The sequence below is a fragment of the Elgaria multicarinata genome, chromosome 1 (assembly GCF_023053635.1).
Source record: "Elgaria multicarinata webbii isolate HBS135686 ecotype San Diego chromosome 1, rElgMul1.1.pri, whole genome shotgun sequence".
In the NCBI taxonomy this organism is placed as follows: domain Eukaryota; kingdom Metazoa; phylum Chordata; class Lepidosauria; order Squamata; family Anguidae; genus Elgaria; species Elgaria multicarinata.
Window position 1 is genome coordinate 119733311 of NC_086171.1, and position 72089 is coordinate 119805399.

Consider the following 72089-nt stretch of genomic DNA (forward strand, 5'->3'; position numbering starts at 1 on the left):
TTGCCATTGCCTTCCCCAGTCGCAGTTACCTTTCCCCCAGCTAGCTGGGTACTCATTTTACCAACCTCGGAAGGATGGAAGGCTGAGTCGACCTGAGCTGGCTGCCTGAGAACCAGTTTCCGCTGGGATCGAACTCAGGCTGTGGGGAGAGTTTTGGCTGCAGTAACTGCCGCTTCCCACTCTGCGTCACACGAGACTCATTTTAAGAGTGGGCACCTGAGTTTTTGCTGCCCCATCCTTCCCCCCCCCTTTTTTTGTCATGTCTTTCAGGAACTGATATGTCTTGATGTTTACTGATCTGTAAGCTCTGGGAGCCATTTAGGCTGAAGGGTAGAACAAAGAAAGCAATATGTTTTCATTTTATGTGCTTTTGCTTGATGTTTTAACAATTTAATTTTGTTACTTTATCTGTATTTTGCAGTTAGCTGCTTTTGAGCACTATCTTTAGTGAAAATGTGGGATACAAATGTAATTAATTAAGGGTGCAATCCTGCACATGTTTAGACAGGAAAAAAAATCTTATGACTCCCAGCATTCCCCATGCTAGCTGGGGAAAGTTGGGAATTCTAGGGCTTTTGTCTAAGCATGGATAGGATTGCACCTTAAGTCAAAAATACTTAAATAATAAAAGAATCAACTCTGTACTTGCAAAGTGCAAATTATTGTTGTACAGAGTACATATTCATTGGGATATATTAATTATAAACAATAGTAGAAAAAAGAGCCTGATTTTTAGTATGTGTTAAGGAATACTTCCCTCAACAACTTCCCAGTGCTGGTGTTGCTATAATGGTTTTGTTTGTTTGTTCACTATGCCACACAGGATCCAATGCAATGCTAATTTCCCCACCTTTCTTTTGCAGGTTAACCCACTCCTGTGAACACCATGTGTCAGCATTCAAGACTGCACTGTTTCAGGGAGTAGGAATAATAAGTAATTCTAAAGATGTGTCAGATCTTAGAACAGTACCCTGGTCATTTTTCCTTCAGGTAAATTAAAACCAAAATGAACTCCATGGTCAATTTTCTTGGTCTCCTCTTGCTCTATGGCGGGGGTGGGCAACTTGTGGCCATCCAGATGTTTTGGACCACAGCTTCCATCAGACCTAGCCAATGGTGAGACATGATGGGAGCTGTAGGCCAAAACATCTGGAGGGCCACAAATTGCTCACCCCTGTTCTGTAGCCACCATTGTTTAAAATAAATGCAGCCGATTCAAGTTAAGATTCATAACATCAGCATTGTCTGACTGAACCCTTCATTTGTATTCTTATACCGATTCAGTCAAAATATGACAGCTTCCTTGTGGGACTTTGCATTGTTTTGTTAGAACAGATGCAATGATTTACACCTTCAACCAGAATGCCATTACATGAAGAGCATGATGCAGTAGCACCTTGAACACATGGAACTACTGCAAAGTGCTACCGTAGCACTTTCAACGTATATTCTTTCTCGGATTTTACTGGCAGCAATATATAGCATGCCAAGTAGCCACTCAAGTCCATCTGGTTAGAGGTATGACTAAGGCTGCGTATATATTTCAGATCACTAGGCTGGCAGTAGCTGAATGTCTTCCGGCAACTCATAGGGCAGAAAAAAGATGGGATGAAACCAACATTGCCACTGAAAATGGCACCTTGTCATTTCCCTCCTTTTGCTGCATGGTGGCCCCATTCAGAAGACACCTTAAACCATGCTTTAACCATGGCGAATAAGGCTTTTTGAATATGTATAATATGGTGTAGGTTGTTTGAGGAGTATGAATTTGATGGCCGGTTATTGGTGAATTATTTTTGCAGCTGTACTGTGTATGTTAATATAGTCCATTCCTGCCAGAATTTTACATTGTCCTGTTACATGGTCTATTGCTTCTTGGAACTGATGACCTTTCCTACATAAATCTGTTGTTCCAGCGTTATCTTTTATGACGTATTTTTGGTAGTTCTTGGTTGCTATAACTTGATCCTGTATAGCTATTAGGAATCCTTCTGTTTCTGGAAATAGCTCACCCTTCCTCAGCCATTCAAATGTTGATTCTTTATTTGTGGGTTCTGTGTTATGTTGTAGTGCTTTTTCCCATGTAGCGCTTTTTGTGCCCATTTTTCTTTTTTCTCTGCCAGTGAGAGTGGTCGTGTTTGGTCTTTGTTTTGTAGTGCTAGCTTGAGTGGGGCATAATTTTTATTTCCTTTACTATGGCATTATGAATGGCGGTGTTTCTAGTGTGAAAGTGTATTATTGTTGTTGTTGTTGTTTACATTTCTATACCACCCCATAGCAGAACCTCTCTGGGCAGTTTACAAAGGTTATTTCTTCACATGGAAAGGAAGGAAAGGAACCTCTCATGCAAGCACTTGAGTCATTGCTGACTCCTAGAGGGATGCCTGCTTTCGCTGACGTTTTCTTGGCAGACTTTGTAGTGGGGTGGTTTGCCATTGCCTTCACATGACACATACTTTATTTATGAAATTCAGTGCTGCAAGATCTAGTGCTGGCCACTCATTTAGATGGAGTGAGAGTGGATTAGGCAAGTTCACAGAATACAGGCCGATCAATTACGGTTAGCCAAGATAGCTAAACTGAAGCCCCATGTTCAGAGATGGCGTGCTCCTGAATATCATCTGTTGGGGGACAAAACATAGGTGCAAACGACTGCTTTCATATCGTCCTCATGAGCTTCTTCCCCACAAACATCTGGCTGGCTCATGCTGGAAATGACACCATTCCACGTGGGCCGCAGGTCTGATCCAGCAAAGCTCTTCTTATGTTCTTGTAAGGGCAAGTGAGACTGGCATTTCAACCGATGAATAAAACCAGCGGGTCGTGTCACAAACGACATTTATTCCTGAGTAGATAATTTATGGGCTTTTTTAAATTTAGCTTTATAATACACAGAGCACAACGCCTACCAAAAGCAAATGAAACGAAACAAAACAGGCAAGAGAAATGAGCGTTCAGTGTGGATTACAATTTGGCTTCAACATGAATTGCAATGAATGGATCTTCAGCTCGGCTGTTAATCTGAAAATGAGCAGTGCCGTTCGTAGCAACGCGGATCTGGATTCCAGTGCAGAGGCTGCCTTCCTTTTGCCCTGAAATAATGTCACAGTAAACACCAGGGGGGAGACCCGTTGGGAGGACTGCTGACAAGTTCCTGTAACGAAAGCAAAGATTTTTCTCCTTATTTGTGCCGTTTGATACTATAGTGTCTAGATGGTGATGTTAGATGGCTTGCTACTCTGCACTTGGATTAAAGCCTAAATCAATTGCCTCCCTTGATGCATTTATACTATGGCACCTGTTATATGACAAATGGTTTATTAGGTGACCATACTCGTTAACACTTGTATTGACTGGGCTTCTTGCAATGAACATTATACCTTAAAAATGGTTGAAATTACTTTATGGTACTTTCCCCAACCTGAGGCCCTCCAGATGTGTTGGACTACAGCTTCCATCATCCCTAGCAGCATGGTCATTGAGAGGGCATCAGGTTGGAGCAATTTCTTGGAGGACCCTGCATCCATTCCTCCCAGGCTTCAGTGCTGAAGCACCACAATTCTATGGCCAGTATTTTGAAGGATTCTGCAAACTCCATCTCCAGCAGCTATTCTATAGAACGGTGATGGAATTGTTCTCTTCTACGGCATGTTTTGACACACTGAATGGAACCTCTCTGAAGACCAGAGTGGTATGGTCCAGGAAACACTCTACCACGTGATATGGAAACATGGGCTCTCATTGTTCAAAAACACAGAAGACCTGGACTTGGCAACAGTAGATATTTTGAATACTGTGTAGTCACTGACCAGTTTTACAGCTTGGTCCAGCTTGATTTGGCAACAGGGTAGTGTTTTAGAAGGATAAGCAGCAATAAAATCTAATTAAAAACAAATATTTACTCCAAGGAAAATGAATCCATCACAGACTGCAAAACTGGCCAACAAAGGGGCTTCTGGCCATTTACAAACAGCACGGTGGAGAGATGTGCAATGGGACCTATTTCTCTTGTCCACGTCACAATGAAAGGAGAAGCCGTATCTGTGAACCTTTTCCCTGCTTTGCAGCTATAGGTGTGTCACAAGGGCATCCTTAATGACCCAATATTTTAGGCTGAAAACCAATCACACTTTATACGGCAGAGGAATAGGATTTTCACGGCCCATCTCTCAGTGAGCACCATAATGTTCTGAAGGAGATAAGCATGTCTGTAAACAAAAGGACAGGATACACAGAGGACACACGCCGAGGTGCCGTAATTGCTATGGCGTCCAGAAGTTGTTTACAGACATGTATCTCCCCTTCACTGTAATGAATGATCGTCAGTAAACATGCAAGACAAGCAGCAAAATTAATTGGCTAAATAAAGAGTGAATTAGCTTTGAACATATTCTAGGCCATCACTGCCTGTCCAAAGATACAGAATTAATTATTTTGACTTGACCCACGCTACATGTCTTTTCTGAACTCATTCATCCCTACATGAACATACCTGTCATCATTATTAAACACAACAAATCCTTTGCCGTCCCGCTCAAAGGCCACCTGATGGTTACTGTTGTCCCACCACTGTGTAATCGGCTGGCCATATACGACATTTCGGAATGTCACCATTTTCCTAGAAATGAAATCAGTGAATCAGCATGATGAATTAAAGCATAACCACCTTCTCGTGCAAATGGCTTTAATAATTTGAAGCAATAATAATAAGAGGATGTGTAGCTACCTACGTCAATGCCGTTTTGCCAAGGCTGTGAAACCCAGACACCTGAAAATTGGCATTGTTATAGTAAGGAGAGTCCTAGAGGCATCCATCTCAGAGTTATTTTGTTTTTAAAACATACATTTTAATTAATTTGAGTGTGTCCATGTGACTGAGGACTGCAATAAAATCCTCATCTACAAGGGACAGACTTCAGCTACAAGGGACAGCTGCAACACATGGATTTGTAGTCCGTACTTTGACACCAGGAAAATTAGTAGAACAAAAGACAAGAGTCATAGAATCATAGAATAGTAGAGTTGGAAGGGGCCTATTAGGCCATTGAGTCCAACCCCCTACTCATTGCAGGAATCCACCCTAAAGCATCCCTGACAGATGGTTGTCCAGCTGCCTCTTGAATGCCTCTAGTGTGGGAGAGCCCACCACAACCTCCCTAGGTAACTGGTTCCATTGTCGTTCTGCTCTAACAGTCAGGAAGTTTTTCCTGATGTCCAGCTGGAATCTGGCTTCCTTTAACTTGAGCCCGTTATTCTGTGTCCTGCACTCTGGGAGGATCGAGAAGAGATCCTGGCCCTCCTCTGTGTGACAACCTTTCATGTATTTGAATAGTGCTATCATGTCTCCCCTCAATCTTCTCTGATCCAGGCTAAACATGCCCAGTTCTTTCAGTCTCTTTTCATATAGCTTTGTTTCCAGATCCCTGATCATCCATGTTGCCGTCCTCTGAACACACTCCAGCTTGTCTGCTTATATGCTTTTCCCCTCCCCCGTGCTGTGGGGCAGCCATCCCCTTCAGGGGAATGGAGTGGGGACACCTCTCCATCAGGTGGCTAGTAGGGATGGGTGAACTTACCCGCACCAGGCTTGCCGGGAGGGGGGGGCTTGCCCTGTCGCTTCTGCTGCCTGTCCCCACTCTTCTGAAGTTCAGCTTGGCCATTGAGGCAACGGGGAGAAGTGTACAATTTCCAAAGCCTCCATAAATTGTGCATTCCACCCTACCAATGGCTGTCTTAAAGGCCCCACTGACACAAGGTTAAAGGCACATTACCCTTGCGTCAATGGGGTCCTTAAGGCTGCTGTTGGCATACCGGGGGAGGGGTGGGGAGAGATGCACCATTTACAAATGCTCCAGAAATTGCGCACTTCCCCTGTTGTGTCAATGGCGGTCACCACTGAAACAGTAAGGAGAAGTGCATGATTTCAGTGCAAGGGCACGCAGCTGCTGAGTGCTTGCAGGGGCCTTGTGAGCGCTCGGGCAGGGGTCTGCATTCATGTCAGGAGCGCCTGACTGGGTGGGGGTGGGGGGCAGACATAGGGGGTCTGCAGGACTCCCAGATCCAGTAAGCCACTCATAGCATCCCTAGTGGATAGAGAAGTGGACTAGGGCAGAGGCTGTGCCTAGGGGTGTATACAGTCACCGTTTCACTGAAGACAGGGCGGCGCAACGTGTCCAACTTGGACAGCTACGACAGTTGGCTTGCAGCTTTTGCTGCATCAACGTATGGGCGATTCCGACTAGTCCTCAACATTTAGAAAAGCAAACTTGCTCTCAGGGATGCTCTTGCAGTGTTGGAACATACAAGGTGGCACATCTTGTGCTTACCTAATTTGATCCCAACGATGTTCACAGACCCAGTCATTGCCGCAAGTGCCATTCGGGTTAATCGTAACCGGCTTGATCGATCCATCAACATTGCTTGGTGGCCCAACCCAGTCATTAAAGTCCTTGTTGATGATGCATGACATTGATTAGACAATAAGAAGTGAGGTTACAACACGGGCAATTAATTTGCATCCTAGCATCAATTCTGGCTTACACGGCTTCCTAGAAATGGCAGTACCAGGCATTTGAAAGGCACACTGGTTTCTTACCACTGATGAAGAGAAAATTAGCCAGCAATTGAGATTTAGCTGTATGAAAATCTGACAAAGAGATTGCTTTTACAGATTGCCGATAGGACTGTATCATATAGCCTAATATATAGAGGACTGAACCAATGAAGAGGTCAGACCTGGAGTTGGAATTTGCCAGAGCGTGTGCTTGAACATCTTGTGAAAGCCACAGCAGAATTCTTTCTGCAGAAAAGCGTTTTGCGTTTTGGAAGGGATTCTTTGTGATCTGTGGCCTCAATCCAGAGAAAAATAGTCATGATTAAGTCACAATGAAATAATGGGACTTCGGTTTGTTGCAAAATAGTGTGAACTACACATTTCAATGCAATTCAAGCACAACTAACTTTGTTTTGGGCTAATATTTTTCTGGGGCCAATATATTTCTTTATATCTAGTCCGTTTTCAGAATGATGATACTGTCCCATGATAGGATAGTTTGTAAAGAGAATCTACAATAAAGCCACAGCTGAATTATTTGTTCTGAGCCAGCAGAAAATTTACCTTTCCATTCTGGATATCTCTTGGCCACCAGTAGCTTGACATTATTCGTGTAAATCCATAGGGATGAGCAAGCATAAAGCTAACGGCCATCTTATAGAGTCTGTAAAATGTATAAGGGAGGCAGCTGTTTATTAAATATGTATTAGAGCACAGAAAATAAGCAGGCACAAGAATTCGTTTATTTAGAGCCATATTCAGGGCAGGTACGATGAAAAGGAGCAAATATGTACCAGTTTTATACTAGGTTAAGGCAACAATCCTGGGAGTAAGCCCCATTGAATTCAATGGGGCTTACTTCTGAGTAGACATGTACAGGATTGTGCTGTAACTCTCATGGCTTTCTCTAAAGAAACTTGGGAATTGTATGTTGATGAGTAATCCGAAAATTCTCTTCTAAAGCATCTGCCCTCCACCCTTGATAGTACAGTTACCAGGACAGGTATCTTTTAAACAAGTGTTACATATTTACGTCCACAGAAACATGAATTCTGCACAAGCAAAAAAGAAACTAGCAGAAGCTATGGTAATAATTCAGCGCAGGTAAATGATGCACTGCTGCATGAGCACTAGATCACTATGTGAATGTCTTCCCCTTTTTCTATTTCTGAATATTGTTTAGCTCAAGGTGAGCTAGAAAATAGAGAAATCGTAAGTAAGAAACTGCTCTTCACTAAGAAGATCATTAAAGTGGAGATTAGATACATCATAGCTCTTCTTCGAATGTACAACAAGGCAATGCAGGGAAGTAGGGGTCCAGGACAGCAGAGATGGGAAGGCACATCCCCAAACCATACATTTTGGATAGAAATTATGCTGGCTGCCTATGAGGAAAACTTATTCACATCTAACAGGAGACTAGTATTTTCAATTCAACAACGGGATCTGCACAAATTCCACTTGTACATCGGAAGTCAAACAATTACAGTCATCGTTCTCAAAACGGAAGGGCAGAAAAGCAGATGTTAAAAGAAGTGCAAGCTTGCCCCCAACTCTATCTTACCCCTTTTGGTTTATCTTGAAGCTAGGATACCTTCTTTCTTCACTCCTCCCAGAACTGTATTCTTTGACAGTTTTAGGAAAAACTGGTTAATCCCCTACATTTATCAATCAATCCCAATTTTCCTGGGGCTGCTACACCTGGGTTCTAAAAAACACTCTGAATAGGACCAAATGGCCTCTTATCTTTGAGAACTGCTCACCCCGGGTTTGGGGCAGAAATGAGGGCTGCTAGAAAAAATGTCTGTAACAGTATTTTCCCCACAGCTCCCAAGTGACTCTTGATAAGGCTTTGAATATATGTTTTTCTAGACTTGGAGAGGTCTATTGTGACATGCCTGGAAAGTCAGACATAAGGAATCGTAACAACTTTGGGTGTTTTTTTTTTAAGGGGGGAGTTCTCTACCTGGGATTCCAGAAAGTGAGAATGGAGGCCCCACCAGCACCGTGTCCCCTCTGGTTGTCATGGTTATCTACAAAGACAACGGCTTTGTCAGAAGGCATCAGACTCCAATTTTCTCCCCAGCTCCTAAATTGTGAAGAAAGAATTAGAACTTGAATTATAATGCATTTTAATGAACATTGTTTTCACAGCTAACAAGGGGCAGAGGATGATCCAGCACTGCTGAGAAGTATAGCTATGGCGTTTGGTGTCTAAATCCCATGCCTGGGGGCACCTATAACATCTGGGTTCCACTTGCACACACAGAGGCACCTACAACCTGACTTCTGTGCATAAGCTCTTGGGAATGGAAGGTGTCTGTCTAAAGCCAATTACTTCAAATCTGCCATCTTTTCTCCATTCCACTTGCGAAGGACAGTCCCGAGCTGTGCGCCATATTTAAATTCGGTCACATGACCATTTCTGAAGTATTCAGAGCTTCGGACTGCTTCACCACCCAAGTCAATTACCTGGAAAAAGCCAGAAGACAGAGAGAAGATAACAGTATTGCTTTCAATTTGTTGCCAAACTAACGTCACCAATGATAAGATTCCCCCCCTCCCCGAAATAGCCAGCACACTGAATTGAAACATAAAAATCTCATTCTTCACTTGATCACAATCAATTTCAGTGGATCCCCAATGTCATTATAAAAGTGGTCTCAACTATTAAGGGCATAATTAAGAGCCAGTGTGGTGTAGTGCCTAAAGTGTTGGTCTGGTAGTGGGGAGATCCAGGTCCTAGTCCCCACTCGGTGACTTTGGGCCAGTCACAGACTCTCAGCCCAACCTACCTCACAGGGTTGTTGTGAGGATAAAGTGGAGAGGACGAGGGTTCGGTGGAGGAAAAAAAGGTGGGATATAAATGCAATAAATTATTATTATTATTATAATTATTATTATTTCAGGAATGGCTTTCCTCTAGCATCTCACACTTTTGAAGTAACACACTGGTGGGAACAATGGTAAAAGCACAGGGCATGATCCATCTAATCTGATGTACTTCTTGATCTCAATGGACTTAATGGATGTTAATGGACTTAATGGATCTTAAATCTTAACTTGGAAGGGCTTGCACCTTCTGATCCCACTGTTTGCATCACCACACTCATTGTGTATACATACATCAGTCCTTTCAGTCAATTAAACAATACTTTAATGTTGATTTGGAAAAGAGAATAAGCACTACTTTTCTGGATTAGATCTTGTCCAGCATTCTAGATCTCTAGGGCTCCAATCCTATACCGACATACCTGGGAGTAAGTTCCACTGAACTCAGTGGGATTTACTTCTGAGTAGACCTTCCTAGGACTGCACTGTAGGTGGCCTGAGGCCAGTCACTCTCCTTCACATCTGCAATGTGTGTTATAATAATACTGACTTAGATTACAGGATTATTGTAAAGATTACAATGAGATAATACACGTAAAGCATTTAAACATAGTATATAATACAGATGTTCAAAATTATTATTTTATTATTATTTATTACCTCCTGATAGATGAAAGGTCGTGAACCTTTGGTGAACCAGCGTGTGTTTAGATTATTTAGTTTGCTTAAAATAGCATTTATGTCCATAGGCCATATGTGCTTGGAAGCATCAATTCGGAACCCTGCAACCCCAATATCAATCATGTGGTTCATATATTCAGCTATTTTGGAACGCACATCCTCTCTTCTTTGGGTAAGGTCAACAAGACCAGAGAGGCGACAGTTGCGAACCTGTACGTACAGGGAGAACGCTTATCAATTGAACTGCCAAAACATAAACACACAATCCTTTATATATTTATTATTTAAAACCTTTCTTGGCTGCCTTTCAGGGCAGAAGCTTTCACAAGGTGGCTTACAACAATAAAATACATAAAATATTAAAAGCAATAAAACATTAAAATCACTCCATTAGCTGCCAATTAGTTTCCTGGCAAAGCACAAAGTACATTACCTTTAAAGCCCTACATAGTTTGGGTCCAGGTTACCTGTGGGGTCGCCTTCTCCTGTACAATCCGCCCCTCACACTCAGGTCCTCTGGAGAGAACATGCTTCAGTCAGCCAAAACTAGGCTGACATCTGTCACCCAGAGGACCTTTACTTCTGTCGCCACCCAGACTGTGGAATGGCCTGCTGGAGGAGAGTCACCAACTTAACTCTCTCTCTGAATTTAAGACAGCTTTAAAGACTAGCCTTTTCCAGCAGGCCTACCCAGATAAATGTTAAACCAAGACTTTTTAAGATGTGTTGATCGACATTTTGATGTTGTATTGGTTTTATATGCTCTTTTGATTTTATGTATCTGATTTATACTGTATTGTTGTACTAATGTTGTTCGCCACCTCGATCCAAGGGGAGAGATGGGTAAGAAATAAATATATTATTAATAATAATATTAAAAGTAATAAAACAGCAATTAAAACAATAAAACCAACAATAAAACCAGCATTGTTAGGAAGGAAAGGAAAGGAACCTCTTGTGCAAGCACTGAGTCATTACTGACTCTTGGAGGGACGCCAGCTTTCGCTGACGTTTTCTTGGCAGGCCTTATAGTGGGGTGGTTTGCCGTTGCCTTCCCTGGCCGTTATTACCTTTCTCCCAGCTAACTGGGTACTCATTTTACCAACCTCGGGAGGATGGAAGGCTGAGTCAACCCGAGCCGGCTGCCTGAAACCAGCTTCCGCTGGGATTGAACTCAGGCCGTGGGGAGAGTTTCAGCTGCAGAAACAGCTGCTTTACCGCTCTGCGCCACACGAGGCATGCTAGCATGGTATCAAATGGGTATGTTTATGAGAGAGGATGTTAAAGAATAGGCCCTGAGAAATTTAACCATTTGAATCCATATTTAAACTCTTAGGCAAGGGGCAGGGGAGAAGGCCTGGTGTCACATATTTATCAAGTGCTAATCGACTTAGGCCTGGGTTCAACCAACAGTTTAAAACAAATGTGGGAATTGGACTGGGCAATAGAAACGCTTTGTGGAATTCAATGCTGGAAAAATTCCCATTTGAATCAGTATCTATTAATATAAGGGAACAAGCTTTGGAAGTTTTTCAAAAATGGTATATGAGCCCCTGTTTGGTTAGCACTTATCCCCCCAGGAATTGTCCTGGAGGAGATGCAAGGAACCAAGATCCACTCAGCATATGTGGTGGTCCTGTGAAAAAGGGGCAAAGTTTTGGACTGCAATCTTTGGTGAAACTGATAAAATTCTTGGACAGGAATTGGAGAGAACACTTTAGAGTTAGCACTTTCAGGATCGCTGCCGAGAAACAATAGAAATTGCTCCTTCAAGCCATTGGCTGGATTTTTGTTGGTGGCAGCTAGACTGGTCACTACTCAATTTTGGAAGGACCTAAGAGGAGCTCCATTGGATGCTTGGTGGTCTCAGGTTTGGAAGATTGCCTTAACTGAAAAATTAACAAATAAGTTACGAAGTAGGAAACACAATATATTTTCTGCAGATTGGTTACAATGTATTATTTATGTTGTTAACACTCAACTTCGTAACACTCTTCCTGTAACGTGTCGGTCTCTCTGGTTCCTATGAACAATGTATTCTTAACATCTAGAACAGGTCTTGTTTTCAGAATTGGAAAACCATGTACATTCATGGCATCCCTAAAAGCTACCACATGGTACAATGACACTTGAACCCAGAACCAAAGGCCAGAATATCAATATTGTGAAGTTTACCTGAATAGGATCACTGTAATTTTCAATATCTCCACTGGCTGTTTGACATATTCTGTCATTGAAATCATAGCTAGAGTATGGGACAGCAGGGAAATCTCGGCTCCCTGCATTGAAATAGCTACCACAGATACCATGGTAGCCTGAGCCAGCTCCAGAGCCACACATATGGTTGATTACAGCATCCACATAAATATGTACCTGTCAAAGATACAAGCAGTAGAATAGTTAGGGGGGGGGAACTGATGCAAAGCACTGGTGTGTCACCTGATCTCAGCCCCACCTCAATCTTCTTTAACACTAGGTATTTCCTTGTACTTAACAAGTTTGAATTAATTGCCTAAACCACAGGTGCAGAGCAACACTGTGGTGGTGGGGTGACGCCTCACCCTCTGCGGGTCGGATGACATCAATGTGCATAAAAATATAAATATACAAAATGGAATACAGCATAAAAATATAAACGTACAAAATCTAAAACAATTTAGACAGCTAAAAGCAGTTTCAAAAGAATACTAGACCTGTTTAGATGGCTAGCATAAATGCCGCATCATACGCCATTAAATGGGTTGCATGAGGGCCAAAGCGCTGAAGCTGAATCCCGGCAAGATGGAAGCCCTTTGGGTGAGTGGTTCCCAAGTCCAGGAGAGAGGCCCATTGCCTGTTCTGGATGGGGTTGCACTCCCTCGGAAAGACCAGGTCCGTAGTCCGGGGGGTACTCCTAGATGCATCATTGTCGCTGGAGGCCCAAGTGGCCTCGGTGGCTCAGAGTGCCTTTTACCAGCTTCAGCTGGCTTGCCAGCTACGGCCTCTTCTGGACAGGGATAGCTAGGCCACAGTGGTACAGGCATTAGTAACCTAAAGAATGGATTACTGCAATGCACTCTATGTGGGGTTGCCTTTAAGCCTGCTCCAGAAGCTTGAGCTAGTGCAGAACGCAGCAGCTTGGCTGTCGTCAGGAGCTGCTCCTTTTCAGCATGTAACTCCTTCGCTGAGGGACCTGTACTGGCTGCCTATTGGCTACTGGGCCAGGTTTAAGGTTCTATTACTAGTGTACAAAGCCCCAAACAACTTGGGACCAGGATACCTGAGAGAGTGCTTTCTCCCTTACCAACCTGCCTACTCACTGAGGTCATTGGAGGGCCTGCTCCTGGTGGTTCCACATGGACCTTTCACCCGATTGGAATCCACCAGGAGAAGAGCCTTTAGTGTGGTGGCCCCTTCTCTTTGGAACTCCCTGACCTTGGAGGTCAGGCAGGCGCCAACCCTAGGCTGCCTCCGGCGCCTCCTGAAAACAATTCTAATTCAAGAAGCCTTCCTCAACTGATTAGCCACTATTTTTTATTGGTTCTTTGCTTTAAATTGAACCACTCCGGAATCTTTTTTAGATATGGAGTGGCATATAAATATTGTAAATAAATAAATAATAAATGACTGGGAGTGGAGGGCAGTCTTAACCTGGCGCCAAAAAGATGACAGTGTTGGTGACAGGTGGGCCTCAGTGGGGTGCTCATTCCATAGTTGGGGGGCCACTAGTCAATTTATTTTGCTTTTACAAAGAAATCTGAAGAGCCAATCTTGTCTTAAATGGAATAGGTTTGAGCTGATGCCGTTACAGAAGTTATAGAAGCATTTGTTGTAATGAACTGGGTGAACCAAATATCTCATCGGACACAGCTGAATAAAAATAAACATTTCTCCTTATAAAAGTGGTTACCTTTGACCTGAAATCTCTTGCTCCATCCCAGGCTATTGTTTAGAAAAGGCCCAGAAAGCCACTTACTCCAACATTGTTGCATCTGGTCACCATGTCTCTAAACTCATTTTCGTTCCCAGAACGTGAACATAACTTGTAACTGATTGGCTGGTATCTTTCCCACCACGGTCTCCAAGGACTCATAACTACAAGGTTCTCATTGGGAGGAGAAACCTGGATATTCAGAAAGACAGTCAGTGAGCAAATAGGGGATCACAAATCACTGTGCCAGACTTCACGAGGGCGATAGATCCCAATTCAGTCATAGTTCAACAAAAAGAATGAGATGGATTTCAAAATGACTGCCAAAACGTAAAACTACGCAATAGTAGAAATAACTGATGTTGACGGTAAATGGGCATAATTATACATAGGATTGGATCCAGAGAAAAACTCTTGGTTATTTTCCCCACCGTTCTGCAGAACCAGAATAAATGATTAAAAATTACTCATTTATTACATTTTATCCCATCCTTCCTCCAAGAAGCTCAGAGTGGCATACAGCTTTCTCTCTCTCCAATCCCAACCCTATAAGGTAGGTTAGGCTGAGAGAGGTTGACTGGTCAAGGATCAACCACTGAGCTTCATGGCTGAGAGGAGAATTCAACCAGGGACTCCAGGCTCCAAATATATGCCCAGTGTCTTAATGTATAAGATATATACAGGTCACAGAGGCCAACTTCTATTGGCACATATGGAAGCCAACTTCTATTGGCACTTTTCCTGTATACACAGTCCTGCTACTAAGGTGAATCAATTCTAAAGAACGGCTAAAGCTTCCATTTCCAATTTCTGTTAGTATTTATCCTGAGAACTCTTCTCACTGAGCTGAATGCTGGTAAAGAGAAGGCTACTTCACACTCTCACCCAGACATAGATCATTGTTCTACAGTAGGTCAAGCAGTCGTCCATAGTCATCCCCATGAGATACATAAGGCATTGCATGAGCTAGACCCTGCAAGACTAGCAGCTTCTCAACATGAGGCTTTTATTCTGAGATTGAGATTGGTTACGCATGGAAGTTTGCAGGTCCTTTACATGACGTTGTGAAGCTCCAAAGCCCCTCCTGTGCGTTCTGACCTTTAACCCCCTTTTTTTTTTTTTACGATCGGGGATAATGAGGTATTTAAATATACCACAAGTTGAATTTCTCCATGTTAAGAGGAAGTTGTGATATACATAACAGCAGCTACACCACAGTGCCTTCTAGTGGCTTTATAACAAAACATATAGAACTTGCAGATAAAGAAAACACTGAGGGGAAAAAAGAGGGAAGTGCATTTAACGGCCTGATCTTAATCCCACAAAGAATCTGAAACAGAAGCTCCAGTAAAGTTGCGGGATGAAAATCCTCTCTGTAAAGAAGACCTAGGAATATATGTGTGGAGGCCCTATTTGCAAGATTCATTACGCGAGAAGAGGAGATACTATGCCAACTAAGCCTAGCTGCACATGGGCTATCAATTCACAGAATGCCATATGTCAGACTTCCCCAACCTGGTGCCCTCCAGATATTTTGGACTATAACTCCCATCAGCCTCAGCCATCATAGCCCATGCTCAGATATTTTGGAAGTTGTAGTCCAAAACATCTGCAGGACCCCTGTTGGTTGGGACAGGCTGTCATATATACACAATGGGGAAGAGACCACAAGTGTATGAACTGGTTGGGTGAGTGTAAAAACTGACCCACACTCTACCATTCCAATGGTTGGGTGAGAGCGGAAGGTAAAGCAGGCAGAATCAAAGCCAAAAGGGGAAGGGCCAAAAACAGAAGCCCATTGTAGCTCAAAGCTCTTTCTACCAGTAAGTTAAGCCTTAGGAGAGCCATTTCAAATGTTTAGAACAGGGAGAAAAAACTGCACAAACGCTGGGAAACCACCCAATGATTGGTGGTTTGAGGAAAGGGGGAGGGGCCAGGGAAAGGGCGGAGCCGCTAGGGAACACTGGGGCGGGGGTCAGATTTGACCCCCGGGCCTGAGTCTCTCACCCCTGGTCTATTAGGTAATTATTTTGCTATCACTGAAGAGGACAGAATACTGACCTGAACACCTGCAAATCCATTTGGTGCCAAATAACGCTCACATTCAAGAGCAATGTCAATCCAGCGCCATTCAAAGAGGTGGACGATAGACGTCCTTACAGGTTTCGGATTCGACTTGTACTGGGTCCAGCAAAGTCCAAAGGCCGCTAGGAGAAGGAGCAACAGGTTCCTCATGTTATCTTTGACACTTGGGGGCATTCTTCTCAACAGCCTTTTGCATTCCTGTTGGAAAGCAAAGCACAGTTTACCAGTGATACACCTTAAATCCGACCTCATTCGCAACATGAAGCTTTAAAGAGACACACTGTATTGCAGGCTGCCCGCATTAACATGTGAACTGGCTGCAAGACACCGCTTTGGTTTGTTTAATGTGGCCAATAGGTCAGAGGTCTGGAGCGAGGCTCTGTTTGCAACTGCAGCCAGTGACAAATAAACATCCCATCAGGCTGGGATCAGGTGTGGCCATACCCAAATGTAAGCCTAGAGGATGTGTACTCGGCTTGGCATCCATGAGCTCAAATTAGAGAAGGCCTATTGACCAAACAATGGCAGAAGGCAGGACTCCTAGGCCTGTTCAGAAAACACCATGATAGCTAAGCATTTTGAGCTAAATATTATGGCTTAGAGGATCATGTGAACCATGACATTGGGCTTCTTCAGACAACACACTAAGGCATGCTCAGGCCACTAACCCTTTTGCAGCAAATAGTGTGTTCACATGACACACTAAGCCATAACGTTTCGCACAAAATTCTTCACCACAGTACTTAGTATGTTGTCTGAACAGGCTCTTCGTGTGTAGTGTGAAGTGAACCATTCCTAACCATGGTGGCTACATAACCACAGTTCAAACCTGCTCACTAGCCACTTGCTGCAAAAGGTTTAGCGGCCTAACCATGGTTTAGCGTGTTGTCTGAATAGGCCCCTAGTATTTACTCTAGGCCTGACCAATGCAGAGGCCGATATGGTATACCATAAGGCCTAGGAATACACAACCCATGGTACCGCATTAGACTTGGTTGCCTGCCTCAGTCTAGGACACACTCCACATTGAATACATCACAGACATACACTGAGCATAACTGAGCACTGGGTTATGGCCATTATATAATCCTAGCTGAAGAAACTGAATTTGATTTCAGTTTGGGAACTCCTTTGGGTAGCCCCAATTTTAACAAGTTTGAGGCCCTGCTCTCGGGCCCACTGCTAAGATTGATAAAAGTGGTGTACCAACGAGAGGGCCTTTTCGGTGGGGTGCCCCACTTGACCCCACAAGTGGGGCCTCTCCACTTGACCCCTTTCTCTTGGAACCTTTAAAAAGACATCAAGGGCTTACTTTATTGCTGGCCCCCTGTATCCAATTTTAACTGGTTCTGGTTTTATTATCTATATATATAAAATGCTTAGGGATGTTTCCGTAAAGGCTTCAGCTGATACAGGTTGCTAAGCAACAGTAACGTGTAACATCAGCTGATACAGGTTGCTAAGCAACAGTAAAAACGTGTAATGTCAGCTGATACAGGTTGCTAAGCCCCTCGCCTGACTCCTCCAGGATTTCCAAGGTAATCCTACCCCCTTTCTGCCTCTTCGCTCTCCCCCCACCCCATGAAGGGGGCAGCACCATGGTCCGGGGCAGCACCATGGTCCGGAGCATGAGCGAGGCACGGCCGGGGCCCTTGGTGGCCGGGTGGGAGGCCACTCGCCTGCTGCGAGCCCAGGCCCCGGCGTAATCTCATGCGAGCTGGGTGGGCGGCCCAAGGCTGACAAGGACCCTGGGGAGAAGGGGATACCTGCTCCCCCTCCCCCCAACCTCCCTGCCCCCCAGATTTGCCAGACGGCGCTGTATCGGCGGCCTTCAAACAGCCCGCGCCCCTGCAATATTTAATTAATAAACTTTAAGATATGCTAAAACAGCGTATGTTACGCCGGGTACTGCTAGTATGTTGAATTGTCTTAACATTTCTTATTATAAATCATCTTGTGGGGGTCACTCAAAAATGTGGGGTAGAAATATAACAACAACACTTTGGCTATTGGGCAGTAAAAGAAATGTAATGAAATTAAATATATTGCTGTGGTCATTTCCTCCAGAAATTCTGTTATATAAATCTCAGTTGGAAAACCAACATAAACTTGCTCATGTGTTTTCAGAATTAAAATCCTTCATTTTGGTCTCAGCTGGGTGAGACAGAAATGAGATGGGATTTTCACCTGGCTCGGTTTTGCTATTCTACGTGTTTCAGATTTTGTATTTTAGCTATTAGTTTGAAGTACTTTATCACCTCACACTGAGCCCTCAGGGTAGGACGAGGGAGAGAAAGACAGAAAATGTGTGTGTTGCTTCAGGCAGCACTGTTTTCGGCTGAGAAGTAAAATGATAGTAAATATAAATAAATCCATCCTAGTGTTCAGGCATTGCTATAATCTGGAAGCAGAGCAGAGCTTTGCTGTCTTGGGGATGTGCATGTGGGCAACCGGCACTCCTGCCAACAGGAGGATCCAACCAGGATGTAGTATGTAGTTCTTCAGCTGCCTTTGACTAGGCCTTCCAGGGTCTTGGTGACCTGCCTATTATTGGTATGTTCTTGGCTGAACTCCCTAAAGAGTGGAGAGGGACCAAGCTAAGGGTACAGCTTGCATGGATGATGCAGAGCTCTAAGCTCTAAAAAAAAATCTCCTGCAGCACACCTGCTCTCTACTTGTAGCACAGATCTGTAGAAAACCAAAAGGTTGATGGTCCAATCTTTCAGTTCATTGGCTTTCTGTACAAACACATATGCAGTTCCTTCTTGGATCAGACCAAAATCTACCTAGCCAGCATTTCGTTTGCAACAGGAGCCCCACTATTTCTTGCCTCCTAAGCAAGTCCCCTACCATGTTAGCCAACCCCACCCTACCCCAGTTAGGAAGATATAAGCTACGTTACCACCACCACCCACCCACCCCGGAGCAAGTCTTGTATCTGGGATTTGAACCAAACAAAGGATCATACCTATAGACCAGCCTTCCCCAACCTGGCACCCATCAGATGTTTCAGAACACAACACCCATCATCTCCAGCCAGAGTGCCTATGCTGATTGGGGTTGATGGGAGTTATAGTCCAACACATCTCAGGAGCTCCAGGTTGAGAAAAGCTGGTTTGACCTGCTTTTTTCTTTCCCTAAACCAACTCAGGAAAAGGGGGGGGGGGAGTACGAATGGTATGAAATACCTCATAGAAAGGGACTTGTGTTCTTTTCACCAAATGCAGCCGAGTCATTCCTCGAAACGTGCCCCAGATTGCTTGTACTCCAGCATTCGCTGTAGCGTTCTAGGAACCTGATTTTGCAAAGTGACTTTTAGAGTGGGATCAGCCAGGCTATGAAGAGTCCACCCATCCCCCAACTTTAAAAACATTACAGCTATAAAACTACAATACCTACTTGCAAGGAAGTCCAGGATGCTCATCTACTGGCTTTCCAATTGATAAAAGGCAGTCAGGCAGGCAGAGAAGGAAGGAAGGAAGGGAGCTTATCGATTTTGGACAGGACTAGTGGTTGGAGGAAGCCCTGCCTAGTCTACATTCAGTTTCCATAGGAAGGAAAAAGCTTCATTCTTCAACCGAAGCCACGTCTTAGCCAATCAGAGGTATTGGAAGGAGGGCTCTTAAGTTCTAAAACAACTAGCCTCCACTCCGACAAAATGCACATGGAGTCCTTAAAAAGGCAAAACCAAAGGTTGTATCCAGTCTTAATCCCACTTAGTGTAGACCCATCGAAAGGAATGGGACCTAAGTTACACTAACATTGTATACAACCCATAACCTGGGGGGTGTTTTCACAGCACCAGGTTGCTGCCGTGCCACCTCTAAACCCCACACATTCGCTGTTGTGGGGTGGCGCAGCTAATTTTGATGGCAGGAGGCAACGTGGGATTTCTGGCAGCCATATCGGCTCCCCCCCCCCCCCATCCCCAAATTGAACTCCATGCATACAGTTTTGGCTGTTACATCAGGACTATGAAGTGCATGCGCTGGATTTGTTTATGTGTGGGGTTTCTCATTCAGCCACAGATACTCATACAAAAGCCTCCTTCTGTACACATAGGCAAGGTGGGACAGGAATGTCCCAGGGGACATTGCGAAGTGGGGTGGGGGAAGATCAATCCCACGCTGTGCTTTACGATTTCAAAGCAATCACCCTACTGTTGGTTGAAATGCAAAGCCCAGAGGGAGAAAAGATTTCTGTTTGAGAGCTGATGCGCTCTTTCGGAACCTCTCTCACTGCAGAGCGGTGCCAGTTTATATTGTGCAGGTTGCCAGATACAGTTGCCACCAGCTGTCACTGCATTTCAGGCATCACTGGAAGCAGGTCTTGGAATGAACAAATCTGACTTAGGCCCATTTCAGTGAGGAAATCAAGTGTTGGAACTGTGTTAGACCTGGCTGAACAGTGACAAAATAGGAGCTCATGAACTGTTTAATGAGCTCTGTCCTCTGTAAAGCTGAGCCAACACAATTAACTCACCCTGCCCTGTAAGATTAGGATGCCTTTATGCTTTCCCATGGGAAAGTGGAAGCTGTTCGCCAAATGAGGTAGAGTGGGGATATTTGTTGGAAACAAAGTGCATTTCGGGTTAGTTGTGCCACATGTGACCTTAAGGTAGCCTCGTAAACAAGGCCATGAAAGTTACTGGCTCACAAAACCATGGACTGATCCCTATTTCAACCATTTGTAGCACATCACAGGGCTAAAAGTAAATATCAAACAACTCGCTTCGAATTCGCTCAAGTTTTTCTGGTTGCTCACCTGGACAATCAGGGAAGGGTCTACGTACAGCTTTCTTTAGGGTATATCTGCACTAGCTAATTTCTACACCATCTGTACCAGAAAATACAAGGAATAAAATATGAGGGCCATTTTCCATTTTTTTTTTTTTTTTTTTTTTTTTTTGCCCCGCTTCTGTGTTTTTCTAGAGGGAGGTTTCCTAAATGAAGAAGTAGCCTTGTAACTCAAAAGCTGACACTATTAGAAGTGCAAGGCTATGGTCGCTGGAGCATCTGAGGGAGCACAAAATTTTTGGACTGTCCCTCCAGAAACCGTAGACAGGGCTATGTCGGGAGAGGGGCTCCCAGGTCCGAGGCCTCCACCCGCATCTGCTCCTGCCCCCTCGCAGCCGAGGTTGAAAGTGTAGCCCTCAGAGGACCTCGTAGAGGTCAAAAATGGGGCTTTCCGGTGGGCGGGAAGGGGAGAAGCCAAGATTCCAAAAACCCTATGGCTTCTCCCAGTAGTAACCACCCCAGCAGTGTGCCTCTTCTAGACAGGCTCAGAGGCTCCTCAGAGGTGAAAATAGCGGCCCAGGACGGCACCGGATACTCGGAAGCCTCTGAGCGGAGGCTTCCTTCTAAGAGGAGTCCAACCAATAGGGTTACAACCTGAGTAGCATATGCAGCTCATAATTTACACAAAGAAACACGACAACCTATCAAGAGCGGAGAAAACATTACAGCAACATGGTTCTATACCCCCTGTTCCAGCAAACTATTAATGGAATCCATTTCCTTTTGGATCTACTTTCCAATTGTCTACTTTTTATACCCTAATAAAAGTTTGTCTAGTGTTCCATTCTTCTTACATGCTATAGGTAAACCGTCCACCCTTTGATCAATAGACACTAAGGGTGCAATGCGACATAAGTCTCACTGAAATGAATGGAGCTGAGCAGGAACCACAGCCCTTATTACGGCTGTCAAGGGCAATTAAAACTTGGTTAGGCAAGACTGATCCCCAAAGGAGCAGCCTAATGCATCAACAAATGCATGGCATACCTTGTTGCAATGGCTACTATATTCTTATTATGCAGAGACAAGACTATCGTTGGGTCCAAATATATAGGAATTATATGGGCATATCACCTAGTTCCCAGTGCATCACTTGATCAGAATTTGCAATGAGAACCATTATTCCTAAAGCTCTTATAGCCAATTAAGACACAACGTCAGAGATGCATGTACATGCTAAAAGCAGGCCTACTCCCTCATATTACTAGAACTGAGGGTCATCCCATGAAGGTGACAGGTGGGAGACTCAGGGCAGAAAAAAAGAAGTACTTCACTCAGAGCATAGTTAAACTATGGAATTCACCACCACAAGATGTAGGGATGGCAACAAATCAGATGGCTTTAATTAAAAGGGGGTTAGACAAATCCATGGCAGCTAAGGCTCTCAATGGCTACCTCCATATTGAATTGAAAATACCTAAGTTTAAATGTGACTAAGTATGGCCCATAGGCAGCCAGCATGATCCCTATCCAAAATGCATGGCTTTGATGGGGTCACACTTTCCCATCTCTGCTGTCCTGGACCACCACTTCCCTGCATTACCTTGTTCTACATTAGGCGGAGAGCTGTGATGTATCTAATCTCCACTTTAATGATATTCTTAGTGAAGAACAGTTTCTTACTTTCAGTTTCTCTAATTTTTAGCTCACCTTGAGCTAAACAATGTTCAGAAATAGAAAAAGGGGAAGACATTCACATAGTGATCTAGTGCTCATGCAGCAGTGCATCATTTACCTGCGCTGAATTATTACCATAGCTTCTGCTAGTTCCTTTTCTGCTCGTGCAGAATTCAGGTTTCCGTGGATGTAAATATTTAACACTTGTTTAAAAGATACCTGTCCTGGTAATTGTACTATCAAAGGTGGAGGGCAGATTCTTTAGAAGAGAATTTTCGGATTACTCATCAACATACAATTCCCATGGTTCTTTAGAGAAAGCCATGAGAGTTACAGCACAATCCTACACATGAATACTCAGAAGTAAGCCCCATTGAATTCAATGGGGCTTGCTCCCAGATAAGTGGGCATAGGATTGTTGTCTTAAACTAGTATAAAGCTGGTACATATTTGTACCTTAGATGTGCTCCTTTTCACCGTACCTGCCCTGAATATGGCTCTAAGTAAACGAATTCTTGTGCCTGCTTATTTTCTGTGCTCTAATACATATTTAATAAACAGCTGCCTCCCTTATACATTTTACAGACTCTGTAAGATGGCCATTAGCTTTATGCTTGCTCATCCCTATGGATTTACATGAATAATGTTAAGCTACAGGTGGCCAAGAGATATCCAGAAAGGAAAGGTAAATTTTCTTCTGGCTCAGAACAAATATTCAGTTGTGGCTTCACTGCGGATTCTCTTTACAAACCATCCTATCTTATGGGACAGTATCAACATTCTCAAAACAGACTGGATATAAAGTAATATATCGGCCCCAGAAAAATATTAGCCCAAAACGAAGTTAGTTGTGCTTAAATTGCATTAGATGGACCCTTGGTCTGATCGAGGATGGCTTTTCTTGTGTATGTTCTTAGGCATTTATTTAGGGTGTGGGTGGGTGCGTTTTAACCCTCCCATCGCAAAATCCCTCCCTCTCAGAGCTTCTTTTAGCCATCAAGTGGGAAACTTGTAGCATATAAGATGCGCGTCCAACGCTGGGAGATAAGATACACGCGTGACTCTCTCCACGGCCCTTACTTTCACTGGGAAGTAAAAGAAGCAGTTAAGCAGGTCAGGTTCTGGTTTCCTCCATCAGATGGAGACGCGTTTGGGGGAAGAGCTGCCTGAACCTTCCCCATGAAGGTCCAGCGCTTGATTAAAGACCTGGAGGCAGTAACGCACGTGTGAAAGGCGTTCCCAATACTTCAGCTCACTGGCTTGGCTCTACTAAACCAGCGGCTGCAGCGATGATTAGAAGAACTGACTTCACAGAAGTAGAGAGGTCGGTGTTTGTCGGGATCTGCAGGGCCATAGAGCAGAAGCCAGGATCACTACCTGGTGGGTTGGTGGGGGATGCCTTTAAAGAAAGGGACTTTGATTCTTGCAAAAAGGGGGAAAAAACCAAAGTTGTTGCTCCAGTCACTGCACCACTTGCAGCTGGACAACCGCTCCCGGGAGGGATTTCCCTGAGCGCAAGCCCTCCCCCTCCCTCGCCTCCTCCATTGGAGTCTCCCTGCAGTGTGAATGGTATACATACGTGCTTGGTTGCTTTACACGCTGCATGGCCGCCTCCTCCGCCGTTTCCCTGATGCAGCTCCCATTTGTCCCCATACTTCCGCGACTCAAAGCAGGACGGATTGCAACCAATCCTTGGAAGGGCGAGGAATGACGTCCCTTCACTGCCATGGAGCTTTACGGCTCAAACGCCTCCCTCTCCGTCTTCGGTTTTTTCCCCCCCAAGCCTTACAACGCGCATTAACATTTGGCTGCTGCCCTCTAGTGTTCATCCTTTCAATTTCCACTCCATGGTCCTGTTGCAGGCGTTGATTTCCATCCCCGCTTCCTCCGGTGGAAAGTGGAATCCCGCACTCTTAGGGCGCAATCCTATGCGCGGTCGGAGAGTGGGGAGAAAAGCCATACAGCACCCAGCGTTTCCCAACTCCATATGCAAGCTTTCCAGTTGCACAAACACCGTTTGAAGTGGCTCGTCGTTTTGCCTTAAACAGTAGCATGATTACCAGGAATAAGTAGTGATCATATTATTATTATTATTATTATTATTATTATTATTATTATTATTATTATTATTATTATTATTATTATTATTATCATCATCATCATCATCATCATCATCATTTTTATACTGCCCGATGGCATTAGCTCTCTGGGCAGTTCACAATTTAAACCATGAAATACAGCAGATCAAAACAAAATATAAAGCTTTAAAAGTTTAAAAAACACAATGTAAAACTAAAATAAACCCATCAGCTGTTCAGATCCATGTCAATAACAAGCTATCCTGGCATAGTTCTACAGAAAGGCACAAAACAGGCCAGGCTGTTTTTCATCTGGCCAGTTGGGAACCCTAACATTTTTTCAGGGCAAAAATTGTGCTAATCACAGCAAAGACCAGATATTGAGATATGATCATGAAGGGCTTGTGCAGAGTCCTTCCAAGTCACAGTAATCAGCTCAGCCAATCACCTTTCCTCTCTACCTTTCTTCTGTGAGGTCATGCTTATTCAACAATGCTGGCAGGTAGATGAGGTCATCACAACTACTGCTTGAATGTACTCATTTCTAACTGATCACAGCTCATTGTAGGGTTTCTGATGTATTATGCAGGCAAAGCCTTGTACGTGGTAAGAATCCAGATGTAATTCTATTTTATATGCAAGTAATATGTAAAGACTAGAGTTTTTTTTGCGGGTGGGGGACACCAACAGTTTGGGTAGCTTGACAAACTTATAAAGATTAACGTGCCTGTTTGTGACAAGATTGTATTTTCTTGAACGCTACTGACAAGAAGGAAGAAAGTTTGGTCTTTAGGCAGCTAAACCAGTCATGTTTTGCTTTTTTAAATTAAGATCGGGCTGCCAGAGGAAAGAGAAGGAAGAAGTTGAACATGAGGTTACTAAACATAACTGAGAAATCAAAGCAAAATCAATCAATCCGTTGAAGAAGCAAAAAGCTGAAGACAGGAAAGAAAAATGGAATGTAAGCTTTTGGAGGAGACAGTTCCAGAGAAAAAAGTAGAAAACAGTGGTGAACATTGAAATGTAAAGTTCGCGGTTGGATTGCATATAGCCTTATTTCCTTCTTCCACAAATCTTGATGTGCCGTGTTTTTTCTTGTTTTGTTCTGCTAGCCACCTTTTCTTTCATCTCTGACTCTTCCACAATCTTTTTCCAGATCCTGTTATTGCTGAGATTTTGTTTGAGCTATCATAGTATAGTATTTTGGAAGCATTTAGCCCTTCATTTATTGCTTAAGAGCAAATTAAATACATCTAAACAAAGTGTACGTTTAAGATTCTTTTGTGGGTTATAATTAGGGGTGTGCACAGACCCCCCGCTCCGCTTCACTTGCAGATCCGCCATTTTCCGGATCGGGCCGCTCCGCCCCGCCCCCGCTCTGCCCACTTCCGCTCCGCTCCGCCCGGAGCTCCGGATCCGGATCCAGAGCTCCGTTTCCCCCCCCCCATAGGCTTGCATTGAAAGCTAAAAAATTATACAACTTTTTTTCTGTTCAAGTTAGAAACCTCATGTTTGGCACCATGACACCTCATGGGGATATACACACGCATGCCAAGTTTCAAAGCAATCCCATCATCCCCTGATTTTTGGCGAATTTTTGAAAATCGGGCACCCCATACACAACATCCCTGCGAGGTGGGCAGGGGAGGAGGGAGGGAAGGCAGGCAGGCATGCAGCTGGCATTTCTGGGGGCATAAGGAAGTGAGCCAAGGATAAGCCAGTAATGCATATAAAATGGAATAAATCAATCAATAAACAAAGGAGGGGTGGAATTAAAAGCAGCAGTGTTGCCCAATAAACAACAAGAAGAACTTTTTTTAAAAGGCTATATCTGTCTTTTACCAGCAATAGGGGGACGTGCCCGGGGGAGGGGGAAGTAGCTGCCAGTTCAAGACACTGACAGCCACAGCTCTGAGAAGAAGTAAAACGCTCACTTCGACTCAGAACAGGCATTGCTCCACCACTGAAAAGTGACCATTCACTTCAACTCATGATAGGCATTGCTCCACCGTTTTACTCTCTTTGGAAGGCTCTAATGGCCTTCCAGTGCAGGAGAGAGTGGGGGCACGTCCACGATGAGATGCCCTAGGGGAGCTCATCCCCTTGCACCACATCGATTCAGTTGTTCCCCAAGGTTAGGGTGGGGAGCAGTGCTGTGTTTCTATCTCTTATTCTTGGCTTAGTATATGATTTCAGGTTGTGTTTGTGCATTTGGTGGGGCTACTGTGTTAAAAAACACGGGGAAAAGCCCGTTCAGATGAAGAAAGAGAAGTTTCCCAGAATCCCAAGTTACCTGTTTTGCCTATGCCCTCCTCCAACTTTGGGATCATCATGACCAGGAGCTGACTCTGCCCCTCAGCCCTTTGAAAAAGGTATTTTTCCCGCCGATTTTTTAAAAACGTCTAGCCCGCGACCCGTACGATGCAGAAAGTTGAGAGTGGTCTCAAAATGACCCCCATCCACGACTCTCTGTGCACAAGAATTTTCAGAACGATAGCTTAAACCCCCCCCCAGTTATCCCCGATTCTTTCCCTCAATGCAATCCTATGGGCGAAAAGCCGAAAACGCCGTTTGAGCCGCGCGGTTGACCCGATTTTCACAAAAATATAGCCCGCGACCCGTACGATGCAGAAAGTTGAGAGTGGTCTCAAAATGACCCCCATCCACGATTCTCTGTGCACAAGAATTTCCAGAACGATAGCTTAAACCCCCCCCCCCAGTTATCCCCGATTCTTTCCCTCAATGCAATCCTATGGGCGAAAAGCCGAAAACGCAGTTTGAGCCGCGCGGTTGACCCGATTTTCACAAAAATATAGCCCGCGACCCGTACGATGCAGAAAGTTGAGAGTGGTCTCAAAATGACCCCCATCCACGACTCTCTGTGCACAAGAATTTTCAGAATGATAGCTTCAAAAACAACGTAGTTATGCGCGATTATTTGCCGCAATGCAATCCTATGGCGAAATGTTTTCAAGATGGCGACCGGAGCGCTCCGCCTGAACTCGGAGCTCCGAAAAATGGGCGCTTCTCGCCTTGCTTCTAGGGGGTCCGCGGTCCGCTCCTACTCCGCCTCTGGGTAAGGCGGAGCAGGCCAATCCGCTACTGCTTCTACGCTCCTAATCGGAGCGGAGCACATCCCTAGTTATAATCTAGGTTTTGTTCTATTTAGAATTAGTATAGGAAAATCTTTTTTGACTTATTTTTATTAGAAATATACATATAATATCATATAAGTATATATTGTGCATACAAATACACATTTTAATGTTAATGGAGCATTATTAAAGATCTTTAGAACTTAATAGCTTAGCAAGAAATAGAATTTCTTATTTCTTCTTAGACTTCTAGTCTTGATATTTTATATAAAAACGATGTTATTTAAAGTACTAAATTCTCTATTCAGTACTGAATAGGCTATTCAGCTGACAGCTACACAGGCAAAGTGAGCTTCTGATATTTATACTTTTTTGTACAGAAATTATTTTATACCTAATATTATTAGCTGTCTTATAAATTAGGGCTCATAGTCTTATTTTATTATTATCATGCATTCTAGTAAATTAAAACATACGTAAAAGATAGGCTAGATAAGATCAATTTTGAATTATATTTTAAATAACTTTTTACTCAAAATTTGCTAATCAAACTAGTCTATAATTTTTAGACATCTGCATACCAAGATTTTTGATGTAAATCCTTCGCACAATGTCTTTTGCTCATTAATAAGTGAAAACTTAGAATAATAAATGAAGAAGTAGCCTGTTCATTACTCAAATGTATGGCTTTATTGATAGAGCTTTAAATCAGCATTTTCTCTTTAGACACTACCCAGGTCATTTTGACCATTATTTTTATTTATCCAGAATTCATTATAAACTTGTTTGTGTCTTCTCTACTAGTACTAGTTATTTTATTATTTATTTCCTTCTTTAGATTTCTAATTACCTTCTGCAATGTGCTTAGAACTTGCAGCTCAGGTTTTGCTTGTTCGTAAGAAAAAAACCATCACTTTCCTCAATAATCATTTCAGACACTTAAGACTTTTTGTGGATGATCCATGACTGTCATTTCTTCTCTTTTTCTAATTTCTTACTTAACTTTCATACTTTAACTTTCTTTTCATACTTAACTAGTGCCTATCCCCCAAAAATACCAGGCTAAATTTTCAGGTGGTTATTTTGGCTGACTCCCCACTCTCTACGCCAGAATAGCTATTGGGCTATGATCACAAAAGGCATACACAAAGCCTCTCTATATCACCATCATCAACTCAGCCAATCCCCTATCTTCTCTGAGGTCATCTTTACTCAACAATGCTGGCTGGTAGATGAGGTCATCACAGTTACTGCTTGAACGTTCTCATTTCTAACTGACCATTCGATGGGTTGAGTGTGATAGTTATTGGATGTATTGCAGTTTATGTGGGAACAGGCATGTACAAGGTAAAAAACCAAATAGAATTCTATTTTACCATGTATTTATTAATGATGTGTAAATGCTCTTTTTGTAGGTGTGGGGTGGAGGACACAAATATTTTGGACATCTTGATGAACTTGTAAAGAATCACCTGCCTGATTGTGACCAGTTAGCGTTGCTTGGGCTCGAGAAGCAGGGAAGATGGAAGAACGTTTTGACTTTAGGGAGCAAAACCACTTGTTCTTTAATAAAAAATATATATCTGATCCTCCCAAGGGACAGGTACATCACAAAAGGCATATACAAAGCCCTTCTAAGTCAGCATCATAAACTCCACCAATCAGCTTTCCTCTCTGTCTTTCCTCTGTGAGGTCATCCTTACTCAACAATGCAGACAAGGAGATGAGGTCATCACAGTTGCTACTTGAATGCACTCATTTCTAACTGATCTTAGGACAAGTAGGAAAATGCTCGTTTTAAGGTATCTGATATATTATTGCAGCAAAACCTTGTATGAGACAAGAATACAGAAGGAATTCTAAGTTATAGCATAGTTACTCTGTACTACTAATACATTTTTCTTTAAGACTGACTGCATCCACAGTGGATCAAGAGCCTCCTTGTTGCTTTGGCGTTTTGCTGCTTCAACTAGTATCCTTAATGGATCCAATACCAAGAGACATGGAGTTGAAAAATAACAACCACCTATGTATGCTGTATTCCTTCAAGAAAAAATCACCAAAGGTATGCTTACCATTGAACATCTTAGGATCTATAAATTCCTTTCTATCATCCCCTTGGGCCTCAGGATTCACACACCCATAGCCATCTCTGAAAGAGCGTCTCTCTCTTTAAACTGTCAGATAATGAGACATGCATGTATGCCTTTTATCATCCTTGATTGACCACTATGTAAGTGGGAATCCGAAAAACAAAATTACAACAAGGTCTTCAAAATCAGGTAATGCACCTAAATTTAGCTCTTTTTAAAAAAGATTTAATTAAAACCAAACAAGTTACTTTTTTGAGATTATTCAGAGGGAAAAAAAGGGGGATTTCTTACATCACTGGGCCTGGTCTGACAACATGCTAAGCCATGGTTAGGTTGCTCACTTTTGTAGCAAGTGGTTAGCGAGCATGTTTAAACCATGGTTATGTAGCTACCATGGTTAGGACTGGTTCACACAACACACTAAGTCAAGGTTCACATGTCACGCTAAGCCATAATGTTTAGTTCAAAATGCTTAACATTTTGGTTCAGTGTGTTGTCTGAACAAGACCACAATCTTCCTATGCTTCTTAATAATACCAAGGTGAGAAACTCCATCTTCAATCATATGCTTATATAAGCATTGAAGATAGTAAATCCTAAGACATGTAAAAAAACAAGATTTAGAAGACTTCATCACAGTGAAATTACCCACCAAAAATACTCCCTAAACCACACAAATTCAAAGAGGATTCTTATAGTGGATCTAACAAGTGATATAATTTCCACTACAGAAATTAAACTGTCTAAAGGCCTTAACTTCTATCCTACACCCAGGGAGCATGACGTGGCTCAAATTCATGTTGATGTTAAGGCATTGGAGAGAAGATGCAGGTTAAATGAATATTTCCATAATGATAACAGAATTTATGGTTATTTTTCATTTCAGAATGGCCAGCAGGACCTCCTCTGAAGATCGTAATGACAGTTACGATGTTCAGAGGAGGTCCTGCTGGCCATTCTGAAACAAACGGAATGTCACCGCAAAGATCCTCGGTGGAGGGCCTTCTCTGTCACGGCACCCACTCTCTGGAAACCCCTCGTGTGGTTCAAGAGGCGGAAAATGTAATAGCTTTTAAACACCTCCTAAAAATGTATTTCTTCACACAGGCTTTCTCTGGACTGTAATTGCACTCTTAGCTTTTAACATTTAAAATTTATTGTGTACTTACTGTATTTTAATGGTTTATTTGTGCACTGCCCGGAGAGCCTCAGCTATGAGGCAGTATAAAAAATTAATATATTTTGAACCCATGTCATAATCCTCTCTCACATTTTCTGTAAAAAAACACAAGAAAAACCTGGACTCCAAACCCAAATAGAAATCCAATGTTAGAAACCTTCCTTAAATCAAAGAACTGATGAACACAAAACTGGACATATCTTTTCCAATCTAAAAGAAAGGCCCTCAATCAACTTCAAATTAGAAAAGACAGTGGCTGGGTTCGGACAATGCAGTAGTCAATGGTGGGTTAATAGTCAACTTGGCTCAGCAATACTACAAACGAGAAGGATCTTGGAATTGTTGTCGATCACAAGCTGAATATGTGATGTGGCTGCAAAAAAATGTGATGTGGCTGGAAAAAAAGCAAATGCTATTTTGGGCTGCATTAATAGAAGTATAGCTTCCAAATCACGTGAGGTACTGGTTCCCCTCTATTCAGCCCTGGTTAGGCCTCATCTTGAGTATTGTGTCCAGTTCTGGGCACCACACTTCAAGAAGGATGCAGACAAGCTGGAGCGTATTCAGAGGAGAGCAATGAGGATGATCAGGGGTCTGGAAACAAAGCCCTATGAAGAGACTGAAAGAACTGGGCATATTTAGCCTGGAGAAGAGAAAATTGAGGGGAGACATGATAGCATTCTTCAGATACTTGAAAGGTTGTCACACAGAGGGCTAGGATCTCTTCTCGATCCTCCCAGAGTGCAAGATATGGAATAATGGGCTCAAGTTACAGGAAGCCAGATTCTGGCTGGACATCAGGAAAAACTTCTTGACTGTTTATTTATTATTATTTATTTATCATACTTATACCCCGCTCCTCAGCCAAAAAAGGCTCTCGGAGCGGCTTACACTTAGCAAAAAAGACAGTCCCTGCCCTCGGGCTTACAATCTAATAAATTGTAAGACTGTTAGAGCAGTACAATGGAACAAGTTACCTAGGGAGGTTGTGGGCTCTCCCACACTAGAGGCCTTCAAGAGGCAGCTGGACAACCACCTGCCAGGTATGTTTTAAGGTGGATTCCTGCATTGAGCAGGGGGTTGGACTCAATGGCCTTATAGGCCCCTTCCAATTCTATGATTCTATTCCATGGCTGATTATCGAGGGGGAACTCCCGACATGATTATAATAAACTGTGGTGTGGATTAAGGCTAGCATCGAGTTGACTATTAAATCAACGGTGTGTTTGATTAATATTATCCCATCAGCCATTGTGAGTTCTGCCGGCTGGACTAGGGCAGCAGCTGCCACTTTAATTGATTTTGCCAGGAGATTCTGTAGTCGCTGAAAATAACCAACTTTGTGTGATGACTCTACAGTGCCTGACACACAACACGATATCAGTTGTTCAAGTAATCAACTCTGCACAGTATTGGTTATTTTCCTTGCTTATTTTGACTGAATAACCAACTGTGGTGTGAAAACGTCCCAACAGGTGACACAATAACCCCCAATCACTATTTAACTTTTTAACAATTTAACCCACTGTTTGTTATTGTGCCATCCGAACCCAGTCATAGTCCTAAAACCAACTGATAATGGAGGAGATGTTATGATGAGGAGAGGGGATTACATTTCTGAAGGTCTGAGATAACTAAATGACAGTAGTTCGTACAAACTCTTCGATCCTGATATCCCAGCTGACCTAAATTTAAAAAATTGGCAACATAATCCATAAATTCCTGCATGAAAAATTACTGGACAGAGTAATAGCTGATCTTTTTATTAACACCACCCCTACAGCAGGAAGATTTTATACACTACCAAAGATCCATAAAAAGAACAACCCAGCATGACCTACTGTTTCATGAAACAATACTGTCACTGAAAGGATTTCACTATATATTGACTCCATAATTCAATCACTAGTATAAATTCTCTTCTAAGGACGCTGCAGATTTCCTTATGAAGATCGAAAGACTAAATCAGGAACATTGATTTAACAATGATACCATCATTACAACCTTCAATGTTACTTCTTAATATACCAACATACCTCAAAATGATGGCCCCTCTTAAACAGCAAAATACATTTTACCATAAACAGCAGCACCTCTAATGAACCCAGTACTAAAGTTTTAACATGTCTGACTAAATTGATTTAGTCAGACATGTTAAACAATTTTTAGTCAGACATGTTAAACAATGTTTAACAATTTCATGTTCATTGGCAAACACTATTTACAACTCCAAGGTACAGCAATTGGAACGCATATGGCCCCATCATATGCCAATCTATTTATGGGACAACTTGAAGAAACTATCTGCAGAATTTCTACCTACAAAATTAGCATATGGTGATAGATTACATTTTTTTTATCATCTGGGATTATGGAAGGGGCAGGAGGGGGCTGTTGAACCCATGTACTGTTTGTGGTTCCTGGTCAACAGCTGGTTGGCCACTATGTGAACAGAGTGCTGGACTAGATGGACCCTTGGGCTGATCCAGCACGGCTTTATATGTTCTTATGTAAGGCTACCCTGAAAAGTCATTTATACTGACCCCCAAAACAGTAACTCTATTCAGTGGTGAAGACTGTGACCATGTGACCATTGTGCCTGTTCAGTCTACTGCATGGCAATGCTCTATTTGGAAGCACTTTAGATCTTTGCTGCTGTGACGTCCTGCCCACCTACGCCATCTCAACTTCACCTGAGACACCCACAAGCTACCTGACAGGACTATCCATGCCACTAGCACCCAGGACCACTTCAAGCCCCTCTGTGCTAATGATGTGTGTGAGGGTTTTGGCCTACTGCTGCTGCTCCTGTCTCACCTTTATTTAGGCTCCACAGCCCAGCAACCTAGCCCTCAGTTTCCCATTCCGCTGTCACCATTAAATGTTCTCTCCCCAGTCACTCCTCCACAGACCACACCAGTTGTTCTTAAATGTAATTTGAATTTATTAACTTAAGTGCATGTACACAACCTTATTGCTTTCCTCGGTTGAAATTAAGTATTTCCTTGTGGAGTGTTCAAACCCTATCAACATGGGTTTGTCCCCTAAAAACAGAACATTCCTGGACTTTTCTCAGAAAAAGGAATAGGCTTTATTTACAAATAACAGGATCAAAATGTTTTGGGGTGAACAAGGGATCTGAAAACAACTCAGCATAAAAACAGCAGCATAAACAACTCATGTGCTTGTAGCAAAATCCATTCTATACTTTCTAATTCCTCCTCTCTATCACAACAGTCAACCTTAACTGACAAACTCCCACTCCCATGCATTCTCTCTCGTCACCCTGGTAACCAGTCACAGCCATTCCACCCCTCCCACCTTGGACACTTCCACTTAAGATTTGCTACACCACCTACATCCCCACATTCTTCTTTAATCCATGCAAAAGTCCTGTAACTATGCAGGCATCCTCCAATGTCTTATAGCTCAAACGTAAGTTTACTTCAGGAGCATTGTTACTGGTGTTATGGGATACTAAAGGTAACAAGGAGACCTTCAGAAGCATCTCCAGATTTTCCCCTTGGCTGATCACATCAGAACACTTTAATGGCCTGTTGTGCCCTTTTTAACCGATTAGGCTCCTACTGTCATTTATCTAATTTAAATTCTGTGATTTGAACCACAGTCCAGACGGATCTCATGGGGGCATGGTTCCCCTTTTGGCCTGGCATTGTTTTATTTTATTTATTTATTTATTTATTTATTTAAGTATTTTTATGCCGCCATTCAGCCAAAAAAGGCTCTCACGGCGGCTTACAAAAGTATTTCTTGACAGTCCCTGCCCACAGGCTTACAATCTAAAAGACATGACACAAAAGGAAAGGGGATTGGGAGGGAGGAGGAGGAGGGGGGAAAGGAAAGCAAACTCAGGCACTACAATCTTAGTTGGAAAGTTCAGCAGTTGCAGTTGACAGCAGGAGGGAGGGGGCTCTCAGCTGGAGCTGGACCCAGGCACGGTGGAGAGATGCCTGGCTGCTGCTTCCTCCCTCACTGGTGGCCTCTGCAGTGACAGTTGGTAGCAGGAGAGAGGGGGCTCTCAGCTGGAGCTGGACCCAGGCACGGTGGAGAGATGCCTGGCTGCTGCTTCCTCCCTCACTGGTGGCCTCTGCAGAGACAGTTGGTAGCAGGAGGGAGGGGGCTCTCAGCTGGAGCTGGACCCAGGCACGGTGGAGAGATGCCTGGCTGCTGCTTCCTCCCTCACTGGTGGCCTCTGCAGTGACAGTTGGTAGCAGGAGGGAGGGGGCTCTCAGCTGGAGCTGGACCCAGGCACGGTGGAGAGATGCCTGGCTGCTGCTTCCTCCCTCACTGGTGGCCTCTGCAGTGACAGTTGGTAGCAGGAGGGAGGGGGCTCTCAGCTGGAGCTGGACCCAGGCACGGTGGAGAGATGCCTGGCTGCTGCTTCCTCCCTCACTGGTGGCCTCTGCAGTGACAGTTGGTAGCAGGAGAGAGGGGGCTCTCAGCTGGAGCTGGACCCAGGCACGGTGGAGAGATGCCTGGCTGCTGCTTCCTCCCTCACTGGTGGCCTCTGCAGAGACAGTTGGTAGCAGGAGGGAGGGGGCTCTCAGCTGGAGCTGGACCCAGGCACGGTGGAGAGATGCCTGGCTGCTGCTTCCTCCCTCACTGGTGGCCTCTGCAGTGACAGTTGGTAGCAGGAGGGAGGGGGCTCTCAGCTGGAGCTGGACCCAGGCACGGTGGAGAGATGCCTGGCTGCTGCTTCCTCCCTCACTGGTGGCCTCTGCAGTGACAGTTGGTAGCAGGAGGGAGGGGGCTCTCAGCTGGAGCTGGACCCAGGCACGGTGGAGAGATGCCTGGCTGCTGCTTCCTCCCTCACTGGTGGCCTCTGCAGTGACAGTTGGTAGCAGGAGGGAGGGGGCTCTCAGCTGGAGCTGGACCCAGGCACGGTGGAGAGATGCCTATTGTTACACATGGCATGCCTCTTTCTGATTCACCCTCACACTAGTGTCAAGAGTTCTTATCAGACTGTCTTGATGTCAGTGCAAAGTACCAACCCAGATAGTTAATGGATCTCCCAATCAACACTTTTGCTTCTAAGGTTGGACACACCGCCAACAGCCTCTCCGTCTCAGCTTAAAAGTCTCCCCTTCCAATTTCCACTCACCAGCATTTCATTCCTTGGGGTAATGGGCAGGTTTTGCAAGCATACCACCAGCAACTTCAGGTATGGGATGGATCATTCTCAAAGGAAACTTTTGGCACCCAAGTACCAGTGGCTAAACAAACTTCAGCTTCATATTTCTCTAAAAAGTCAAGTTCCTAATAAAGCACTTGATATAGCACCAGGAGTGAATACAGATTTCTGGCTAAAATGCAAACCAGCTAAATTCAGAATTACTTGAACAATACCTTTGATGGGCTGCAGAATGGTAATATTACAAGGTGGAAGGATCCTTGCCACTCCTTTAGTTATCTTCTGCCATAGCTGAACATAGAGGACTAATACCTGTGTCTATCGGAAACTTATATGGCACATCTTTTACCTTCTCATCCACCCTTCAAGAGAATACCCAGTTCCCAGAACTTCGAGCAAGTTCCATAGGCAGCCAAGGTCCCCCACCTGAACTGTCAGAATTAATTTTCCTGAGACTTCTGCCCATAACGTTAGGCACATCTCCAACAGCTTCTTCCCCACGTATTCATTTCTCTTGCTCACCTCACAAAAATGATCATTCTGCTACTAAGATTGCATCCCAGTACACACTGGCTGAGCGTTTTTTAAAGCTGTTCTATCCTTCTGTCACTCCCTCAACACAGTATGTACAGTCCCACATCAGAATGGCCTCTTTCATCCACTTTCCCTCCTGCTGGTGGCCGCCATCTCTTTCCAACTCTTGTTCAATTGCCAATGCATTGCCTCCTCTGGACTTTTGGTTTATTTTTTTATTTAAAATAATCCTGCTCTACAGTCTAAAGACTGCCAGAGCAGCTTACAAGAATCAACGATCAGGCAGAGCCGACCCATAATCCAAAAAGACAAGACAAAAGGAAATGGATTGGGAGGGAGGGAGGGAAGCATGACGGTGATGCTTGATTCAGTTTTCCAGATGGATGAGAATGTATCAGTTGAACTCATGTTTGCATTGCCTCTATCGTCCTTCCGGGCGGGTTTGTTCTTTTCTTTCTTCTCTTCTGTAGTTTCTCTTATTTAAAGTTCAACCCTAATCTCTTTGTTCTCCCAGCCCCTTAGGGCAAAATGTTTCCTCAGACACCCTTTTGGTGGCAGTTGGGGCAGGGAGGGGCAACCACTGGGAGCTAGATGGTGGCAGCTCACCAAGCTGCATTTGCTTCCTCCCCCATCCCCTCAGGGCAAGACGTTTAACAGAGCTGCCTTCTTATGACATGTGTAGGTAGGTGACACACTTAGCAGTCATTACAATCACATTGGCCCCATTCAGAAGACACTTTAAACCACGGCTTTAACTATGGCGGTTAAGCCAGAAAGCCTTATTCACTGTGGTTAAAGCCATGGTTTAAGGTGTCTTCTGAATGGGGCCATTCTGACTTGCTGGGGTAATAACTAGAAGCTGTACAACTGACACAAGAGGTGTTGATTCTCAGGTTTTGGATCATTTGTAATCATTTGTCCATTCAAGAAAACGACTGCAGAAAGAACCTAAGACTGAACATAGGGAGTTTCCTACTCTAGGTCTCAAGGCTCCAGCTTCTAACATGCACAGCCATTCAACTCTGTAGGAAAATGTTCACATGTATGCACTGGAATGGGAAAAGTGCATGCAAGTTGGAACCATAGGGCAGTTCACTGGTTGGCTCATGTTTTCTAGTTTGGCATGTGAAAACAGAAATGCTTTCTCAAAGAAAATAAGCAGAAGCCAATGCAAAAGTGAATAATTTATTAGATCTTTAATTGAAACATTTTTCACAGCTATGTGACGGATTGGAAGGCCTTCGTTGTTTAAAAGCACATATGCACCTAAGGTTAACAGCGAATTGCATTGCATTTGAAGTACATTTACGCACTGTTCCGACAGTCCAGCTGACCATGCATCTTCTTCTCACAGCTTGAACACACTTGAAAGACATGGAACTCAAAACGAACCTGGAATGATTTAAAGGCACATTAAAAACACACACATTCCTCAAAGGAAAAGCTGAAAGCTTTGGATATTTTTTTTTTAAAAAAGCTAAAGATTGGATCCAAAGTCCCTGTGAATGGAACTCCACTCACAGGATGCTCCCACTGGGGGAGAGGAGGGGGTGATTTCTGCCGATTCCGACTTCCCCCACAAATCTACTCCAGAGGGCTGTTGGATGATGCTCTACAACAGTATGATAGGAGGTACAGAGGAGAAAAGTGGGGAAAAAGGAATTGGAAACCATCGCCTTCTCCACTAAAAGCTTCCTCTGGATTGCACTCCCTTTTACAAATGCACAGAGTGCTTCTGTTTGTAGAAGGGCAAGTCTAAAAGCATGTCTAGAACTCTAAATTTTCCTGTATTGTGTAAAGAACTGAGCACTAGTCTGAGGACAAATTTAGGAAGAAACAAGATCGTTACCGTTTTGGTTAGCCAGTTTAGCTTGCTATTTATAAAAAATAGCCTAACTCTAGGTCCCTACTCAAGAAACAGAATATATTATTTTACAACACAGATTTCATTTTTCTCTTGTGAACATGATGATATTGGAGGCCTGTATGCTGTAATATAATTTCAATATATAGTCAATGCCAGGTCTTCAGTGAGTATACAGGATTTAAACTCTACCGACGTAAGCAGAGTAATATACACCTGCTGAAGGTCTGGCAGCCAGAATAGTGCTGCTTAATAAAGGAGTTTTTGCAAGTTTTTTTTAAGGGTAAAAACTTCCATAGGTATCCTGCTAAATAAAAGGAGTTTGGCTCACTAACATTATATCAAATTATGTTACTACAGTTCTAGTTTACTGCCTGATGCAATTCTAGAAAAGAATGTTAGGACTTTTTTTCTAGGAAAAAATATATATACAAAAAAAGGATACAACAAGAAAGGATACACTTTGCATGACAGTTTTACAGCAGTATTTACGCAGGAATGTTTCTAAAGAAGAACAGCAGAATGTGCTTTAATCCTTTTATTCTGTTACAGTTCTCATTCTTTAGACGGCATTCTAAAATGTCTTTTTTTAAAATCTTCTGACCCAACACAACACAAGAGGAATGAATGTGCACAATCCACAACAGATTAATATAGTATCAAGTACTGAATCAGTATAATGCCAGAGCAGATACCAGAACTCTGGGTTTACACTATCACCAAAAACTAACGACTTCTCTCTCCAGCGCGGTACTTCAAGGTGGCAGTCTCTAGCAGAAGCTGCCCAACACCACCATGTATTGCACAAGAATATGTTAGCATGGTCCAGCTATACTAACTACATCTATTTGATATCTATATCTAGTCGAAACAGTTTCAAATATGATAAATAAGCAAGCCACTAATCTCGGGACAGCATTTTTCTGCTACTTCGCAATTTTTATTTTTTAGCACAAATACAGGAATACAAATTAAGGAGAACCATTTTCCTAACATTCATCTTCCTTGGCACTGCAATGACTTCATCCTCTTTTGAGTATTTTACAAATCTTCTGACCCAACACAACACAAGAGGAATGAATGTGCCAAGGACGGGGGATAAAAATGCACTCATTAGCTTGCTCCTGGCAGACCCCTCCTTTTTTATCCAGAGATTTCCTGTTTAGGGCCAGAGGATCCCTCTGACCTTGCATTGAGCCTCGGAGAAGGACAAGCCTGGTTCTGGGGAAGAGAATAGAGAATTGCCTCTAGTATGGGAGTGGGGGCTGCTGGAAGTTGCTTGGAGTTCCTTTAAAGCTCAACAGGAATTCACAGTCAAGACCCTGTTCCTTCCCTTTGGGAGAGGGGAAGGGCTGCAAGCTCACCCTTTGGCTGGGTACCAATGCCTTAAGAGCCCTGGCAACAGTATATATCCATCTTAAAAGATACCACATAGCTTTGATCCAATGGTATCAACCATAGCTATTTCCCCGATGAATAAAACGCAACGTTGCTAATGAGTATAGAATCATTTTATCGTGCGATAAAGCTATGGAGGTCATCTCACAGCAGAACGCAATTTGATTTACAAATGTCACACTTGAACAGGATCTTCAGTTTGTGCTGATCCAGTTTCCCACCTACGGAAATCATCACTTTCGCCTCACAGACTGATATATAAAGACAAACATTATCATTACTGGAAAGACCTGATAAAAACACTCAAACTAGGACGATGCTGCATTGTTCTTTGGCGATGGCCCCAGCCACTTTTTAAAATCTGGCCCTGCCCACCTAAAGCCCTGGAAGGCAACCCTCTGGCTCAAAAAGGTCCCCTGCCCTTGACTTAGAGGGAGGCAGACTTCTTCTTTTTTTTAGTTATCTCCAAAAAGAAATCCGTACTGAGGTTTTTCGGCAATATAAGTATCAGGTTATTAGTTAACTAGAATACCCTTGACTAGCTGGAATACAGTAGAGCATTTATTAATTTTACTGGATGATTTAAAGAAATCAGTTGACAAATGTAATCTCCCTCAGATTTGGGAAACTAGGCTGGTGTGTTTTTTTGTTTTTGTTTTTTTAAAAAACACCTCTGTCTCAACACTGTTACTTCTCTGGTTCAGCTGAGAAAAACTTAGGGGAATTAATTTTAGAAGAATTTATATTTAGAGGTGATTTGGAGAAATTGTCTTGCCTTTCTATGAAATAGGTGTTTTGTTGGAACAGGAAAGTGGGGCCCAAAGAAGTGTGTTTGTCTCCTAGCTTCACAAGTTTACTTTTCTATGAATGAGTATTCTGTTGCAGCAGTAAATTTTGTGATTGCCCACACCCCATCACAGTCACTTTTCCCCTCCCCCATCCCCAAGGCAGCTATTGTGTTACGGTCCCCGAAATACAGTCTCAAAAATCCCGAAGTATCCACGGTCCCAAGCAGTTTTGTCAAGTGCAGAAGAGCAATATTCAAGCAGCACTAAAATCATTAAATCATTCAGCTTGCTGCTGAAAAGATAACAAAGTTGGTGCCAGGTGAACCTTTCTGGGAGGGAGGGTATTCCAAAGGAGCAGAGGTCTAACCTCATCTATATCAGGGCCAGAGATTCCAGAGTTCTAGCAGAATAGTAAAAGACACACACAAGGCACTGATTCATTTATGATCTCACATTCTAAGTGATGAAATAATACATAAAGGATTACAACCCCCACCACTGCCAGATATAAAATGTGTTGCTATGTTGATTCCACAGAAATTGAGAATCTTTTAATAAACCAACTACTATGGGCATTAAGAAAAAGGCCTCAAATTAGTGTTATCAGGAGGAAGGCTAGGTTGGAATCCTTCTCCCTAACATCTAGTTTTCTATGTGAAGCATTTTTTTTAATATGAAAGAGCACTGAATCTGGTGAGCCCCACCTACGGATGAATTAGTACATTCTAGGCACAGGCTTATAACCTCAATAGTAACAAAGCTATAGTCTGTACATTTTTTAAAAAAAATGCTGCAGACAAAACAGGATATAAGTGAGTGACTTACCTTCAGATTTTCTTCCCTCTATCTTTTCTCTTCTCTTCTTTGGAATCTGGCTTTGGTCTTGCTGATCGAGCAAATTGCTGGGATTTTATTAAGGAACAGAAGTCTAAGGGGAAGTGTTAGTAAGAACAATTCATAAGCAATAGAAAATACCCAAATAATAAAGACTATGCAACACGTTTGTGTTCCAAGATTATGACACTTCAGTCTCTAATATAGCCATTTACTGATTGAGATATATATATATATATATATATTAATTATCAGTTACCAAACAAACTGATCTGGAAATGCACAGAATCTGCCACAGATTTGTTAATGCTGCAAAAGAAAATTAAATTACAAAAATGTGCTATGCTAATACAAACGAAAAATAGAAAAGGAAATATCTGCTTTATGATAAGACTGTTATTTTGAAGATTTGTTTTGTAACTTCTAAATACTATTCTCTATATGTGAAGAAGCCCTAGAATTCTGTGCATGCTGCTCATTTTTAAGCATTTCGTGCAATGAGTAATTTGTTAATATGCAACACACATACTGTGCTCCTGATTAAATATTTGTTTCTGTTCAGTAATCTATACTATCATAAGTAAATATGAGTGGGATTACTTTCTCAAGTGCTAAATACACAAACTACACCTGAAAGACTAATTTATATTTTATCAGAATGTAAACAACAAAAGTTACGTTAGATAAACTCACATCACCCGTCACAAATAGCCTCAACAACAGGATGAGCAATTTGGTAGTGCATACTGAGTTTGTGGACCTCACATGAAAGATCTTCAACTTGTGTCATGTCTGACTATTTGGCTGGTACAAAAACAGGCACACTGCATGGCCATTTTCACTCCCTTCCCAACTTATACATCTAAGGGCTAAGTCAAATGTTTACAGGCTGTTCACAGGATTGTACCCACTTCAAATTTGAAGTGGCAAGACTCTTGTTTTAAGTTAACACTGGTGAAAACTGGAAAATTGAATCCCATATCAAAACTTACCACCACAGAGAGAAGCCTTTGTTTTCATATACTCTAAGGTACTAAGTTGATTCAAGATATGAATTTCACATGGGTGTGCTTTCAAAGAAGGGACTCTCCAATTTGGATAATGAGGGGACAGACCTTCAAGGGCTTATGATACTTTCATAGAGGAACATTTGAATTGGCCTTAGACTTAAAAGGGGATAATAAAATGCAAATAAACTTTACCATGCAGTGAACATGTATAACAACCAAAAGCAAGATTCTGAAAACACGGCTAACATTTAACTGCAAATGGAGCAAAAAAGCTTTGGGAAAGGATACAACCACCATAGGTTTGTCAAACAAAGCATATCCATTGACTTCTTTTAAAGCTTTTGCAGCTGCTTTTTCATTTGGAAGCCCAATAAAAGCTTGTCCTTTCATGCGGCCTTCTTTCATTAAGCGTATATCAAACCTAGGATAAATCAAGTGACAGAAATGATTCAATTATTTTATCTGTCCAGTACATATTGAAATAAACCATTAACATATGGAAGAAGCAGTGATGGTTTATTAAATAATTCTCTCATTGGAATATAGGAAGCTACCATATACCGAGTCAGACCATTGGTCCATCTAGCCCAGTACTATTTAAGAACTTATGAGCCCTGCTGGATCAGACCAAGGGTCCATCTAGTCCAGCATTCTGTTCACACAGCGGCCCACAAGAAAACCACAAGCAGGAAATGAGTGCAAAAGCACCATCCTGCATATGTTCCCCACCAATTGGTAGACATAGGCAATCATCAACACTGACTGGCAGGGGTTCCGACAGGATTCTTTCCAAGCCCTACCTGGAGATGCACGGGATTAAACTTGGGGCCTTCTGCATGTAAAGTACATGTTCAACTACTAAGCTACCAAGAGCTAACTGACCGTCCTTCTACAGAAGAAACAAACTACTCGACCTGCTCTCACCTAGAAAATCCCTATTGTAGGGGTACACACCAGCAACTTCTTATAATTAAAAAAACCCATTGTATGCAAACTGCCTTCCCAGCCCCAAGTTCTGACAAAATAGGGGTGAGATTTTAATTTCTATTGAAACAGAGGAATCAGTTACCTTCTCCGCCCCCAATTCACACTAATCACTTCTATTTCTCAAGCAGTGGAGCCCACAGAATAAAGTAGCAGTTCTGTGATTCATAGCATTCTTGAGCTGACCCATTGGCTATATACACCCCCTGCCCCATGCCCCTCAGTTTCCAACATCTATGATCTCTTATTTTTAGCTGTTTTCCCCATTCTTCTCATCTCTTCTATTCACTGTATTGCTCATCTTAATAACACCATGACCTATATTTTCCCAGCATGCAGTTTTCCCTTCAAACAATTTCACTTCCTCTGCCATCTCTCTTCTACTCAAACCTTTCCCTTCATATCTCAGTGGCTTTCTTTTATCCCTCCCTTGCCATGAGTTATTCATACAGTATGCTGCCTTCCACCTACTCAATCTTCTGCTTTTCAACCCATATGTTCCATTATTTTCTCTGACTGTCACTAGATCCTTAAAAAGCTAGAGAGGGGGAAAATCTACAAGAAAATAGGTGGAAATGTAAGAAAGGCTCAGTTCAGACAAGACGTTTCTCAACTGTGGTTTTAGAATTTTTGTGAACCGCCCAGAGAGCTTCGTCTATTGGGCGGTATAGAAATGCAATAAATAAATAAATAAATAAATAAATAAATAAACTCCACAGTGAGTTTTTACACCACCGTTGAAAAATATGTTGTTTGGTGGGAAACACTCCACACTGAACATCCATGCTGTGCAAAGGGGAGTTTCTGCACAACCGTTGTGTTGAGTGTTGTGTGGAGGATTCCGTGGAGTTTTCCGTTGCATTGACTTTTCTCAGTGCCTACAGAGTTCCCTGGCAAGAGCGGTGAAAGGAGTGGGTACTGCTCTAGGAGAGCCACCAGGATTGTTTTTTCCAGCAATGGCTGATGGGATATCATCGGGAGGACTGGGGGAGAAGAGAGGGCGGAAGGAACTGTCAAACATCGCAGTGGATTTTACTCAACTCCACAGTAGCCCACAGACACACAACGGTGGAGATAGAACATGTTGTGGGCAATACCTCTTAAAAACTTAACCACTGAGTGGAATTTTCACACTGCATCGACTAACGTGTTGTCTGAACTGGGCCAAATTCATTTGGCCCACTTAGCCAAGAGTAACCCAACCCATGAAAGAAGTCATCCAGCCATCACTTACATTATACGTTCAGTTTCTGACGAAAAGTCAATGTATCTTCCAAAAATAAACTTCAAGTCCTGGATTAAAATAAAAGCACGTCAGGAAAAGTTAGCAATAGTTGGCAAAGAAATAAAAAATACTTCTGCTCAATCTCACTTACTTTTTCCTGAACTTGTTTCGATAGATTCTTCACATAAATTCTACAGTTTGGATCACCAGGCTCATAATTTTTGAAGACAGAAAGCGTTTCCATTTCTTGAGTACAGAAAAAAAGAAGTTATTTGAGATCTGCATTTTAGGAGAATGTCCTTTCTTAAATCTTTAAAACTGATTCATAGAATAGTAGAGTTCGAAGGGGCCTATAAGGCCATCAAGTCCAAACCCCTGCTCAATGCAGGATTCTGAACAGTATGTTTGCATTGGGCCTGTTCAGACAACACTTCAGGCTCTGTGGTTAGTGAAGCTGTGGTTCTCTGGGGTTAGCACTAACCACAAGCCATGCTGTCACACACAACACTTTAAGCCAGGATTAAAGCCACTAACCCAGCTGCAGATGCTCCAACTGTTGTTAGTGAGCAAGGATTGGCAAAATGCATCACACAAGACACCTTAACTCTGCTGCTTAACCAAAGCCCTTAACCAGCAAGGTTTAAGGCAGCCTTCCTCAACCTGGGGCGCTCCAGATGTGTTGGACTGCATCTCCCAGAATGCCCCAGCCGGGGCATTCTGGGAGTTGTAGTCCAACACATCTGGAGCGCCCCAGGATGAGGAAGGCTGGTTTAAGGTGTCACCTGAACAGGCCCATCATGTCACACATCAAAGGGTTAACACAACATCAAATGAGCAACTTATCCAAAAGATAGCAAAAAAGTAGCATTTAGACGGCATCTTATAAAAACTTTTAAACAGTTGCAAAATCACCTTTTTTAGAGACTCTGCCTTTTTCCAGCTCTCTTTTAGAAACAAATTCCGAAGGTATTTCATCTTCATCTTCTTCTTCCATCTCCTCTTTATGATTGGAACTGAGAGCAGGGAAGATTTTTCCAAATCCTGCATTAGATGTTTCATCAACTGCTGCATAAACATCTAAGAAAAAAAAGGTTCAGACCACTTAAATTAGATGTGATCCTGAGGCAGAAGAGATCCCACCCAAATTAAATCAGAGATATTTACCACATCCAATGTAACTTTAAGCATGCTTAAACCAAATGGATTTCAAATTTTTTTAAAAAATATACTGTGGCCACCATCAGTAAAACACTGAATGAAGCACTGCAAAATGATAGAAGCAGAAGGTTATAATGCCTAAAATACACAAGGAGTTTCATGGTTTTAATTTCTGTGAACCGCCCAGAGAGCTCCGGCTACTGGGCGGTATAATAAATAAATAGGAATATACATTTACAGACGGAGAACCCCATTGCACCCATTGAACTGTGTGAATGGTAGCATCTCACTTTAGAATGTTCAAAGCACTTTGTATGCTTTAACTTGCAATAATCTTACAAAAGCCCTCACTATAATTTCTTCCATGTTGCAGATAGGAAGGGGCTCAGAAAGAAAATGAGCTCACAAAGAAAGGACAAGACTAGGGACTTCCTGACTTTTTTTTTTATTATTATTAATCTCAGTCTCCCAGGCACTACACCACACCTGCTTCCAATGTACTACTAATATACAAGTTGTGCATAAATAGATACTCATAACGTACCATCAATGTGCTCCAGGCTTTTCTGAAGAGTGCCAGGAGTGTCTGCAGAAATGTGAAATTCAATTTTCTTTAGACCAACAGGCTGCGGCTGCTCAAACACGTCTGAAGGCAACAGCGCCGGGTGCAAATTACTGTTTAAAATACAACATTAAGTTCATTTAGTTTCTTTACAGAAATGGTTTTTCCACATAAATATTTATTCCTGAACTATTTTACATCTATTTTAAAGACATTTTTATTCAAACTGTCTTTTAAAAATATTTTGTTTTAAAAAGCACAATAGCAGGTAATCTAAAAGCAATCTAACCTTGGAAAATGTTTAATAACTTTTAAAATAGCTTGTTTTTTAAAAAACATGTATTATGCATGATTAAATATTGGGGTATCATTGCTCTGTGTATTTTATAAAGAATGCAAGCGGCTTGGTTCACATGCAATGGTAATCCAGTTTATTTTTTAAACCGTGGATTACCGTGAGCAAGCCAGTGTGCTAGCTCAGTCGCTTCCACTTGGCTTCTACCAGTGGGAGCAGCTAAACAAGGACGCTCTGCCCCTGATTTGGTTAGTGTTATGTCCAAACCTGGAACTCTGGCTTGTTTCTCCCCCCAACAAGCCAGAGGTGTAACCCAAGGACAAGCCCAACAAATATATCATTCTTTCAACAGAGATATCTAAAAGAAAATGCAAACTGAGGCAGTCGTTACATGACACTTGTATTGATACCTGTGGGGAGCAGGCAGGGAGACATTTAGTAAGTCTTTTATCTTTCTCCTTTTTCTTGCACGATGCTGTTTAGTTGGCATCTGTCGTTTTGGTTGAAGAGTTGCTAATTCCATTAGTTTTGTAAATCTGAATGTTAACACATTGAATACAGTTACTTTTGCCATTGTTTGATGAGAAAGTATGGAATTTCAAGTCAAAATTGTTAACAGAATCCATCCCCCCATTTCTCAAGATTTTTAGTATTTAAAAAAAGAAAGAAAAGGGATTCTCTCTGGATGCCTACTGTCTACAAGCTAGAATGATGTTGGTTCCCTTGCATTTTCGTTTCCCTCTCCCAAAGCAAAGCTTCAAGGCGGCAGAAAGTGATTTGTCAGGCATTCCACTGCCCTAAGAAGATCCAGGTAAACTACAGAGCAGCAATAAACAGACCAGCTACCATCTTTGATTTAATTTTCTATAAAGAATCATGCAACAATGAAGCTCAGTAAAACTTAAAACCATCTAACACACACAGGATAGACAGTTCTTCCTTATGGCAATCTGAAGTTGCCTTAAGGAAGAAGCTAGAAAGAGCAGGTATCCCTGTATCTTCCTGCCTAGACCTAAGATCTGTTGAGGAGGCCCTTCTCTGCATCCTGACATGGGTGGATGCTAGATTAGTTGGGAAGTGTGAGAGAGTCTTTTCTATAGGTTTTAACCACCACCACTACCGCTCCCTGGACGTTTGTTTGGTCCCATTTCTGTTTAGCAACCACCAACAAGAGAAGAGAATTCTGGAGGTCTGTAACTGGGGATTCACAGACCAAGTTAACCTCTATCTAGTTACGGAACGGTCGACCCATTCTCTCCTTTGAATTAAACCCATTGATTCCATGCTGCAGAGAGCCTCAAAGGCAAGAAGAAAAATTCTGAAGATATTTATTAGATACTAGACTCTATTATTGGGTAGAAAAGTCATATGAGAGCAACTTGTGGTTTCAAAAGCCACAGCAACCAAATACACCCGAGTTCAGTAACAGCTTTAATATGCTATGCATACAGCTGAAAGAAGTGTTGGCATCAGTATCTAGATATTGTACTTCTTTGAACTATTTAACAATAGGACAAAGTAAAATGAACGTTAGTTCTTAGGCACTTCATATTACAGTCACACAGTTTAAAAATGTCAAAACTAAAGACATGGTTTAAAAACTTAACTGTATCTAAAACATATACTTAAAATTGATTTGCCTATGGTTAAAACTACATTTAACAAGGTATTTTATATCAGATAAAAACTAATCTGGTAGTCTATCCACACCTGGCATTTGGATATCAAAAGAGGGGGGAATATTCCATGTTCTGAACCCATTGTAGTAAATATAAGCACACAGAACTTAATTTAGTAACGGTTCTTCCTCATTATGGCAGGGGGACAGAGAGAGGGACAGCATTACACTATGATTCTAAAAGCATACATATGAAACATCCTTCTAATTTCACTGGACGTTACCTTCTGGGTTGAGTAACACTGCTTTAGTTTCTACGACCCTTGTCTCAACGTTTTACTATCCCTAGACCAAGAGAAAGAAGGATGTCAAGTCCTAAAGAGAGTGGCTTGCTGCAGAGTGTCACCAACCTTTCTTTTTCTTCTTCATCTGCACTTTCATATTCTGACTCATCTTTGCTTGAGTCTTGACTGTCCTCTTCTTCTGGCAAAGGAGGCTCCTCAGGAGGCAATGGTGGAATAGGTGGCGGTAAAGGGATGTATTCTTCATACTAAACAAAGAAAACACACACACACACACATAAACTCCTCTTTGATATCTGATAGTTCAAATGTAAGAATGCTTAACATGAGCATACAGTATTCAACAACTAAGCATTTGCACCATGATCTACTGATTGGCATTAGCTATCACATACCATCTTGCAAGTAGTGAAATGGAAGGGTTTGGTCCAAAGGGCATACACATTTGGTCTGTAAGGCCAAAGTCAATGAGCCAGTTTGTATATCACGGTGACTAAACGTGGGTTATTTACCCTAAGATTTCCCAGGACATGTGTGAACTGCTTCCGGTTTTCATAAACAACCTATGAACACCTGTTTATAGCTTAACATGTCAGAACGAGTTAATTAACCCAGAGTTAATCTAACAACAAATTTTAGGTCAACTATGGGTTGTTAACCCATAAACAACCCAGAGTTTGAAGTCCTGCTAACAACCTACAAACTGGACATTCATAGGTTGTTTATGAAAACTGGAAGCAACTTGCGTGTTGCATGCATCCCCACAAATCTTGACTTAATTAACCCATGATTTGCCATTGTGATATGCAAACCAGGTCACTGTATAACTTTTGGAGTATACCGGAAATGTAGATCATTCGTATAAGCAAGCGTAGAAAGGATTAGGAACAAGGGAAAAAAGTCTACATGCCATTTTTCCCACTATTGTAGAAACAAGAGGCCAGATCATCACCAGATGAAGTTAAGATTTAGCTGTGGTGAGGGGATGAGAATATGGCAGATCTTGAGTACAGAATTTGACTACATTCAAATCGTTGCAGCACCCACCCTCTGGAACACTTTACCTATAAATATTAAACAGCCCCCACAGTTCTGATATTCAGACATCTTAAAACTCTTCTCTTTCCAGAAGCTTTCCCTGAAATATGACTAATCCAGTTATGGTTTATACCACACAGTGGTGTATGTGGTGTTATTGTTATATTTATGGTTCTTATGCCATTGTATTTTATGTTCACTACTTTGATACTTTTGTGGAAAGCAGTATATAAATATGAATAATAAAATTATAATACATCTGTTATAAATCCCTATTATTTATTTGGGGCTATTTAGAGAAGCTGTCAGTACGTAACTCAACATCCTAACTTGCCTTCTATTGCTGTCACACAACACCCGTTTTATTTCTCAAAGCAATTCTTCCCTGGAACTTAGTTCCCTAGTGACACTGCTAGTCTGCTTACAAGGAAGGGCAGGATTCAAAGATGTACAAGCCAAAGGTGGCTTTATACCTTTAACTGTTTCAAAAGCAGTTTTTGAGAAGGCATGGAATTAGTTGTTCAAAAAAATAAATTTTAAAAAATCCCACTAGTCTCATTCAACCACTTGCGTGAGATTAAGACGTCTTTGGTTCCTGGCCACAAACATTAGAGGGCAAGGGCACCTTTATACTACATATACAATGTTGTTTTTATTTACAATACTTTCCATGACAAAGTTTCATACCATGGGAGGTCGAGCAGTAATTGGTCCAAAGGGAGGTGGAAGATTCATTTTGTTCATAAGATGCAAAACCTGAAGCATAACAATAGCAATTCAGTATTCATATAGCATTTCTCTTTTAAGTATTCAAATGTTTCACATAATTATGCTAGTAATTATGCTAGTTAATTTTTGTGAACCGCCCAGAGAGCTTCGGCTATTGGGCGGTATAAAAATGTAATAAATAAATAAATAAATAAATAATCCTAACAGCCACCCATTATGGTAGACTAGTAATATTACTCATATTTTACAACTGCCTTGAGAAATTCCACTCTATTTCAAGTATTCCACATTTACCAAATCATGCTACAGATATCTATAACTGTTTCACACTTCCTATAACTAATAAGTAGAAAACTGCATCTGTACAGCAATTTCTATGATCAGAAGAATGTAGGGAAGGTAATTCTACAAGTGAAATAAGTAATGCCACCAGGCAAAACTGGATTTATATATCTTTCAAATTTAGCTTTATTTATGGAATCTTTTTCTCAGAGAGATGGGGTAAATCTTAGGATAAGATTATTTGGTAATAAAGGGAAATTTGAACTACAATGCCTATCACCTACAACACCAATTCTACAACCAACAATTAGAATTTACAGTTCTGATAGCTAAAAAGATTTTCTTCCCAGAAAAAGGTGAAATAGAAACATTCTTATTGCCAGGAGTGAAAATATAACTCCTGCTCAAAGTCTACTTAAGGTGCAATCCTATGCATGATTAGACAAGTCAACTTCTATAACTCCCAGCATCCCTCTAGGCAGCCATGTTGGCTGGGAAATGCTAGGAGTTGTAGGACTTCTGTCTTAACATGCCTAGGATTGTGTCCTCAAGTTCCTTTGCAGTCAGTCACTTCCATATTCATTGCAGCCACTCCAAAATAAAAATGAGCTTTTTACAGCCTGACATTGCAACATTTAGGACACAACCCTATGCATGTTTAGACAGAAAAAAAGTCCTACAGCTTCTAGCATTCCCCAGTCATGCTAGAATGAAACAACTGTTTAAAAACCATTTTTATTTAATGAAGAGGTACCCTGGTTAATCAGCAAGTTTTAACATATTAATTCTTAATACAAGCACTGATAAAAGCTGCAGAGGGCAAACACCTTCAAGAGAAGTGTTCTTTTGCAATAAACAATGGAGAAGATCATGCTTGCTGTACCATGTAGGCATTGACTAAGAAAGTATGCTTCTCTTTATAGCTAATTTTCTCAGATTCACGCTGCAGTCCTTATACCCACTTACTTGGAAGTAAGCGGGTACAGGATTGAGCTGTCAGCTGATTAAGGTTTTCCTTAACTGGACAGCAACCCTAATATACTTCTCTTCAGGACATTAACCCAATAAATATCTTTGCAATATTGACTGGTCCCTGAACACTTACTTGTGAGCAGGTCCAACAGAATGCCCAAATCAAAAACGAAAAATAACACAAGGATGGACAGAAATGTATTTATTAAGCTTGAAGCAGAAAAGTAAGTATTATTGTGTCAGAGAAACTATACACATTCCCTTTCACTAAATTCTTGCAGTGACAATGCAGTAGTAGGAAAAAATCTAAGCAATTAAACCTCTGGATAAATAAATGCTGTTATCAGTAGGGCTAAACAATGCCAGCAAATACAGGTTTATGCCCTGAATTCAAAGGAGAGAGGGTATCTTCACTTACCTGCACATAAAACTTAGGCACACTTGCCAAGGCATTGGCTATGTTGGCTAAGATTGTACTTGAAGGTGGGGGATACAGGTATTTAAGACAAGAATTTATAGGAAACGTTAACCTGAGGGGAAAAAAAATCAAGGAGTTTAGTTTTTAAAAGACAGAAACAATGCAGGCATAGACAAAAATTAACTAAGCAGAAGTTTAAATATGTAGATTAGGACTGGGGAACCTGTGGCCCTCCAGATGTTTTGGACTACAACTCCCATAAGCCCCACCCAGCATGGCCAATGGTCAGGAATTACAGAAACTGTAGTCAAATATCTGAAGGGCCACAAGGTCCCCAACCCTGATTTAGAGTTAGAAACACTGAACAAACTGTCAGCTCACAAACAAGCAATTCTAAAATATCACAGACAGCCCTTTTAAATTTTTAGGATCCATATATTTATCTTCCTATTCAATAATATGCATCTGCCTCCTTTTATTTCATTCTCAAGTCTTACTAAATCCAACGCTAAGAGCACAACTTTCAGGATTCAAAGAACCATACAAGTACTTCCACTAGGCCTATGAGTATTGTATTTGTCTTTCTTGAACATACCCCGATGCCACATGACAAGCCACTTTTGAAACTAAGGTTCTTTCAAAAGTTAAGACGTGGTGATATGCTGTTCCACCGCAAATATTTCATTGCCCTGACACACTCCCATAGTAGCTTCTTAGATCCCAGCCCATCTGCAGGGACAGGCAACGAATATTTTGAAGATATACAAGAACTTCTACTTCCAAATACATTTCTGCACAGAGAAGTTTGTTGGGTGTCAAGACATACAAAAGGGAAGGTCAATGGAGTATGGCAAGCTTTTCAGAAGTTAGCAGATGCTTACTAAATTCCATATCTAATGCAAGACTTCAAGCTTTAGTTAGTGGCACACAAAAGAACCCTTGCAAATATTAAGACAAGGCATTTTGGTTAATGATATAATTATAAGAGCAGAGAAGATGTGACCCACTCTGAGAAGCTATATTAAGCAAACATTACTGGTTTCCAATTTATTTGTCTAAACGTGTACAAGCACATTAAGACTAGGATCCAACTTAACAATGTTAGGGTGCAATCCTATCCTGCTGCTGCTTATGCTGATGATGATGTCCTACCCAGACAGCATGCTGGGAGTTATAGGACTTTTAAATGCATAGGAGTGTGCCTTTAGCTTGTATTATCAGAATCCAAGAACTAACCCATGTCTGGGAGCAATTCCAGTTTCAATTTTGAGGCAACTTAGATCTTTCCGTTCCTTCTCTTCTTTCACTGGTTCTTCAAGACTTCAAAAAGCAAACACATAAGAGCAATTTACTACATTACAAAGTCATGCAGCATGCTGAAATCACCCTAATTGTACTATGGCATAAATTGTCTTTTTAAAAGTCCATTTGCCAAGTAAAATTTGTTCATTGGATCTGTGTGAGTTAAAGTGCATTTAGAAAAAAAAAACAAATAGAAGACAATAGAAGTAGAATTCATACATTTAAAAATCTATATGTATAATTTTGCTTGGTTCTCTTCCCTTCCCCCTATGCTTACTAAGCAAAATATCCAATAAAATGGTCTGCAGCAAAACTATTGGCATCTTCATTCCCAGTGCCTGACATTTCACATAAAACTTACCTTTGAACATGTAAAAGTCACTTCCATACCAAGGCCCCTAAGAATAATGGCTGTGTAACTAAAGTGACTCACTAAATCTAAAGTTGTAACACAAATGGGATTTGGAGACACAATCTAGATAAATCCTTATTTAGCACAGAAAAGTTTGGAGAAGATTTACTTGTTACTTCTTAAGTATTTAGAGCATTTTTTTCCTTCATGTTTTATAAATCTACGGAATTTGAGAATATGGCAATATCCACATACCTTTTGTCCTTTTCAGATAGAGAAGGCTGGCTAGGTGGCTGAACACTGTCTTGGTCCTTGGCATATTCAACTACCAGAGTATGGCCTAGGAGGTTCAGCTGATGCAATCTTGATAAAGCCTTTCATTGAGAACAACACTCAGCTAAATCAACATTTAAATGCATTTCAAAACAGCCTGATTCATTAGTACTTTTGAATCCCTTCCTTTTCACCATTTCTAAATCGGTTTGCCTAGAATTAGCTATTATGGAAGTGGGGGAAAGTTATTGGGATAGAGCAACAACTTTGCTTTTCATTTAAACCTGTTAGGGCACAATCTTATGCATAATTAGACAGAAAAAAGGCCCACAACTCCCAGAATACCACAGCCAGCCATGCTGACTGACAAGCTATGTTGACTGACAAATCAAGAAGGCTTATTTGAACATTAGGTTCTACATACTTATGTCAGTAATAAACTCTGCTAGCTCTACACTAACAAGGTTAATTTACTAAAGCAGAAGTGGGAAAACTTTTTCAGCTGAAGGGCTGCATTCCCTTGTGACTAACTCTGTAGAGATCACATGCCAATGATTAACAGGACCAAAGCAAAAAGGGAGCCCTCATTCACATACATACAGACCCATACAGACTCTCACTGCCACTGAGCATTTTACCTTAAATAAAGCCTTCTGGTGGCTCAAAGGGGAAGCTTTTTTCAAGCCTAAATGTCATGTGGGTGGGAGGTGTTCACCGCATACAGGAGAGGGTAATTCTTCCCTTCCCTATGTTTAACCCCCTTACACACCCTCCCTCTTGCAGCAATTAGGCTTTTAGAACTTTTTTTTTTTTAAAAAAAACAAAAAACACTGATTGTTGTGCAGAGTGAACCAAGAAGCAGGAAGCCTCTGGACTAGAAGTTTCTCACCTTGTACGAAGGTGTGTTAACTATTTTCTAGCAGCAATAACACATGTAGATTTCTAATGCTTTGTAGAGGAATACTACACATGCTTGCTCTCCAAGTTTACAAGTGATTGTAGCCTCAGATTTTCTTTCAGTACAAAATCAGAAGTATTAAAGTATATATTGACCTACAGCCAGGAAAGAACACATCAAAAAGGTTCAATAAACACTCCAATACACACCTGAGCAGCTGCATTTTCATTGGAAAAAGTAGCAAATGCCGTGTGTTTCTGCAAAACAAACCAGACACAGATCTGAGAGAACATTAACGTGTAAAATATCTACTATATTGCAACCTTTTTAGTAATGGCAGACATACAGCAAAGAACAATATACTTTGCTGTTGTGTACCAGTTCTTTCTGTCTGTGTGTCATCATGAGAGAAATCCTTCACACTATCATTTACATGCAATTAGGTGTAATTCCCATTGTTTCTGCCCTGTCTTCCTCACAAAACTTATGAGACATAGTCTAAGGTCATTTGGATGAAATCAATTACCCATTAATGCCCTCAAGCCACCCTGACCATAATCAAGATGTATGGAGAGCAGTAAAAAAATAATAGTGGAGTGATCCCCCATCCTTTTAATTCATATTTATAAATAAAGTCATAGAATCATAGTTAGAAGGAGCTTGTAGAATAGCTATTTAATTTAATCCAGTTTATGAGTTGCTCTATCACCGAAGCTCTGTTACATAATAAAAGCAAAAACAATACAACCAATAATAGTCACTTCAAGTCCACCTCCTTGCTTGGAGGAAATCTAGAGCTAGAGCATCCCCAGCAGATGGCTGTCCAGTCCTTGCTTTAAGACCTCCGACAAGGGAGAGCCCACTAGAACCTAGGCTGTTGGTTCCATTGTTGAATTGCTTACTGTCAAGAAGTTTCTCCTACTTTTCAAACAAAATCTCCCCTCCCATAATTTAAGCCTTTAAAATCTAGTCTTGCTCTTTGGAGCAGTAGAGAACAAGTCTTTGCCCTCTTCAATGTGACAATCCTTCAGCTATCCACTGCACCTCCTATCTCCTTCTCCATGCTAAATATACTCAGATCCTTTAACCTTTCCTCATAAGTTTTGTTTTCTATAACCGTGCATCTTAATTGCTTTACTATCAACACATTCCAATTTGTCTATGTCTTAAGTGCGGCATCCAAAACTGGATGAAATACTCCAGATTGAGGTCTGACTAGCGTGGGATGAGATGGAGCTATTACTTCTCTTGAGATGAAAATTATGATTTCTATTAATGTAGCCTAAAAACCAATCAGCCTTTTTCGCAGCCCCATCACACTGTTGACTCATGTTCATCTTGTGATCAAACTGAACCCCCAAGATGCTTTTTATATCTACTGCTGCCAAGCGAATTATCTCCTACCCTATGCATCTGATTACTTTTTCTTTTTGCTTAAATGCAGAAGTTTACATCTGTCCCTGTTGAATTTCATGTTACAGACCTAGTTATCCATTTTAACAAATGTCATTCCGCTCTCCTTTAGTGTTAGTTACCCCTCACACGTCTGTGTCAACCACAGATTTTACAGGGATTCCCTTCACCTAAAAGTGTTGAAGAGCACTGGTCCCAAGAATGAGTGCTCTGACATTCCGCTCAAAAGACCTCCCTCAAATTTGATGAGGAACAATGACCAAAATATCCCAGAAGATATTTTGCTGAAGTCAAGACGACTTACATCCACAGCAATCCACTAAACTAGTAAACCATTGTGTGTGTGTGTGTGTGAGAGAGAGAGAGAGAGAGAAGTATAATATCTTACATGTGACTGGAAGTACAAAGCAAAAAAAGTTGTTATTCCAAGTTAGTAATTCTAGGATTAAATGGTGCTATTCTGTGGCCATGCTACTACTGTGCAGCAGTTTCTCTTTATGTTTTCCTACACTGTGTACATAACATTGCCACCTTTTTTTTATCAGTTACCTCATTTGTACCAAGATCTTCCAGCCACAAAGCAAGATGAGACATTTGCTTCAGGCAAAGGATTTCGGGCAGCACAATAAGAGGCACAACTCTGAAACGCACAGATCTCACCCAAGAAACAAAAAACAAACAAACAGGTGAGTTGCGGAAAAGGGAAAGCCACTGGGATTTTCAACCTCAGGCAACAAAATGTTTTTATCTGGCTTATGCCTTTAACAGCCTTTAGTAGAACAGGTGCAGCTCCTTCTCCCCCCAGCATGGAGAAGCAGGGGGTGAAGAAATGCTACATCTGTTGAAACTCTGCCTACCACGGGGCTGTTGAGAAGCGCAAGAGCCCTGCCACGAATGGAAAACATCTGCTCCAGGTGTGCTGGGTCTAATCCTCTCAACCTAGGAACTGCAGGAGACGAGACGTAATTCCCACAGCCTCCCTCTTCCCTCCACAGACTAGGACGACTTCACGGAAAGGCTCCCCTCGCTTGAACCGGACAAAGCCGCTTCTTTCCTACCAGCCTCCCGTGGTCGGAGAGGACCCGCACGGACGAGGCCCCGAAGTGCCTCAGCAAATCCTCCTTCTCCGACGCCGTCAATACGGCGGGCAGATGCCGCACCAACAGTATCCGGCTGTTTTTCCCTGGCCTCAACCGCCTCCCGGGCTCCTCCGAACTGGGCGCCGCCATGTTGTTATCACCGTGGAAAGAAGCTACGACATTACTGCGCATGCGCCCACGTCCACGAATCTTGGAAAACTTTTCGCGCATAAATGTAAACTTCGGAAAGGGGAAGAGAGTCTCGCGAGAGTGGGCGGGTCTTTGGGAAAGGGCCTCGGCATCTAAGCCCAAAGAGACGCAGTCGCTTTGCCGTCCTACTGCCACTTGTGGTATTAAATTGAACTGGGGCGACCACATGGCAAAGACGACAGGAGCCCTGCACTTTTAATATACAGTGACCATATGAAAAGGAGGGCAGGGCTCCTATATTTTTGTATTGAAAAGGGAGCTTCTGCAGGTGTCATTTGTATATATGGAGAACCTGGTGAAATTCCCTATTTAGCACCACAGTTAAAGCTGCAGGTGCCCTGCCCTCTTTTGTATTTGGCCACTCTAGTATAGCTCCTGCAGCTTTAACTGCTGTGATGAAGAGGGAATTTCACTAGTTTCTCCATATATACAAATGACACCTGCTGAAATTCCCTTTTTTATGCAACTTAAAGATACAGGAGCCCTGTCCTCTTTTTCATATGGTCACCCTATTCGCACAGAAGAAGAGGGATTTCAACAGACCGAACTCTATTGCATCTCGCCCCCTTAAATTGAGCCTTTTGTCACTCCTCTACTGTCTTCATAGACACAGGAAAGTCGTTCTCCCTCGTTTAATAACAGAGATTTTTAAAAGTTTATGGGACATACAGGGTACCTATTGAGTGCTATCATGGTATATTTCAGTTTAGTTCCGGAAGTTTAGGTTAGTTCTCTACCTCTATGGTCTAAACTGAGCTAAGTACCGTATTTTGCGTTTGTGGAGCAGTGTAAGGACCTTTTGGCTGCGCATGCTCCCGAGGAGGAAGAGCTGCCCAGTGGGCTGAGGAGTGGTGTCCTTTGAAGTATTGGTGATAGTTAGCCTGAGCAATTTGAAGATTCCTTCTACGATATGCAACATGACGACCCTTTCCCCATCCTGCTCTCACAATGACCGAGAAAGTTTATATCAAAATAAACATGTTTTTAAAAAAAACTTTTAAGGTGCCATAAGATTGTTATTGAATGAGTACAGAGCTTTAAAAGCTACCGCCAGGTCTCAGTGGATTAATCATATGAGATTTAATTAATTCATGGGTTTAATCTGCATATATTTGCATATACAATGAGTTCTGAAAGGAGTAAACCATATTGCCTTTTGTTTTACAATGATGTGCACGTCTCACAGCGGTTACCACTTTGGAAGGAACATCATCTTTTTGCTGTGTGGTTTTATCCTGGTCGTGCTTTTTATATTGTATTTTGTATTTGTGTTTTTAAATTGTTGGTTGTTTTATTATGCTCTTCATGTTTTTAGTTTTTGTGAACCGGCCAGAGAGCTTCAGCTATTGAGCGGTATAGAAATGAAATAAATAAATAAAATAAATCTAATACGGTGCCTACCAGAGAGTCAACTTCTCTCTAAAGGAGTTTGCAGACAGCTCTAAAAGATCCCTTATTTGAACGCATGGTATATTTCTTTTTGAACCAGAGGATATTTTCAATTCGAAGCAAACGTCTACGGGTGCAATGCTTTGCATATTTAGACAGGGGGGAAAGTCCTACAATTCCCAGCATCCCCAGCCAGCCATGCTGACTAAAAATGAAGAGAACATTAAAACTGAGGGCAAGGTGCTAGTTCAGGGTTTCACCACTTTGAAGAATAAAATGGACAGGAGGGGTTGGCTGTCTGGTTATTCAGTGAATGCACATGGAAATGCTGTCAAAAATATCTGCCTCTCATGGCGATTTTATGGGGAAAACTATAGAGAGAGAATTATGGCACATATTCCCCCCCCCCCATAGTGCTTTGGGGGGAAAGAAAGGGAATTAAACATTTGTGTTGGGTTTATTTTTTCTTCAAGCCACATTTCTTCAAATAATTGAAACTGACACCATTTAACCAATGTCCTGAATTGCGTGAAGAAATCAAATCACAAGATTCTTTAATAGATTAATTATAACAGCAAAAACAAAATTCTATACAGTTTGAAGTCCTTCAGGACAACAGGTTAATCTTCACTAACTGACTTTGATGAATAAAAAGCTGAAGTGACCTTGACATTTGTAAATTCTTTAAACTGTACCATCCGCCCTTGGGATATCAGACTTAATTTCATTTTCAGCTTTTCTTTCTATTTTACATTAGGAAATAGCTGGAATTTTCTGCACAACTGAAAATGAAACTGATGCCTTATGGGTAAAAAGAAAAAAATGTTAGTATATCCTAAAACTGATCCTTGATATAGCCATTTCACATAATGAAGTTAGACAACTGCAATAGTTTGCACGAGAAATAACAGATTGTTGTTGTCTGAAGAGTAAACTCTTCAGATGATTTCCCAGAAAATAATTTATTAGGACATCAGGGTAAGTAATGGCTGAGTATCTTTTCAAAGGAATCCAAAATTCAGTTAGGCAATACCTTTATTAGGACCAATTAAAATGCCACAAAAGATTGTGCAAACTTTCCAGAAACATCAAACTATGTGGTATAAGAGGCAGGAGATGTGGAAAGAAACAGAACAGTTCAAGAATTACACAAGATCTTGTGCCCTTCAGATGCAGTATAAGTTCAAAAATGGTGGTTGCAGAATGAATGAGTCATCTGATGCCTGCAAAACTTACCAATGACTTACCAAACACCTAGCATTTTGGGACAGAGAGCAGTGGCTGATCTCCATTTCTGAAAACACAATGGCCAGCTGTAACTCAGATCTGTCTCTTGCCCTGACTCAGGTCGCTGTGCAGGCAAAGAGAAAAATAAAGGGAACTATTACAGTCTTCATATAAGCAGAATAGAAAATGAGCTTTTACCTGAGTCCGCGGAAAACTCTGGCAATAATTCATTTGTGTATTGCTTTTCCCCCTCATTTGAATCTGTAGATTCCAGATAATTCCCGAGTCATGATTATGGTCTCTCTTTCGTTCAGTGTTCCGACTCTTTACAAGTTTACATTCTATGAGTAGAGAGTAAACATACTATAAAATAGAATTACATATGGATTCTTACCTCATACAGGGCTTTGCTCCCATAATATATTAGAAACCCTAACACCAGCATTTTCCCTACTCCTACCAACTTCAGTGAGAAATGAGTATGTTCAAGTAGTGACTGTGATAACCTCATCTACCTGCCACCATTGTTGAGTAAGGATGACCTCACAGAGGAAAGGCAGAGAGAAAAGGTGATTGGCTGAGCTTGAAGGGTTTTGCATATGACTTTTATGATCATGGGTAGGGTGACTATATGAAAAGGAGGACAGGGCTCCTGCATCTTTAACAGTTGTATTGAAAAGGGAATTTCAGCAGGTGTCATTTGTATATATGGGGAACCTGGTGAAATTTCCTCTTCATCACACCAGTTAAAGCTGCAGGTGCCCTGCCCCCTTTTAAATCTGGTCACTCTAGTATGGCTCCTGCACTTTAATTGTTGTGATGAAGAGGGAATTTCACCAGGTTCTCCATATATACAAATGACACCTGCTGAAATTCTTTTCTATGCAACTGTTAAAGATACAGGAGCCCTGTCCTCCTTTTCATATGGTCACCCTACCATTAAAGTTTTGCTTCCTTTGCTTTCTGAGGCAACAGCATGTTTGACTTCATTCTGATATGATGTTATATAGAGCTATTTTATTTTGACTAGAAATGAGGCGGTTGTAGTGATGGTAGCCACTATGACCCATGCAACTTCAGGGCAAGGAAAGCGGAAAAACAAAACAAAACTTTGCGTGGATGCAAAGGAGGCAACATCTAAGTGGTACCTTCTAGACAGGTTGGATTACAACTCTCATCATCCCCAACAATGGGGGGGAATTGTATTCCAACACATGTAGGCAGGAACTACAGTACTGCTTGATAATGTTTTATAATGGATTTGTCAACTGTTCAGGCCCAGGACACATTCCATGTACCGTTTTAAAATAATAATATCAGGGTTATATCCTGCTTGGTGCAGATCTGGCCCTGGAGAGCACCAGGTTGGGGAAGACTGGTTTAAATGGTCAAAAAGTGTGTCCAAGGTGAGAGAGAACTTTATTCACATGAATTCTGAACAAGACTCTGATTAGCCATTTTCTATTCCTGAAACAAACAAAAGGGAAGTAAATGTGATAAAAATGTTTAGAATTCAAATGTCATAAACATTTGACTTAATTTACTTACTTATTGACTTAATTTATATCCTGCCCTTCCAATAATCAGGGCAACACACACACACACTATAACCAAAGAATTAAAACTATTATAATGAAAAATATAAAAGTCTAGCACACAATAATGCAAACAAAGATTCTCAGTTGAGAAAATTAATGTTGAATTCAAAATTAATATTTTCCACATTCTAGGTCTTTCTGGCTTTTGAGTTAAGGACCCTCCCTTTCCTTTAATTTGCCCCTTACAAACCTATGCCTTTGCTTGTTTTATAAAATCCAGATCAAACATAAGTTTCCACAGCCATTTAATTAGAATTATACTTGAAGTAAATTTGAAGCAAGTCAATTTGGCCATTTCTACAGCTGACTTTTCCCCCAGGATCGTCCCTGTGCATCCAAATGACACACAGGGGATCCCAGGAGCAGGAAGGGATGATCCCTCCATTTACCTGGAATAATCCTTAGGTGTAGAAAGGGCCTTTGACACAATAAAGGGTTGCATCCAATGTTAGTCCTGCATAGAGTAGACTCACTGAAATGAATGGGACTTACTTAAGTTAGATTAACATTGGATACAGCCCATTCAATACAACCTATTTTTGTTTGCTTGCTTTAACTATAATAACATTTTTTACTCATCACCATGACATTGCTAATCTGGTTAAATATTAAGAACTGATCATGTCTTTCTCGAGGCTTCCCATTTGTGACTGAGCTTTGATGTGAAATCAAGTCTATACTGCCTCTGTGTGCGTGTGCTGGGAATTGTAGTTCAACACATCTGGAGGGCACTGTGATGCTGACCCCTCCTTTATTCTTCCCTATAAACCAAAGGATCCCAGCAATGGAACGGGCATCAGAGTGCTACTCACTGTGTGTGACTCAACACCCTTGTCTGGCCTCACAGCAGCCCTGCCCAGCCCTCTATACTTGCACCTTCCCTTCCACTGCCACCATTGAATCCTGTACCCTACCTCAGGTACCTTACAAAACACTCCAATGTGAAACAAAAAGAATGTTTATTAAGAACAAGTAAGGTTATGCAGTTAAAGAGCCTAATGGTTTCATCAGGTTCAAGCTTATTTGTTTCAGTACAGTTCCAAATACAACCCTGCCTGCTCTACCCTCTGGACTGCACTATCCTCCCTTAACTCTGTTCCCCAAATAATAAAATGTGTTGTTCCTACACTAAATCTAGACCCTCTCTCTGACAGACTCAAGTCCCTTCTCCTCTCACTCTTCACACACTTCTCACTAACTGCTTCTCTGTTAACTCCTCCCACTCCCTGCTAACCACCAATCCTAACCTTTGAACCATGAGCCAATCAGCATTCACTCTCCCATCCTGGTCACTCATTCTCCCTCCCACTAGAATCAACTACTTAACCTTGTTCCAGCAGTACACACAGCAAATAAATCTTTAAATGGCAAACATTATTAAAACAGCACAAATATTTATTTATTTAATTACATTTATATATCGCCCCACAGCCGAAGCTCTCTGGGCGGTTCACAAAAGCTAAAAACAGTAAACATAAAAAATATACAAAATACTGACATTATAAACAGGCATTAAACAGCAAAACACCACAGGCACCAGGTTGGAGAAAGCTGCTTTAGTTTGACATACATTACATGGCACTGGCTGCTTTTTGAGCAGTTTAAAATGTCTTAGGAAAAATGGTCAGACCAATACTTTCTCAATCTCACATAGGACTTTTCCACACAAGGCATTTATCATCTCCTCTTCATTCCCCACTCATGGTTGTTTATGGTTCTTTAGATGACCCTCCAGTTTCACTTCTGTGTCTAACCAGCATTTTTAAGGACAGGGAAAATGTGCCATTTAATTATGAAAGTGAAAGAAAGTGTGATCTCCTCTTGTGTATTTGCACTATTCTGCTAAAAGTACAGTGCCACCTAGAGCTTATGTAGCAAAAACGCAGAAAAGGAAATGCTCTTCATGTCATGTTCAGATCCTGATTCTGTGACAAAACGAAAAGTAGATACAGCGGATTAACAACAGACTAACAGCTTCATGTAGAAAAGCTTGACATAATTGGTTTCTGATTGATTAGAGCATTTTGCATTCTTGCAAGCTGCTGTAAATTGCATTTGTACAAATATATGCTTGATGACACCTTATCATTTATTGCAAAAGTGCCAAGAGATTTTCAGATCTTCCCTTCATGCTCTCCCGTGGTAAAATATGTATGCTGTACATGTGTGTTAGTGTATAATAGGAAGTATATTCTATTGTTAAGTGTTTTTGAAAATCAAAGAACCTGGTGTTTTTTAATGCGTTATAGCAGACACAGATGAACAAAATATCAATTGAGATTCACTTTGCTGTATAGGTGAGAATAGCACAACTTTGCTTACAAAATAGGTGCTACAATGTTTTTATTCTGACAAAATCTAGAACCTAGGTGCAGAAACTCTACAGAGTAGAGCAGCCTTGCTCACCCTAGTGTCCTCCAGATGTTTGGGACCTCAAGTCCCATCAAGCCCAGCAAGCATGGTTGATGGTCTGGGATAATGAAAGTTGTAGTCCAAAACATCTGGAACACCATAATGCACTATGGGAAGAATTTGGATGACCTAGTCCGTGTCCACTGGTCAACTTTCATAGGACGTCTTGAAGTAAATGAACATGAAGTAAAGGAAGGAGGAATGTAGCAGCAAATGATGGGAAATTCTGACATAAAAGTAGCAGTCTTATGTGCTACTCCATCATTCACAAATAAAACTGTAATGGAGTCAAAACCTCCCACAGCTCTAAAATATGCTTTATTGCAGTACGCTATGAATGAAACACCAACACTGCCAGGAAAGTTTTTCAGTTTAATGTTGGTCAGGTGACCCTTTAACTCCCTCTTAATTCCTCTAGGCCTGATGATGCTATTGAAATATTAGCTTAGGAAATGAAATTATTCCCCAGATCCATGTTCTTCGAGGAAAGTGTACGTGCTACATCATGCCTTTGTACAAGCTGCCCACTCCTTCCTGTACATCTGGCCAGAGCCTTTGCTGGGTTTTTTTTTGCAGCTGGATAATAAGAGGGAATGGTTTCTGTGAAGCTATTCTGAGCCTGGCCGAATAATAGTCTGCATATAAAAGGGAGCACATTACAAGGTAGAAGATTTACACTCCTATTTCTTTCTTCACACATGTCCTATACCAGTTTGGTCTGGCTCTTCATGCTGGTTCCAATTAAACGGGCACAATATTCTTGCAAATATAATGAATTATAGATGAAAGTAGGAAGAGTCATACTGAATCAGACCATAGATCCATCTAGTCCAACATTCTGACCACAGGAAAACCACAAGTAAGATATGGGTGCAATTACACCTCCAGGTTGTGCTCCCCACTAACTGATATCCAAAGCAGGGGAGGCTGGTGGATCTGGTTTTTGTGGCTGGGGTGGGTCGGTGGGATCCCATTCTGGGTTTTAGTTACAACCAGTCATAAGTCTAAAGGAGCTATCCAAATTCTGGACCCTATCCCCAAAAGGGGTCTAGCACCTTGGTCCGCCAGTCCTTCTACAACTTCATTGGCAGCCAGCCCAGGTCCTCGCCTGATTCAAAGTGCTGGTATTAACATTCAAAGCCCTAAACTGGGCCAGGTTATTTGAAGGAACGCCTCCTCCCATATGTGCCTGCCCAGACCTTAAGATCATCCACAGGGGTCCTTCTCCGTGAGCCCCTGCCGAAGGAAGTGAGGCAGGTGGCTACTAGGAGGAGGGGTTTCTCTGCTGTGGCACCCCGGCTGTGGAACAAGCTCCCCAGAGAGGTTCGCTTGGCGCCTACATTGTTTTCCTTTCGTCACCTGCAGAAGACCTTTTTATTTTCTCAGTATTTTAACACCCAATTTAACTTAAATTTAAACTCTGCTGTTTTAATCTCATATTTTAACCTATATCATTTTTTGCTGTGCGGTTTTATCCTGGTCATGCTTTTTATATTGTATTTTATATTTGTGTTTTTAAATTGTTGGTTGTTTTATTATACTCTTCATGGTTTTAATTTTTGTGAACCGCCCAGAGAGCTTCAGCTATTCGGTGGTATAGAAATGAAACGAAATGAAATAAATAAATAAAACTCCTTTAGACTTCTGGCTGGATGCTGCTTCTGATACTGGAGATAATACATAGCCATCATAACTAGAAACCATTGGTAGGCTTCTCCTCCATGATTTTGTCTAATCCACTTTCAAAGCCATCCAAATTGATGGCCATCATTCCACCTTGTGGTAGCAAATTCCATAGTTTAACTATGCACTATGTGAAGAAGTACTTCCTCTCCTCCGTCCTGAGTCTCACATCACTCAGCTTTGTCTGATGAGCCTGGGTTCCAGTGTAATGGGAGAAGAAAAGTAGACAAGATGTTGAGGGCTCAGTACAACTACTAGATGGCCCCAGTCAAATCACAGTTGCTTGGGTTCACTTAATTTATAATAATCTAGCTTGCAAAGTCAACAAAAATTTGTAAAGTGCTTTGTTTTTTTAAAAAGTACTCATTACTGCCAATCCGTTAAATTACTTCCGTTCTTGTAGCATTTCAGCAGAAGAATGTGATAGCCTTTATAGCAGAAGTGAACTTGCGAGATCTCAGTGATGCAGCTGAGGCTAGACCTTGAGGCAAAAATCCAGGGATCCACAGCCCCCACCAGCAGGTGATGAGTGCACCAGCACAGAAGAAGCAAACTTCATTGTATTCCTCTAGTCCTGGGATCTCCAACATGGTAACCATGGGCATCTCACCTGGTGTCCGCCTGCTTTTCTGCCCCTCTTGATTTTTATTTTTATTCTTTAAGTTTTTTAAAATTAAGTTAACTGGGATGTTGGCGTCCTGCATAACAAAGTGCTGCCTCCAGCACCATTTTATTTGGGTTCCAAGAGTGGTTTTATATTTTGGAGCTCAGGCTTCACTTCTGCCTTGTACTGAGGTGTTTTTTTAAAAAAATCATCACCAGTTTGCTGTCTGGGAAATGAGTGTTTTGTGACTGGTCACACCCAGTATGGCAGCAACTTTATGAATGGGCAACCCACCCCCATGGTGGCCATTTTGTGAGGGGTCTCCATGACACATCTCAAAATTCCAAATGTACACAGTGTCCCAAAAAGGTTGGGTGTGCGTGTGTGTATTGCTATCATGGTGCTACGATTTGAGTGAGTAAAAATGCAAAACTGAACATGCTCAGAGTTGTTGTTTTAAAAAATAGTGTTGGCAAATAGTTGATGTACTATATCAAGAATATAGAAGCAGTAGTAAGACATGGAATGGCGAGCAGAGAGGGGAAGAATAATGTTATTTGTGTACTTCATAACTGAAGTAATACACATGGCTGTCTAAAGAGGGGCCCGTAAGACCATTAAATCCAGGATTTAAAATTGCCTAGCTGTACCACTGTGAGGTCTATTTTGATTTCAACCCCGAGATCCACCAACTGAACCCAAAAGCAAAATACTGGCTCAATCATTTCTTCATGTCATTTCTGTAAGAATACTCAGCCCCAGAATTTGTAATCTATACTAGAACCAAGCTCCCAGGTCCTTTCACACAAAAATCCACTCCTGATTCCCTACCTCCACACTCTTCACCTGATATAGTGTGTATGAGGGGGAGCTTTTTTAGCTTTTGTAGATATTAGACCATTAAGAGTAAAAACAACAACACACAACCTTGTGAATCATCTTCAAATAATCCAGAGATCTACCACCAGATTCTGATCTACCTTCTATCCATTCCTGTTTTACAGAAATAGCTTACATCACTGAACAATTGTTATAACAATCAAGTCCATGTTAAAGATGTACCCATCCTTTATAAAACTCCCTAAACATGTATATTTGACCAAGCCATATTTTAACAAGTATTCTGGTGTCTGCTAACACATGAATTATTTTACTTTCGATTGCTTTGGAGGTAGGAAGCTTGCCCCTGACACTTCAACTGCAAAGTTTCGACTCTAAATATACTTGACTCTTTCATTCCGTCCCCCCTCCCCCGGTCTTGTAAGCATTCATAAAGAGCATATTGTAGCAAGTGGGATCATTTATAAGTCTTTCCTGTATGGTAGATTTCTTTCCAGAGATGTTGACATGACTTCTGTGGGTAATTTTGTATGTCATGACCACCTGGGATGCTGCTGTCAGACTGTAAATTCATCCAAACAAGAGAGATGTAGTTTTTATGTTGGTAAAATCTGCGTAAACCTACAGGGCTAGACTAGGCAATTTTAATCATCAGAATGTAATTGCTGATAGCAATAATAGTTGACAAATGGCAGGTTCCCTGTAACATGTAGGGATAGGGGCTAAATATATCAATTGCAGCTATATATTAGCAGTACTGATTGCTGTTTGACTATATATTTTTTCCAAAGTCCTGTTCATTCTTTCAGAAAATAAATACTAGGATGGCCATGTGTCCTCTTTTTGAAGAGGACAGTCCTCTGTTTGAAGGCATCTTCTCTTTGAAGGGCTGTCCAGTCCAAGCCCAGTATAAAGATAAAGAACCATCGTAAGGAAGAGCTGGGCCTTGAAGTTGCTGACCAACAGCACCTAGAAAGCAGACTGAGTAAGGCACACAGGTCACCATGTCACAGTCTTCCACAAAAAAAGAAAAGGAAAAAGGACACCATAGGGTTGTATCCAATATTAGTTCTATTTAGAATGTACCCATTGAAATGAATGGGACTTAAGTTAGTCATGGCTTAAGTCCCATTCATTTCAGTGAATCTAATCTAAATAGGACTAACACTGGATCCAACACTATGGTGTCCTCAGTTTTGGTGATGTATAAGTGGCAACCCTAGAAATCATGCCTTAAACAAATCCATACAGTCTAGGGTAGATGTTTAGAGGGCTCCGTCTTCATACTGAAATCTGCCGCCAAACTATCCCTTGCTATGTTTAACATGGTGTGTCTTTGTGCAACTACCTTGTTGACTATGCACCACAGCAGGCTTCTCCAGAACAGTGGAATACGACTGGCACTAACGCTAGGGTGACCATATGGAAAGGAGGACGGGGCTCCTGTATCTTTAACAGTTGCATAGAAAAGGAAATTTCAGCAGGTGTTGTTTGTATATATGGGAAACCTGGTGAAATTTCCTCTTCATCACAATAGTTAAAGAGGCAGGTGCCCTGCCCTCTTTTAAATCTGGTCACTCTAGTATAGCTCCTGCACTTTAACTGTTGTGATGAAGAGGGAATTTCAGCAGGTTCTCCATATATACAAATGACACCTGCTGAAATTCCCTTTTCTATGCAAGTGTTAAAGATACAGGAGCCCTGTCCTCTTTTTCATATGGTCACCCTAACTAATGCTCACGAATACAGGACTGATTGGGGGGAGGAGAAGAACACAGAACATAAGTCTCACCCACTGTGTGATGGGAGAAGTAGTGGCTAAATCCAATCTCCTTTTAACCCTTCACAGACCATATCCCACACATCCCTTCCCTTGGTCCCATCACCTTTTCCCTGACCACCAATTATTTGGTGGTTTCCTGGCTTTTCTTCTGGTTTCCCCCAATTATAAGAAGTTGAAATGCCCCTTATGTGAGAATTGGTGCCTTCACATGGGGGCAGAACATTGTACATGCCAACACCATGATTTGCAGCGGTTGCAGGAGCCAAAGTGCAAGTTCACACAAATAGCACATACATGTGAGCACTGCCTGGTGGTGAATGTGGCAGCAGCCTCTTCCAGGGTGCGTTCATGGGCCCTAACAGGGAGCTATGTTGGAACAGGACTTTAGATATGTTAGTATGAGATAATTAATCCCATGCAAATAAGGCATGGAAATTTGTTGTAATTCCCTGACTGTCATTGTTGAAAGAGTTGCCCATCCCAATCTTGGGTGTGCCTAATGCATGGCAGGGCAGGCAGCAAAAAAGGCTTACTTTGCTGCCTCCATTGTATCCTCGAGTAGCTGTCCAGCGGTGCTCTTCTGAGTGGTTCAGGGGCTGCTAACACCCTCCCCAGCAATTAGGGCCCTGGTCCCATTGAGGACCTGCTGTGACCTTTTTGCATCATACTTTGAGGTCAAAATCACTTGTCTTTGCAGCAAGCTTGACACTGTTGTTAGTGCAGCTCCAGCTGAGGTGTCTGATGCCACCATCTGCCCGATTGTGTGGGATCAGTTCCAATTATTGTGGCCTGATGATGTGGACAGTGTGCTTACATCAATGTGACCAACCACTTGCCCTCTTGATCCCTGTCCTGCCTGGCTTATAAAAGCAAGCCGAGGAGGTTTGACTGGGTGGGTCCAGGGGGTGATAAATGCTTCCCTTTGGGAAGGGATGGTCCCTGCTGACCTTAAGGAGGCAGTAGTGTGACCACTCCTGAAGAAGCCCACTCTGGAGCTGATGGTACTAGACAACAGTCGCCAAAAACAACAACAACAACCACCTTTTAGGGAAGGTACTTGAGAGGGTTGTGGTAGAGCAACTGCAGGCACTCTTGGAGGATACTTATTATCTAGACCCATTCTAGTCTGGGTTTCAATCTGGTTATGGGACTGAATCAGCCTTGGTCACCCTGATGGATGAGGTTTATTGAGAGAGGGACAGGGGGAGTGCAACCCTGTTAATTCTTCTCGATCTCTCATTGGCTTTTGATACCATCAACCATGGTATCCACCTGGATCAACTCCGTGGGATGGGCATTGGAGCACTGCACTACAGTGGTTCCAGTCCTCCCTACGGCATCATTTTCAGAGAGGAGCATTGGATGACCATTCCTTGGCCCCTTGGTAATTGAGCTATGGGGTGCCACAGGGTACCATCTTGTCCCCAATGTTATTTAACATCTATATGAAGCCACTGGGAGGGGTCATTAGAGGATTTGGAGCTAAATGCCATCAATATGCTGATAACATGCAGCTCTACATCCCTGTGCAGGTCCTGGACTGGTGTCTAGACTCAGGAATGAGCTGGATGAGGGCCCATAAACGGAAACTGAATACTGGCAGGATAGAAGCCCTGTGGGTGAATGAGTCCTGAGCCTGGGAGATAGGCTCATTGCCTGTTTTGGATGGGGTTGCACTCCCTCTGAAAGATCACATTTGTAGTTTGGCGGTATTCTTAAAACCATCTCTGTTGCTGGAGGCTCAAGTGGCCATGGCGGTTTGGAGGGCCTTTTACCAGCTTTGCCTAGTTCGCCAACTACAGCCTCTCCTGGACAGGACAGCTTGGCCATGCTGTTACAGGCATTAGTAACCTCAAGACTGGATTACTGCAATGTGCTATATGTGGTGCTGCACTTAAAGCTGCTCCAGAAGCTCTAGCTAGTGCAGAATGCTGCAGTTTGGCCATTTCCAACATGTAACTTCTTTGCTGAGGGAACTTATTTTGCTGCCTATTTGCTACTGGGCCAGGTTTAAGGTTCTTGTACTAGTGTGTATACAGAGTCCTAAACAACTTGGGACCAGGATACCTGAGAGAGTGCCTTCTCCCCTATCAGGTCATCTGAGGGCATGCTCCTGGTGGTTCCACATAGACCTATCTTCTGATTGGAGTCCACCAAGGGAAGAGCCTTCACTGTGGTGGCCCCCCTCCTATGGATTTACCTGCCTTTGGAGGTCAGGCAGTCACCAACTTTGTATTCCTTCTGACGCCTCCTGAAAATATCATTCCAGGCAGCCTTCCCTTAATGACCAGCTGCGGTTTATTGATTGTGCTATATAAATAAATATTAATAATAATACTTTTAATGTGTTTTTATTCTATTTTATTTTGTCCACCACTCCGGAATTCTGAATGGGGAGCAGTATATCAATATTATAAACAAATTAAATTAATAAAAAATTAGAAAGTCAGTTGAAAACATGACACGTGTTGCATATGTTAGAAAAGTCATGATAATAAAAGCAAGAACATATCTTCATTGTTTAAATGATTTTCTTGTATGTTCGATAATAATGTACCATTCCATTTACTGCGGTGTAAGACTTAATTGAATAAGCAAGCTAAACAAATTACTTTTAACAAGCTGCGAAATGGATGAGAGCCATATGGTTACACAGTGCTGCTTTGTAGCATTTATACTGTGCAGAACCATTTGAATTTGTGATATAAAACCCAGGAAGTCACAGGAAAGAAACCACATAACTCTGGAGACTGTAATAAAAGCTTCAGAAAAGGCACAGCTGAATGTAGGCTTATGCCAAATAGCTCACTCAGGTCTCATTGAACAATATCTTTCGGTCCCTCCCCTCCCCCCAGGCTCCCCCTACGCATCCTCTTAGATGCAGTTCTCTCAGAATGATTACAGAATGATTACAGCCACTGAAGTTCATTTTATATGATAGGG

General features: G+C 41.9%; 2 protein-coding genes across 8 annotated transcripts; both read right to left on the reverse strand.

The window, feature by feature from the left end:
• Positions 1 to 2821: 2821 nt before the first annotated feature.
• Positions 2822 to 24138, reverse strand: LOC134392831 (pancreatic alpha-amylase-like). Of its 6 annotated transcripts, XM_063117518.1 has the most exons (14): positions 24054 to 24138; positions 20826 to 20897; positions 19461 to 19492; positions 19250 to 19356; positions 16038 to 16259; positions 14022 to 14168; positions 12242 to 12439; positions 10046 to 10276; positions 8892 to 9025; positions 8520 to 8642; positions 7118 to 7217; positions 6327 to 6448; positions 4493 to 4618; positions 2822 to 3154 (listed from the first exon to the last, which is right to left on the reverse strand). In XM_063117518.1, the coding sequence occupies exons 4-14, from the start codon at positions 19295 to 19297 to the stop codon at positions 2965 to 2967; spliced, it is 1641 nt and encodes a 546-aa protein (XP_062973588.1). In that variant the 5' UTR covers positions 19298 to 19356; positions 19461 to 19492; positions 20826 to 20897; positions 24054 to 24138; the 3' UTR covers positions 2822 to 2964. The 6 variants fall into 6 exon arrangements, with proteins under 6 accessions (XP_062973588.1, XP_062973578.1, XP_062973597.1 ...); XM_063117508.1 differs by lacking the exon at positions 20826 to 20897 and having other exon boundaries at positions 19461 to 19488; XM_063117527.1 differs by lacking the exon at positions 20826 to 20897.
• Positions 24139 to 37757: 13619 nt separating this feature from the next.
• On the reverse strand, positions 37758 to 57567 carry RNPC3 (RNA binding region (RNP1, RRM) containing 3). Of its 2 annotated transcripts, none has more exons than XM_063135556.1 (15): positions 57380 to 57567; positions 55118 to 55165; positions 53993 to 54111; positions 53320 to 53403; positions 52084 to 52195; positions 50370 to 50438; positions 48753 to 48892; positions 47135 to 47260; positions 46412 to 46542; positions 45622 to 45786; positions 44861 to 44955; positions 44719 to 44777; positions 42789 to 42921; positions 41482 to 41558; positions 37758 to 38974 (listed from the first exon to the last, which is right to left on the reverse strand). In XM_063135556.1, the coding sequence occupies exons 1-14, from the start codon at positions 57548 to 57550 to the stop codon at positions 41484 to 41486; spliced, it is 1527 nt and encodes a 508-aa protein (XP_062991626.1). In that variant the 5' UTR covers positions 57551 to 57567; the 3' UTR covers positions 37758 to 38974; positions 41482 to 41483. The 2 variants fall into 2 exon arrangements, with proteins under 2 accessions (XP_062991626.1, XP_062991616.1); XM_063135546.1 differs by having other exon boundaries at positions 37761 to 37998.
• Between the last annotated feature and the right edge of the window lie 14522 nt (positions 57568 to 72089).

Excerpts from the sequence above, each read along its gene's own strand:
- RNPC3 (XM_063135556.1), bottom strand. The coding sequence starts at position 57,550 with ATGGCGGCGCCCAGTTCGGAGGAGCCCGGGAGGCGGTTGAGGCCAGGG. Across the intron at positions 55,166-57,379 it reads TCTCCGACCACGGGAGGCTG|AAACACACGGCATTTGCTAC; the intron begins GTAGGAAAGAAG and ends TTTGTTTTGCAG. Across the intron at positions 41,559-42,788 it reads TTGACAAACCTATGGTGGTT|CAATTTGCTCGATCAGCAAG; the intron begins GTATCCTTTCCC and ends ATAAAATCCCAG.
- LOC134392831 (XM_063117498.1), bottom strand. The coding sequence starts at position 16,322 with ATGTTGCGAATGAGGTCGGATTTAAGGTGTATCACTGGTAAACTGTGC. Across the intron at positions 9,026-10,045 it reads GACCTTTCATCTATCAGGAG|GTAATTGACTTGGGTGGTGA; the intron begins GTAATAAATAAT and ends GGCTTTTTCCAG. Across the intron at positions 8,643-8,891 it reads GAAAAGATGGCAGATTTGAA|GAGCTGGGGAGAAAATTGGA; the intron begins GTAATTGGCTTT and ends TTCACAATTTAG.